The sequence below is a fragment of the Chenopodium album genome, chromosome 3 (genome assembly GCF_948465745.1).
Source record: "Chenopodium album chromosome 3, dcCheAlbu1.1, whole genome shotgun sequence".
NCBI lineage: Eukaryota > Viridiplantae > Streptophyta > Magnoliopsida > Caryophyllales > Amaranthaceae > Chenopodium > Chenopodium album.
Window position 1 is genome coordinate 41853905 of NC_137836.1, and position 72089 is coordinate 41925993.

At 37.2% G+C, this 72089-nt stretch overlaps 1 protein-coding gene, 1 long non-coding RNA gene and 2 other non-coding genes across 9 annotated transcripts; 1 reads left to right on the forward strand and 3 right to left on the reverse strand.

Moving 5' to 3' along the window:
- Positions 1–10158: 10158 nt before the first annotated feature.
- On the reverse strand, positions 10159–16784 carry LOC145613529 (uncharacterized). Of its 6 annotated transcripts, none has more exons than XR_014106986.1 (9): positions 16615–16771; positions 16293–16352; positions 16107–16174; positions 15037–15116; positions 14853–14955; positions 14253–14420; positions 13870–13963; positions 12729–12927; positions 10159–10515 (listed from the first exon to the last, which is right to left on the reverse strand). It is a non-coding gene; the product is annotated as an uncharacterized LOC145613529 (long non-coding RNA). The 6 variants fall into 6 exon arrangements; XR_014106981.1 differs by having other exon boundaries at positions 14853–14973; XR_014106984.1 differs by having other exon boundaries at positions 14253–14432; positions 14853–15116; positions 16615–16784.
- A 12699-nt stretch (positions 16785–29483) lies between these two features.
- LOC145625794 (small nucleolar RNA R71) lies at positions 29484–29590 on the forward strand. Its single transcript, XR_014110697.1, has one exon. It is a non-coding gene; the product is annotated as a small nucleolar RNA R71 (small nucleolar RNA).
- Positions 29591–38326: 8736 nt separating this feature from the next.
- On the reverse strand, positions 38327–43296 carry LOC145613547 (transmembrane emp24 domain-containing protein p24beta2-like). The gene is made up of 5 exons (XM_081668663.1): positions 42982–43296; positions 41954–42140; positions 41746–41853; positions 40979–41522; positions 38327–38445 (listed from the first exon to the last, which is right to left on the reverse strand). The coding sequence occupies exons 1-4, from the start codon at positions 43147–43149 to the stop codon at positions 41389–41391; spliced, it is 597 nt and encodes a 198-aa protein (XP_081524789.1). The 5' UTR covers positions 43150–43296; the 3' UTR covers positions 38327–38445; positions 40979–41388.
- A 9722-nt stretch (positions 43297–53018) lies between these two features.
- LOC145625773 (small nucleolar RNA R71) lies at positions 53019–53125 on the reverse strand. Its single transcript, XR_014110677.1, has one exon. It is a non-coding gene; the product is annotated as a small nucleolar RNA R71 (small nucleolar RNA).
- Between the last annotated feature and the right edge of the window lie 18964 nt (positions 53126–72089).

Consider the following 72089-nt stretch of genomic DNA (forward strand, 5'->3'; position numbering starts at 1 on the left):
AAGATACGCCATCTTCAAGACTTAACCAAACTATGCAAATACTAGTGTCTACGACTAGGAATAATCTAAATATTAAGATACAAAAATACTTAACGGTGCGTAGACCGTATTTAGATTTACAAAAATACATAACGGCACGTAGTCCGTATTTTCTATCCTAATCGGGTCCCACTAGTTGTCATTTCAGAAAACCTGTGAGAGAGAATATATATTCCATTCATCCATTCACTATTTGTAAATGGCCCATGCAATTTACAATATCAAATAAGTAAAATGCATTTAAACAACGCGCGCACTAGTAACTAATCTAGGTGGTTAATCCGATTAACACGCCTAATTAAAACTAATCAAAGTTGTTTAACCGATTATGTAATTGACGTCATTAATATTTGAAGCTCCCACTAAATTCCGCATTTCCCTTAATTAATCCAATTAATTAAGTCGGTAGCACCCAAACTTGTCAAAATAAAATTTTGCCAATGCCGCTCAAAACCGAGGCCTAGCCTCCCAAAATTTTAATTAAAATAAACAAATTTAATTCAAAGAAATAAAACGGCAAAATAAGCAATATTAAGCCAACCGCATTTCAAGTGGCTTTCGCTTTAAGCGTTTTGCCAAGGAAACTCGAATAATCGCGGCTCATGCAAACCAAGCATACTACGGCTATTCATCTCACCGCACCAAGCATATGCACACATAAAAAACTCCGCACACACGGCTCGCGACAAGCAGCCATGGGCTGCTGCCACTACCGCACGCACGCGCACGTACAGCCATGGCTGCTGGTGCGTGGCTGCTGCGGCCGTGTGCTGCTGCCGCGCGTGTGGCCGCACGCAAGGCGGGGCAACCACCTTGGCAGCCACATGCGGGCTGCTATGCAGCCCGGCTAGCCAAGGGTGGTTCTTTGCCTCGTTTTGCGTGCCATGGCCTCGGGATTTGATGCTATTTTGCGAGACATAATTAATTAATTCTAAATTAATTTTAGAATTAACTTAATGAGCAAAAAATAAAAATTTTAAACAAGTCTAACTTAATAAAATTTCAAAGTGCAAATAACTAAAATAATTCCAAGAACCATTCTTAATTAAATTGGTTTAGCTTGGTGCAATAACAAAGTTGAGGCAATTTCTCACTTTTAATTTAATCAATTTAAATTAAACTTAAGAATTTGACAAAGTAAGGGGAAGTTGGAAAAATATGAACTTTAATGTTCAAATGAAAATTCCAACATCTAAATTTTGTGAATCCTTGAAAATTTTATCTTCCAACATGAAGATAACCAAATTTCTATCACAAAAATTGAAACTTTATGTTTCCAATCAACTCAAAATGATTAAAACAACAAAGTTTAACACAAAATAACATGGAATTTAGTGGTTTTTAAAGTTTCAATCACTTATCACAAATAAAGATTGAATCTTTAACACTTAGGAAGCCTCAAAACAAAAAATTTCACACTAAAAAGCAATTAGTTTGCAATTATGTGAAAACAAATCAACCTTTAAGCATCAAATACTACCAAGTAAGTGTGCTTTAAGGGGACTTAAAAATAATGCAAATAATCAACCACATAATCAACAAGTTATACCATTAATTTCAAGGTTAGGAAAGACTTAAAAAAATTTCGTCAAAAACAAAAAATCCCTCAAAAAAGGCATTTCTGGTTAGAATTTGGCTAAAATCACAGTTCCAAAGGGGAAAAAACCTTTCCAGAACACCTTTTCCACCCAAAATTCACTATTTTTGGGTGAAAATCTGGGTTCTAGGCCAAATTCGACATTAAAAACGGGATTAAAATAAATAAAACCGAGCTACTAATCTAATTAGCAACTTAAACCAGAAAAATAAGCCAAAATAAACCTTGAAAAACATGATAATAAAAATAAACGAGCGGGCTCCGATACCGCTGTTTGGGTTTGGTGAGTCCGACTCACCGCGAAAACAACCCCGACCCAAGGAACCACTCGTAATTAATAAAACCATAAAGCATAAATAAATAAACACAAGAATAAGGAAGAACAAATCATACCCTTGAAGCGAGCTTCGCCCTCTCAAAACGGGCTCTTACTTGAAAGCCTTGAGCACCGCAAATGTCGTGCCTCCAGCGGTATCCACCCACAAAGGACGAACACGACTTTTTAGGTCCTCTACCTTGGAGTTAGCAAGGTCCGACCAAAACCCAAGTATTAATAGAGTTTAAGAGTTTTTCCAAAATATGGAATGCTCTTTCTGACTCCCACTCAAGCACTTTACTCCAAATCCCAAGGTTGGTATTTATAGAGGAAAGTATGAGTGGGAATTTCTATCCCATCAATGAAATTCCACAAATTAATTTAAAGCTAAATTAAATTAAAATTGCAAACTAATAATAAATCTACAAGTGGCATTACCATGTGAAATGGGTTGGTGAGGACCACATGGAGAGTAGGGGACCATACTTGCTCCCCACTCAATACTCTCCTTGTGCCACATGTCCTTACCTACTTGCTCCCATATTCCTCAAGCTTCCCCATAGTGACCGGCCCTATGGCCCAGCCACGAGCCCAGCCCCGCACCAAGATGCGGGTTGCTGCTGTGCACGCAAGCCACGCACTTGGTGCGGGCTTGCTGCTGTGCGTGGCTGCTAGTGTGTGCGCTGCTAGCACGCCTAGCTTGCAACAGCTAGCTGCTGCACGCACCACGTGCACGCGGCTGCTAGCTGCTGTGCGTGGCTGCTAGCACGGTGCTCTAGCACGCACCTAGCCAGCCATGCTAGGCTCGGCTTGGTGCTCATGCTAGCCACCTATGCTTGGACATTTTTGCCCCTAGCATTCGGATGCTCGGGGCTTTCCGATGCTAGGGGTATTTTGGGAATATGGTCGATTTATTATTATTTTGCGCCTCTCGTCTTTTTATTATTTTTTACTCGACTTCCAACGAACGGTTTCGACGCTCCAAGCTCGAATTACCGACGTCTAAATATTTAACACTCGGGCGACGAATTAATTTCTTCCGAATTAATTCGTCGAGTCGGTTCGTATATTTTGCTTGGGTGTGACCCGAAGGGTTCAGTCAAGATTAAGCTGTAATATTAATTATATTAATATTACTGATCGGAAGCGGCCTCCACCCAGGCATTCCGATCACTTGACCTTACTGAATATATTAGCTTTCTAATAATTCTGAACCCGCTATCAGAATAATACACTTGTTCGAAGGACACCATTCCTTTCAACTTTAAGTCGAGTCAACCTCGAGTCAGTCAATCACAGTGAGTCAAGTTCATACCTTGAGTCATGCCAAGTCAATGAGTCAAGCAACACTAAACCTTAGGTCAACCCTAAGATGACTAAAAGATAAGCAAATTCCTATAGTCAAAGATATAAATGCAGGTGCATCCAAGCAAGCAAGAACATTCCCGGATTTTTTCAAAAAAAACCGCGAATATGAACTCATGAGATTCTTCCAAGATGAGAAGAGTTTAAGGAACATTACATGGATTAGTAAATTAGAGATGAAGAGCTTTAATTTACAAAAGATTTGAGCGGATTTGGTTGAAAGGAAACAACCAAGTTTAAAGTTCGGAGCAAAATTCAGCAACGAACAGCAGCAACAAGAGCAAAACAGAGAAGGCCCGACTCTAGCGCCAGATGACAAGGCTGTCGCCTGGCGCCAACATCTGTCACCTGGCAACAGAGCAAAATCTCAGCGCCAGAGGCGTTGTAGCGCCGACAGAAGCAAAGTTGTGTGGCCCCCATATTAGATTATGCGGACCTCATACAACAATTCTGGGTTCCTTGGTACGCCAGTTAGCCCCTATAAGCAATTTGACATGATTTAGTAGTCAGTTTGATTACAATCGCAAATAAGTGATCGACCTAACGAAAGATCGTCTCACTTAGTTTAAAGCGCCTAAACATTGGCTCTATACAAAGGCACCAACATACAGGTTCACAATTCAGAAGCATCGGCATACATGTTCACAATTCAAAGCATTGACATACTGGTTTACAAGCAGCAGAAGCGCCGACGCACCGGCTAAAGCAAAGTTCAAGCGAGCTTTAAGATCGACAAGCATTGGTATTCAGTGATTTTCTTCGGAATATTATCGCAACAACTGAGGATGACTTCAAGTAAAGTTATTTTCGACAGCATTCGCTAAGATTGTTGAGGTTGTCACCAAATATTTGAGAAGATAGCACGAGATGGGTGATCTTCGATGGCATTCGTGATAGAGGAATAATTGCGTCGTTAGACAACTACACCTAAATCAAATACAATTTTTAACACTCGACTTATCCTAATACAAGTATATGGTAAGAAGAGGGGTCGAACCACAGGGAGAAGCACATAAACACCGCATTCATCACTACACTTTAAGCTATCTCGGGACAAAGGATAGGAATGACTAAGAGATTAAACTAAAGATAAAACGAGTTAAAATCAATAAAACTAAACACCAAGGGAGATGGGTAGATGTAGATGCCGCTTGATCATGCAATAACATAAAAGCAAATCAATAGTGAACTAAACATGCATGAATATCGATATAAGGTTCAATCTAACCGCCTTCCGGGGTTAATCGGTTTCTCCTAACATAGCCTCTATGTTTCCACACTAGAACCATATATTGGGAGGTGCAATCAAAGAACAATCGATAGTAATGAATCCTAACTAAGTCAACTTCAGTTTCTTGTTAGCAAAGATTCATATTTAATCAACTAACAATGTGCACTTGCAAGAAGATCAAAGAATATCAAGCATGCAAGATTTTAATCACAATTAACTTAATCCCAATATTATAAGCATGAACAATTAGCAACTACACCATCCCCACACCCTTGGCTAAGAGACTACTCACAAATCTTGTTGAGAACAATATCAATCATCAAATCAATAAGCATCAACATGACTAATAAGCAAAGAATGAAAATCAAAGTAAACAAGCAAAATTAAATGCAAAAGTAAAGAGAAAGAGTAAGAAATTGCTCATTAATTGAAGTTGAAGATCTACAAAACATTAAACAAGCTTCTTCTTTAAAATCCAAGTTCATCAATGAAGAAATCCACACTTTCTCTCTCTACCAAATGAAGAGTAATAGTGTTTCTCTCTCTAGATTAAGCTAAAAGTGCAGAAAATTAAAACTAAGTTAATCTAAATTACATCAAAACGTTCTAAAAATGGGACTTATATAGTCCGTACAGAGCCAGCTGAAATAGAGTAGTGGTCCGACCGAACACTGGGAAGGTTCGGCCGGACTACAGGGTAGGTTCGGCCGGACCATGGGTAGGTTCGGCCGGACTACGAGGTAGGTTCGCCTGAACCATAGCTAGGTTCGGTCGAACCTCCCCACTAGGTGAAAAAAGGACTTTGGCAGCGGTTCAAACCCGGTCAAAGGCACCGGTTTGAACCGCTGCCTATGTGGGGGGTGCCAAAAACCCAATTTTTAGCGCCGGTTCAAAACCGGTGCCATAGGGTCAAATAGGCACCGGTTAACCGGTGCCATATGCCCAATTAGGCACCGGTTAACCGGTGCCTTTAACTGCTCTCCTGCCATTTTTTTTTTTTGGTGGTAGCTATTTTAGGCACCGGTTGGTGCCTAACCGGTGCCTATTCACCAAATATTTTTTTTTTTGTTTTTTTTTTTCCAATTTTCGTGCAATAATATTTTTTGAAAAAAACCTGTTTCCAGCAATAATAATAACCTGTAATTCCAGCAATTATATTAAATATTATAATTAATAATATTATTATTATAATAACTAATAAAAATAATATTATTAATTATTACAATAAGATACAAAAATAATATTAAAAACAAGAATTCAATTATATATATAGATATAAATATTCCCAAATGCAATACAAAAAAAAAAGTTGCTTACATATACAAATAATAGTAAGTAAATATATAATGAATAATAAGTTATATAGTTCAAAAGTTAACATAAATAATTTACAATTACAATGTCATTTACATGTTGAAGGTGATAAAAGACGCCAACATGTCACAAACTTCATTAAGCTCCTTGATTGTTAACGGACCATCCTTTTGGACCTTGCAAAACTTGAAATACAAAAACATTATGTTAAAATAAATTAATTAGGCAAAACAATATGTATTTTATCAAATATTACCTATATGAGTTCTATGTAGCCCATTTTCTACATTACTTATCAAATGAACTATTTCTTTCTCATAACATGTCAATGTTGGGTAGTTGTATGTGTGTAAGCCCTAAAATTGTATAGGAGAGCATTTTATTAAGGTTTATGACGCTTTTTACTCAAAATGGCCCGAATAAGGCCTATATGACTTTACTTTTCCCATTTCCTACATTTCTTATTAAATGAACTTTATTTATCCCATAACATGTCAATATTATCTAGTTATAGGTGTATAAGGAAAGAAATCACATCAAAAGAGCATATTAACACAAAATGGCCCTAATATGGCCCATATGACTTCTATTCAGCCCATTTTCTACCTTTCTTGTGAAATGGCCTTTTTGTTTCTCATAACATGTCATTGTTGGGTAATATTAGGTGTCTAAGGCTAGAAATCACATCAATATAGCATTTCAATAAGTTTAACAACGCATTTTACTCAACATGGCCCAAATAGGGCCTATATGAGTTCTATGTAGCCCATTTTCTACATTACTTATCAAATGAACTATTTATTTCTCATAACATGTCAATGTTAGGTAGTTGTATGTGTGTAAGCCCTAAAATTGTATAGGAGAGCATTTTATTAAGCTTTATGACGCTTTTTACTCAAAATGGCCCGAATATGGCCTATATGACTTTACTTTGCCCATTTCCTACATTTCTTATTAAATGAACTTTATTTATCTCATAACATGTCAATATTATCTAGTTATAGGTGTATAAGGAAAGAAATCACATCAAAACAGCATATTAACACAAAATGGCCCTAATATGGCCTATATGACTTCTATTCAGCCCATTTTCTACCTTTCTTGTGAAATGGCCTTTTTGTTTCTCATAACATGTCATTGTTGGGTAATATTAGGTGTCTAAGGCTAGAAATCATATCAATATAGCATTTCAATAAGTTTAACAACGGATTTTACTCAACATGGCCCAAATAGGGCCTATATGACTTCTATGTAGCCCATTTTCTACATTACTTATCCCTGATCCTGGTCTAGTCAAACTTCTGAGGTTCGAACACTCCTGCAAAATTGCCAAATTGCTTCTTGACTCTGCCTCGACGTTCGGACGGACCACTGAGCAGGTTCGGCCACACCCTGGTTCGGCCACACCTTCAGGAGGTTCGGCCGAACCTCTTCTGAATCTTGCTTCCTTCAGCTTTCCTTGAGCTTAGCTTCCTCCTCTTAAAAACCTCGATGGTTCCTACAAAGCATAAGCATGGAAATCAAAGTAAAGAGTAGGAAAAAGGGGCAAAATCTAGGAAAGAAGATGCATAAAGGAAAAGGGAATTAAGTGCAAAGAAAAGGATGCAAACAAGCCACAAATGTGGGAAAATGACCATCAAAATGAACCTTATTTGTGGCATAAATGCCACTCATCAATTCGCTAAGATTGTGGAGGTTGTCACCAAAGATTTAAGAAGATAGCACGAGATGGGCGGTCTTCGACGGCATTAGCTAAGATTGTGGAGGTTGTCACCAAGATTTGAGAAGAGTGGTTCGTGATGAGGTGGTCTTCGACGACTTTTGCTATGGTTTGGAAGGTTATCACTGTGATTCAAGAAAAAGGCTCGAGATGTAGCAGCATTGATCGACGACGTTCCCTAGCTTGTGGAGGGTTGTCACCAACAACTAGAAGTGATTTCAAGAGAATTTATATTCGATAGCATTCCCAAGCTTGTGGAAGGTTGTCACAACGGCAAATGCAACAAATCGGTTACCTCCAGAGACGTGTGCTCGACGGTGCAAGATACGCGTTTCTTAACTCTCTTATCTGTTTTAACTAACGCTAGTTTGCAGGTATCGGCGTTACAAGAATGATTTAGGATCGCAGAATATTCTGAATCATTCTCCGTCCCTATCGCTACTTTGACTTTTGTTTTCGAAACTTGCTATTCTCCAAACTCAATTAAAGTGGGGGCTTCTGTAGACACCCATTTGTGTCTCCCCAAAACCAAACCCAGTGATTAATACCTTTCATGTCATTTGATTATCGAACAAAGCGAAAGTGTGAAAGTCTAGTCATGAGGATGTTTTTATTAAAATATCTCTTCTTTCTGTTTTTGAAAATATTTCTTTTCTTACCCTATTTATGAAAAACGTGAAAGCCATTTTAGTTTGGTCAATGATATGGGTCTAATAATAATGTAGTTGGTTGGGCTTGAAAAGACCTTTCCAACGATATATTATAAGCCTAATTCCGATGAATAATGAGGAAGTTATGGCCAAAATACTAAACTGGGCCCAAACCGGATTTTACCTACGGCCCAATGATCATGTGGAGGGTCCAAAGGTCTAATCTTATTCCTAAACTAATTAGAATTTATTAGAAACTTCTATAATTTTCTAAAAGATCTTAATTATCCTTTTTGAAAAGATGAAATCAAAGAATTTGAAATAGAATAAAACTTTCCTTTGATAAAAACTTTCCTATTTTTTAATCCTAATTCTATTCGAATTTAAAGATGTTCAAAGACAACAGATATTATTTTCGTTCCTTATTATATTTATCCAAATTTTATATGGTTGGATAGATCTTGAAATTATCTTTCCAATGATATATTATAATATTAATTCTGAGCTATAACGAAAAAGATATGAATGGAATGTGAAACTCTATCCAAAACTAACACCCTTCCACTATTTCTTCCATATCTTTTTATCTACAAAACATTTTAATCTGATTCTAATTAGGTTGGAAAGTAGACTTCACGATCTTTCAAACGACATATTATATAACTTATTTAGACTTCTGGACCAAAAGATATGATAAAAACAAAATCCGTAAAAAATGTTGTCCATCGAGTTTTATTTCGATTCGAATACGGATTCTTTTCTTTATTTTTCGACTCTCCGTTTTCCTATAAACTAGTCGCCCTCACGCGCGCTGCGCGCGCGATAGTTCTGCGTGTTTTTTGTTTTGTTATATTATTTGTGTGATTTTTTGTATAATTGGTGATTTTTTTCATCAATTTCTTAAATTCGTAAGGGTAACATTAAATTGTGCTTGTGTATTTGGAAGTATGAAATTCAAGTGTCTAGGTTTAACTATGCAAGTGAGTCATTTATATAAATATGAGTATTTTGTATTGGTTTATAGAAAATATTGGATTAATAGAGAAATTATCCATATAGCAAATTAAAGAAATTGTAATTTCTATATAATTATATAGAATTGATAATAAAAAATTTGTTGTCACAAAAAAAAAAAAAAAAAAAAAAAAAAAAAAGATGAGAGAGAAAATAATAGAAATTCTATAGCAAAATTATATAGAAAATATTGGATTAGACTATGGAGAATTCTCATTAAAATATTATTTTCATCAAAAAACTTTACAATATTGGCACAATATGATAGTTGTTAAGCAAAAAGCTATCATTTTTTTGGTTGGCGGCATGATTTACATGATTTTAAAAGCTATAAAAGTAAAAACGGAAACTAATATCTTTGTTTAAAGCCTTCAAAACAATGTTGTATTGATGATACCCATACAATTTTTTTTTTTCTTTTGTTTTAAAAATATTGGGATAAATTATATTAAATGTAAATTAATTACTACTTTAAATTTTACTAATTACATATTTAAAATGAAGTTCGAATTTATTTAATTACTAATTTCTTTTTTAAAAAATTAAAATTTATTACTATACTATTTAGTTATAGATGTACATGCAATGTAACCTTCTTTACTAATGTCAGAGAATTTAGCTTTTTAAATTAAAAATTGATACAATCTTTCTCATGTATATATAGCTTCTTTAACAAGCAACAATACAAACAGACTATATGAACAATTTGGTAGTGAGAATTGAAGAGACAATTTAGTAGTGTTAAAGACTACAATTGATTGGTTCTATTATTTGGTGTACAAGTTTCAACCATTGTTTTGTCCCTTTTGTTTTTAGAAAAAACTAATGTGTATGATAATAATTTTCAAATTACACATGATGCATACATGATTCATAAATTATAACTGAGAATACTTGTAAAAACAAATCAGAGACATCGACAACGATTAGTTCTTTACTGATTTCTCAACAAAATGAACAAACTCCAAAGTTTGCAACAAATCTTTCTTTTTCTTTCTCGACTGCATCTCGTAAGTATTTGGAACGAATGAATACATCATCAGTATATATGCTAATAGTAAGAAATTCTAATTTCGAAGATGGGGAACTGAGAATAAAACCTAGACACTTGCCTACACATCATATAGATCATGTCCAGTCTGCTTAATATATGTAACAAATTCAGGCGTTGTCGTGATGGGTGTATGTATACCAGCATTCTTGCAATAACCAATGGTCTCCCATCGGGTTTCAATTATTTATAAAACGATGTGAATAGCTAGCTTTATCCTGAAATGTAAAACAGAGTAGCACCGTTATAACGCTAAAATTAAGTTGTTACTGAGGATGTATGGGAAAAAAAAATACCGGAAAGCATGAACATACAATAACAGAATATAAAGAATGGTATCACGGCTCTACATCACATCAAAAGTATAGTCTAGGTAAGTAATTATTTTACAATCAGCTACCTTAAACTCAAATGCACTATTGTATCCAACTACATGTGCAACAATTATAGAGATCATATTGGTGGAGAGATCTCATATCAATGCCAATGAGATTATGTTGAAATTTTCTGCCACGAAGAAATCAACTCTACCAACGCCACGACCAGCATCCATAACCTCTAGCCTATATTTTAGGCCTAGCTTCGACAAAAAATTATTTCGTGATTTCTGTCAGAATTGATGATCAGGTCTAATTTCCCCCTGGCTTCCTTTTCCTATTTCCATCTAAATAGACTTTTATGGTTTTGCAAATTTTATTAAGTATCATATTACTTTCTCTTCCCCCTTTCCCCCCTCCTCACTTCCTTTTCCTCTATCACCTCTTTTCTTTTTGTTACACATTTTTACAAACGGTGAATAATAGGTCTCTTCTTACTTGTTTTCCATCAATTTATACATAGTATATTAATCTTTCTAAGCCCTCATTTTCTCCCTCCTTTTCTATTTTACCTCACTTTTATTTTATGATTTTTGTAATTTTTAGTAAGTCTCTACCTACTTGCTCTCTCCCTCAGCGTACCATTTTACTTTTCCTCTCCCCCCAAAATCATCCAATGAGCTGAGTTCTCAATTGATTTTGCAAATTTAGAAAGTATTACACTACTTTCTACTCCTTCCACACCCCACATCCTCCCTTCTCATATCCTTTTCCCCTATAGGCTCTACCTCCATGCGCTACTCGTTTTTTTATATAGATCGTGAATTTTAGAAGGGCTTTTTCTGCTTGATGTCCATTAATCTATCTATTAATCTTTCCAAGCCCTTGTTTTCTCACTTCCTTTTCCTCTATGGGATGTATCTCCTTGTGTTACTCATTTTTACGCATTGTGAATTTTAGAAGGCCTCATCCTACTTGGTATACAACAATTTATTTACTAATCTTTCCATGCCGTCATTTCTCACTCCCTTTCTATACTCATATTTTACGGTTTTTGGAATTTTTTCCTTCCCTTAGTGTATCACTTTCTTTTTTCTCTTCCCTCTCCTCCCTCCTCACTTCTTTTTCATATATGGGCTATATCACCTTTTGTTACTCATTTGTACAAATTGTGAATATTGAAAGGCCTCTTCATACTTTCTATCCGTCAATTTATCTATTAATCTTTCAATTCCAAGCCCTCAATTTTCACTCTCTATAAATTTTACCTCACTCATATTTAATAAATTTGTAATTTTTAGTAAGTCTCTTCCTACTTGCTCCCTCCATTAGTGTACCACTTTTCTTTCCTCCCCCCTTCACAAAAATTAACTCATATCTATCTACACAAATATTTCATTTAAACTTTTCTCTTTTCAATCCACGCGTCTTTTATGAATTTTCATCAAAAAATTTATGTAATTAGAGGTATGTTTTAACAAAGAAAATTTTCCACAGAGTTCTCATTTGACTTTTATGATTTTGCAAATTTTGCTACTCCTCCCCCTTCTCCTTCTCCCTTCTCATTTCCTTTTCCTCTGCGAACCCTATCTCCTGGTGTTACTCGTCTTTTTATGGATCATGAATTTTAGAAGACCTATTTCTACTTGATGTCCATCAATCTATCCATTTATCTTTCTAGGCCCTTGTTTTCTCACTTCCTTTTCCTTTATGGGCTCTATCTTGTTCTAATACTATACAATCAGACATAATGAACATATAAATTACAGAAATTAAATCCAAAATAAAGAATTTCTGCTTTCATTTTATTTATTAAAAGGAACAATCATCAAATTCTAAATACTATAAAATTTCAGCTAGGAAAAACAAAATTTTTTTGTTATTTGTAACCAATGATCCAAATTATACAACCCAAATCAAGTTTCTATTTTCCCCCAAAAATCCCAGAACCTTAAATCTAAAAGGGTATAAATTTTCCAAAATAGAAACCAACATGCTGACAGATCATCTATTTAAGCAAAGAAACCCATGGATAGAAACAGATAGTCGTACGTCTTTCCCAACATCACCAAAATGATGTATGAATCAACATAGCAATGAAAATCCAAACATACCTCAGTTAGCTAAACCTGCCAGGAAACTCTTATTAGGTCCATATCATATGCTACATCCAGAGTTCTTGAATCCTCAACTTCGAAAAAAGGCATTAAAGAGCAATTGTATTGGAAAAACCTAACTGCGTATCCATAGATAGCAAGGTGTTGTTTTCTTCCAGTAGATTGGAGCCTCTCCAGTCTCTTCAGAAGCTTCATCCTGACCAATAATAACATGCAATAAAGTTATAGGCATATACTAAAAAAATCATTTATCTATTTATCAACTGTAATAGCTGAATTTCCCATAGAACGGGTACTTCTACAGATTTCCTAGATTAGCCATTATTATTCCTTCATCTAAAGTCATGGAATTGTTGATAATTATACTATTACCTAAAACCAAGAGTTATTCAAAGAAATAAGAGCAACCTTCACTAGAGATGGCAATGGATTGGATTTGGATCGGGTGGAGCTTCACCCGCATCCATCCATTATCCAAATTGCTCCATCCACATCCATCCGTCATCCGCTTCACCCATCATCCATATCCGTCCGTCCATCATCCGCGGATGAAACGGGTGGAGCGGATGACAAATGGATGAGTACTAGAATGAAAAAAAAAACTCACATAAACTTTAATTTTCGTTTATTTATATAATAATTTTTTAATTTATTAATAAAAAAGAAATAATAACAACATATTGTTTGAAAAATTAATTTGCAACAAAAAAAAGACAAGTAATTTTCTTGCACATTCTATATTTTATTAGTAAAATTCTTTGATTAAAAATTTAATATATGTTAAACGGATGGGTGGATGGTTAGCGGGTGAAAAAAATATCATCCACATCCGATCCGATCCATCATGTCATCCGTCACCCGCTTCTCATCCATTTAATTTGGGTTTTCGTCCATTTATTTTAAGCGGGTGGAGCGGGTTAGCGGATATCCACTTAATATTGCCATCCCTATCCTTCACAACACAATCTTATGAAGTTCGGAATCTTATTCCTACATAGGTGAATATGACCAAGACATATGCACATATAAATTCCCACTACAACTCTTTCCTATTACTCAAAATACAAGCAAATTTTATAATTAACACCCAATCAACACTTAATTCAAAATACAAGCAAGTTTCAAATTTCATTTTTACCTGATTGTTAGAAGGACTAATAGTGGAGATTAGAGGAGCATTAGCTTTCCAATTTCTGCTCACATAATCAGAAATTCATAGTTTCATACTCTTTCTACATGAAACCCATCAATTGTCAAGATCAGTCAAATGAAATAGAGAGGCCAACAGATCAACAAAATATTAGAGACAATGAGATGCGGATCAGGACCATTTCAAAGAAAATTATAAACTATATTTTTGTTATTTTGTATACATGGTATTCATTCAATAAGACGGCATTGCAAGAAGCTATATAAACAATGTCATACCAATGGAAGAAGCATCCCACAATAACAACTCTCAAGGCATAAAAAATCAAAAAATAAAAAATAAAAAAGAAAGAAAAAAGAGAGATGGGAAACCTGAAAGCAATTCTCATAGCTTTCTTTGCCTCTGCAATTTCTCTTCAAGCATGCTCGGTTCGTGCCACATTATTAGATAGTACCAATTTCTACTGGGGTGAAACCCGTGGCAAATATACAGGTCCAGACAGTGTTGATCTAGTGTTGACAGAAGAAGGAGGTATGTACCTGCAGCAAATTCTGCTTTCATTAATGGATATTGTTCTATGATATCTCATGCAGCATACGTATGATTAGCAAGAAAACCAGTTCAGTAAAATATATTGTGTAGTTTAGGATGCATTTCATTCAATCACAAGATATCAGATAGATAGGTTTTTGAAATCTATATATCAGAAATTTTATGGTGAACAAAAGACAATATTAGCAGACAACTTGACAATCTAAAACTATTGTCCTAGTTTTAGAAACAGATTGTTGCATAGTTGTCAGCCCCCATTAAGGGCAGCACGAATATCTCTTCGTCACAATCTTAATACTGCATGAAAATTACTTGCTAAAGGCCTGAAAGTTGAAACCGCCTAATACCACAAAACTGTCTGCTTCTTTATCAGGAACTGGAATAAGGTCAAATGTCAGTTACATGTATGTATCTATTACCTTGGGACTCAAGCTGCCCTCTAGAAATTCAGCTGGAACTGTCACCACCTTCTATGTAAGCATCCTCCTACTTAAATTGTCGTAGTGTTGTATCCAAGACATACTGCTTACATTTGTGTTCCTGTTAAACTCACACATTTAACTTAACCAAGAAGAAAAGGGGCTACAATGAAGTGTCAATGACCTGATTGTGCCGCGTTAGACTAAGATTAAGGATTGAAAATGTTGTAAATGGCTCTAAACCATCATATTTGTTGATAGCACCTGTAATTAGAAGTGTAAAGGTCTTTTATTAGCAAAAAATTAGTGTAGATCATGGACTAACTAACACTATTACAATACCAACACTGAAATGCTATTGTAAACTCCATAAGATGAACCTAGCAAGGTCCTTTCTTTGTTCATAATGAAAACTTGGCAAAAGCTTAAGAAACCATGCATAGAAATAGATAACTTTACTTTAAACAAGAATTCAGCATATCAGAATCTTAAAATTTAAAAAACTAAGGAAAATTTGTTAAGTTACCAACATATATCTTAAAAATTATGTGGGTTTATTACACTTTTGATAAAAAAACCCACTATAAACTAAAATACCATTGTTAGTTTTATAGTGTTAAATTGCATGAATAATCCAAAGATCTATACTATATTAGCTTGTGATTAGAGGTAATATTAAGAACTATAAGATCAGCCAAAGATCTATACTATATTAGCTTGTGATTAGAGGTAATATTAAGAACTATAAGATCAGCCAATAGTGAAAATCTATCTAAAGCCGCTGGACAACCCACTTAAATTAGATTATATTACTCCCACATTCATAATGAGCAAAGAATTACATAAAATATGTCAGGCATGGAGATGACATCGGTATGAGCAAAGAAAAGCAATATAATAACTACTGAATTCAAACCAACTAATCCCATTAGTTATGTGGGAGTAGATGAAGGGATGTGATCATGCTTTGTAGCCATTATAGGACCCATTATCAAGGTGTACAATTTGTCGTTCATAAGACCCATTGTACAGGTGTAACACTCCAAATAAATTTAACGCTTGACAGACATACAAAAGGCACATAATTTATCCGCAATTAGATTCAATTGACATCCGATCAATGTATTTTCAGATTAAAAGTTTTACCACCCACAATCTATGTTCATTCAAGCAATTCATCGAACACTTTAAGATCATATATTTACAAGACAAAAGCAAATAATATAACATTAAATTAAATTCGAATGAACTCACCTTGGCACATACATTGACAACTCAATCAAGAAAATCTTCTCTAATTCAATCTTGAACATATGGGTTTCCTACAAAATCCCATATAAAATAAAATCAGAAATAATCAAACCTAGAAGAACCCAAAATTGACAATAAATTTAATGATGAACCCTAAAATTGGTATTTGATGAAAAAGAAAAATCTTACCTCAGAAGCTGTTGTATTCTTTTCCGATCCTCTCCTCCGGCGCGTGTGCTGTAGGAAACCCTAATTTAAGCATTACCCGAAATTCTTAACAACAAAGTACATCATTAATGTGTAATATAACCACTCAAAACTCTCGCCAATCACTTACCAATTTACTAAAATTAATTCGAATTTCACAAAAAAATTTGCATAACTTCAACTGATCATGTTTCTCAATAAATCAAAGTGAAATTCCATCAATTCAACAAAACACAGACATCAACAACAGGAAAAAAATTCTAGAAATTACATACAAAAAACCAGGTCGTACATCCAATAATACCTTAGTTTATTCACCTCAAACTCGAATCGACCAAACCTTGCTCCATCTTCCTCCTTCCGCCTATCTTAGAGAAAAAACAGAGAAATAAGAGGAAACTACTTCACACTGCAAATAATAGATGACAGGCTAAAGTCGTTCACCTAATTAATTAATATAATCTAGATTATAGAGTAACAAATTATTATTATCGAAGGAAAATTAAACTACTAAGAGTAAAAGTGGAAAAGAATAAAAGTAGGAGGAGAAACAATGAATAAATAATATTCCAGGGTAAAACATAAAAATCAAACATCAATGCATCAATTAATCAGATCATAAAGGGCTTTCGCTACGTATTACAATCACAGAATTAATCTACCGATATTAAATTTCATCTCTCGAATCTCGACTTAATCATTTATAAATTAACTTGCCTATTGAAACTAGACTTAAACATCAATTCTCATCTCTCGAATCTCGAATCAATATTGTCAAACTCATGCATAAAAGATCAGGCCTAATCTAGTCACAGGGCATTAAATCAATCAATAGGAAATTAATCTAGCATTGATAATTAACAACAATAAATTACCCCTTCATATTATTTATGGATCCCCACAAACCCTAGCAAGAAAACTACTCACACATAATTAAAACTAAACTAAACAAAGCAATTAAATTAAGCATAATAAAAACAATAATATGAAATACAAAATTAAGAAAATAACGATAAGCAAATTAATTTTAATAATAACAAAACAAGAAAGCAAGTAAATTGAAATCTAAAGCTAAACTAAAACGAAGTCTAAGAAAGGAACAAAATTGACAAAGCGAATAAAATTACTAAACTAAAATCCTCAGCATGCAAATTAAAAGTCTAACTAAAGCAAGTTACGGAAAAAAAACTATAATTAAAACTAAGACTAAAATTTAAGTAACTAAAAAGCTAAAACTCTTAACTACTCATCCGTAACTAACTCCACCTTTTAAAGGAAAAGGAGTTTGTTTCCCAGTCAAACTCTAATTCCTCCAAGGCTAATCATTAACGTTGCGTGAAATTGGAGCAAGGCCCCTAGAAGTCAGAAACCCACATCAGCGAATTAACTAGAGTAAAGCCTGATAAGTGACTTTTATGTCAATTATTTTACAATAATTTAGCCCATTTTATTCTTTATTTCTTTTATTTGCTTATTCTCGTCTTTTATCTTTATTTTGAGTATTTTAGTAGTTTTTATTAGTTTTTAGTTTATTTTTGTAGTTTTAGTTAATAATTTCCCGCTTCTCTCATTTTATTTATTTTCTTTTCTTTTAGTTTCTAGTTTGTTTTATTTTATTTTATTTCATTTTATTATTTATTTAGTTTTAGGTTTTTATTTTACTTTATTTGTCTTATCTTATTTTATTTTATTTATCTTATTTTATTTATCTTATTTTATTTTTATTTTATTTTATCTTTATTTTATTTTATTTCGTGGTAATACCCTCGTATTTTTGGTTGTAGGTGTTACGGGTTTCAAGTTCAAATCGTGTTCGGGGTCCGAGGTTCGAGGCAAATGCACAATGCTCATCACCTCCTTGCTGCTGCCACCATACCAAACCAGCCCCAGCAACCCACCACAAGAGCACCAGCCACCACCAAAACACCACCAATCAACCACCACCAATCCACACCCAATTCAACCCCGTTACCAGCCCACGAACCGCAACAACAGCAGCCCCTGCTCCACCACGCAACTCCAATCAGCCCAACAACACCAAAACCGCCAACAATCACCACCACCATCACCCACCAAAACCGCAACAACCAACCCTCTGCCCCCTCACAACAACCCAGCCTCACCTCCCATTTCGCCACCAAAATCACAACCAACACCACCTATCAGCCCACCACAACCGCACCAGCACTCCACTCCAATCAAGAACCACCTCCGTCAGCCACCAATCAACCACCCAAACCATTGTCCACCAATAGCTACAACAACAAACACAACACCATCATCCACCGCATCCTCACACCACCAGCAACCCAATCAATTACCCACAACAACCAATTAATCACCATTTCACACCCCCCTGTTCCACCGTCACCTCCCATTTCGCCACCAAACCGCCAGCAATTACCACCTTTAATTCGACCCCCGCAACACCAATTAAACCACCAGCCCTTCACCCACAATCAACCACCCAAATCACCACCAAATTACTCACCTAATAGCCGCGCAACTCACAACACCCAAACTCACCATCTCAAGCCTCCACCGCGGCCGCGCAACCCTGTCAGAAAGCGCGCAATTGGAATCCAAAATCATAGTCGAGGCAGTAGCTTTGCGAGACTTGCTGTGCGACCTCTGTGCGGGCGCGCAATTGTGGGTCAATCACGAGCTTTTCACGTGATTTTTAATGAAAATTAGACGGCCACGATAGATGATGATGATGTTGATTTACGGTGGTGATTATGATGATTTTTTTTGCTGGTGATGAAAGTTTGGAGCAGCCAAATTCGAAAGAGAAGATGAAAGGAGGTCTGGTGGAAATCGTGGGTTTGGGTGGGAATTTTGGGGTTTTCTTTTTTCTTTTCATTTTCTTTTATTTTATTTTATTGTAAGTTTTGTTTTTATTGGTTTTTAGTTTAGTTATTTTATTTGTTTTATTTAGTTTTATTTCTTTCTAGTTTCTTTTATTTTATTTTTTTATTTAACTTGTATTATAAATACCCCTTTTGGGCTATTTCAAGGGAACTATCAATCAACATTTAATTTTAGATAGATTAGTTTTAGTTTAGCCTTTATTTTCTCTCTCTTAGGGTTAGTTTAGGAGTAGTGTAGAGAGAGAAAGCTTGGATTTCCATGGAGTTTTTGAGAGGTTGAAGAAGCAACTTTGTGGAACTTCTTCTCATCTATTCAATGAGCATTTTCTAACTTTCTCTCATCTTTATTTCTTGCTTAATTCTTAGTTTTTGCTTTTTGTTTATTGATTTGAGTAGATTAATTAGTTTATTTGTTTAATCTTATTTTTATTCTTATTTTACCTTGTTTTCCATGTCTTTCTTCATTATGTTAGCTTAGATTTTGTTCTAGGGAAATGGATGAAGGTTATGTTAATAAATTGAATGATTGATTGTGATTAGTATGGAATTGTTTCTTGATTATTGTGTATGGATGATGCTTTATGGATTAGAATCTTTATACCTAATTGATTCTATGTTCTTAATTGTTCTTTCAATCGATTGTGCGAGAGTGAGTTGGTTGAGAGCCCTAATTTCTTCCATACCTTTGCTAGGCTAGTTGCACGAGAGTGAATTAGTTTAGTAGGATAATTAACATGCTTAATTGTGCGAGAGTGAGTTAAATGTGTGGATTGTTCCTAATCAAGGTCATTTCCATCTAATTGTATGATGTTATTGAATGTATTGATGTAATTGGATTCCACTTTCCCTAGTTTTAGTTATTTGTTCTTAGTTGTGTTTAGTTGAACCTCTCTCTATCACACAAGCTTTCCTAGTAGTCTAATTACCACAAATTGATACACTTAGTCCTTTTGGGTTCGACCCTTTACTTCCCACTAACTAGTTTTGATATGAAATAACCAAGGAAAGACAAGTAAAAGGGAGGAGAAATCAAGTAACAACAAGTTCAAACCAACAAACCAAGATAACCTATCTCAAATTCACAAAGATAGATGAAATAGGGGTCTTAATCAAAGCCAACACCAAGTAAAGCTAAGATTAAGGTGTAACCACAAAGATTACAAGAGATGCAATCACAAAGAAAGCAAGATAATCACAAAGATTATGGTAGAGAGTGAAAGTCTCTTGATTACAAAGTTCAACAAAAATTAATTTGCAAAAACGTCTTAAAACAACTTAAATAGTTCGCACAAACTGGCAGAAAAACGGGAAAAGGTTCGGCCGAACTCTGGGTAAGTTCGGTCGAAATTGTGGGTAGGTTCGGTCGAACTTTTTGAGTTCGACCACTCCTGCAAAGATGCAAAAATCAGCTCTGAACTGCCTGGGAGTTCGGGCGAACCACAGTGTAGGTTCGGCCGAACTTTCCTGCTTCTAGACAACTCAACTTCAAATGTTCATAACTTCTTCGTTTCTCGCTCAAATTTCTCATGTGACCAATCGTTGGAAAGCTCTTGAACTCTACTTTTACCTCCAACTTGAATCACCTAAAAATTCCTTGTAACGAAGGAGATATGGCTGAATGAAGTAGCTGCATCATATATTGATAAGCTTCTTTTCTTCAAGTGTGATGATGGTTAGCCCCGAAAGGTGACCTCCAAGGAGCTTGGCCCTACTTCGTGTCATGACACGTGGCATGTCTTCCACTTCTTCCACTAAGTTCCATGCACCCGCGTCAAACCCCTCCTCTTCAAAAGGAATTGCCCTCAATTCCGGATCATCATCACCAATATCATCTTCAAAGAGAAAAGGAGCAAGATCACCAACATTAAAGGTAGCATGAACACCAAAGTCTCCTGGTAGTTTGAGCTTATAAGCATTAGGTCCAACTCTTTCAACAACTTCAAAGGGGCCTTCGGATCTTGGCATGAGCTTGTTCTTTCTCTTAGCCGGGAATCTTTCCTTCCGAAGATGGAGCCACACAAGATCACCTACATTGAATTCCCTTGGCTTTTTGAATTTGTTTGCCCTTGCCTTGTAACTCTCATTTGTCTTCTCAATTCTCTTCTTGACATCTTCATGAAGCCTTTTCATCGTTTCAACTCTATCTTTTGCCTCAAAGCTCAACTCCTCTTGAGGGATACTAGGCAACAAGTCAAGTGGTAGGCGGGGATTAAAACCATACACTACTTCAAATGGTGTTTTCCCGGTAGCTATGCAATGAGAGCGGTTGTAAGCAAATTCAACTTGAGGTAGCTTAAGATCCCAATCTTTCATGTGTTTGCTAATGATAGCTCGGAGAACGGTGGACATGGTACGATTAGTCACCTCGGTTTGGCCATCGGTTTGAGGGTGACTAGAGGTACTAAACAAGAGCTTGGTTCCCACTAATTTCCACAAAGTCTTCCAAAAGTAGCTCAAGAACTTAGGATCACGGTCCGACACAATACTTTTTGGAATGCCATGAAGCTTCACCACTTCTCTAAAGAACAAGGTAGCCACATGAGAAGCGTCATCGGTCTTATGGCAAGGAATGAAGTGAGCCATCTTGCTAAAACGATCAACCACAACAAACACGGAATCATTTTGCCTTTGAGTGCGAGCTATCACATCTTGCACATCTTGGGCCAATAAAAATGCTCTCGAAGAATGTCATATGTTTTCGCAACCCCAAAGTGGCCGGCTAGCCCTCCTTGATGAGCTTCTTTAACAAGCAACCGTCGATGAGAGCATTTCGGAACACAAAGCTTGTTTCCCTTGAAAAGGAAACCCTCTTGCACCATGAAAGAGCCATCGACCCCTTCGTCACACTTCTTCATCAACCCACCAAAATCCTCATCATCGTGATACAACTCTTTAAGCAACTCAAACCCTAAAAACTTCGCATCAAGAACAATGATCATACAATGTCTCCTAGAAAGAGCATCGGCAACAACATTGCTCTTCCCTTCCTTGTACTTAGAAGAGAAATTGAATGATTGGAGGAATTCAACCCATTTGGCATGCCTTGCATTGAGTTTATGAGAACCATTGATGTACTTGAGAGATTCATGATCGAAGTGTAGTACAAATGGTCTAGGCCTCAAGTAATGTGACCAATGATCAAGAGCCCTTACAATAGCATAGAACTCCTTGTCATAGGTACTATATCTCATTCTTGCTCCACCAAGCTTCTCACTAAAATAGGAAACCGGCCTCCCTCCTTGCACAAGAACCGCTCCAACTCCAACCCCACTAGCATCACATTCAACTTCAAAGGGTTGATCAAAATTCGGAAGAGCTAAGATTGGAGCCTCACACAACTTCTTCTTGAGGTTCTCAAAATCCCTTTGAGCCGATGGTGTCCACTCAAAAGTACCCTTCTTCATGCATTCGGTCACCGGGGCCAAAATAGTGCTAAAATTCTTCACAAACCTTCGATAGAAGGAAGCTAGACCATGGAAACTCCTAACTTGAGTGAGAGTAGTAGGAGTAGGCCAAGATTGAATGGCCTCCACTTTACTAGGGTCCATTGAGATCCCTACATTTGAAATCACATAACCAAGAAAAACAATACTATCCACCATAAAAGTACATTTTTCCAACTTGGCAAAAAGCCGCCTACTTCTCAATGTTTCAAATACTTGTCTCAAATGTTTAGCATGATCAAGTTCACATTTGCTATAAACAAGTATGTCATCAAAATAAACAACAACAAATTTACCAATGAATGGGCGAAGTACCTCATTCACGAGCCTCATGAAAGTGCTAGGAGCATTAGAGAGCCCAAATGGCATAACTAGCCACTCATACAAGCCTTGCTTTGTCTTGAAAGCGGTCTTCCACTCATCTCCTTCACGCATACGAATTTGATGGTACCCCATCCTCAAGTTAATCTTCGAAAACACCTTGGAACCATGTAACTCATCAAGCATATCATCAAGTCGGGGAATAGGGAAGCGATACTTGATGGTGTTGTTATTGATGGCCCTACTATCCACACACATCCTCCATGTACCATCCTTTTTCAGAACCAAAACAGCCGGAACCGAACAAGGGCTAAGGGATTCCCTTACAAATCCTCTTTCAATCAACTCACCAACTTGTCTTTGAAGCTCTCTTGCTTAATCGGCGGTACACCTATAAGTCGGTCTATTAGGGAGTTGTGATCCAGGAATAAGATCTATTTGATGTTCAATTCCCCTAATAGGTGGCAAACCGGGTGGGAGATCATCGGGGAAAACGTCATGGTACTCAACCAATACTTCCTTGACAAGGGGGTGGATTGGGTTCTCTCGCTCACTCTCTTGTGTTTCCCTAAGAAGACAAATAAAGACAATGTGTCCTTGATTTATCTCCTTTCCCATCTCATTTTCCCCAATGAGAAGGTTCTCTTTGATTGTGTTTCCCGTACCCAAGGGTTCTTTGTGTTTGATGGTGGGGGACAAGGGGTTGAGTACAATCTTTTTCTTATCCATCATGAATGAATAAGTGTTCTTTCTTCCATCATGCATCACATCTCTATCAAATTGCCAAGGTCTACCAAGCAATACATGACAAGCATCCATAGGCAATACATCACAAAGCACCTCATCCTTATATAACTTGCCAATTGAGAAAGAAAGAAGAGTTTGTTTCGTTACCTTCACCTCATTGTGATTGTTAAGCCATTGAAGCTTGTAGGGAGTAGGATGATCGGTAGTTTCAAGATTGAGCTTGCTCACCAATGTTGTTGAAGCCACATTAGTGCAAGAGCCACTATCGATGATAAGATTGCAAACCCGATCCTTGATGGTGCATCGAGTTTGGAAGATGTTTTCCCTTTGATCTTCCGCTAAAGGGGTGGAAATGGAGTGAAGTGCTCTCCTCACTACAAGGATTTGACCCTCATCGGCGTCAACTACAATTTCATCCTCCTCATCATATATAGGGTCACCAAAATCCCTCTTCTCAACTTCGTACTCATCATCATCCATTTCACGAATCATCATAGCTCTACTATTTGGACACTCATTAGCAAAATGTCCATAGCCTCTACACTTGTAGCAAGTCTTTCGATTTCCCATCTTGTTGTGATCATCTTTGTTAGGAAAATGCATGGGAGCCTTGCCTTTGTCATCTTTGACAATGGGCTTGCTTGTCTCACCCTTTGGAGCAAAAGAATTCTTGAAGGTAGGCTTAGGATACCCACTAGCACTACTCACCTTGTCATACTTCTCAAACTTCAAAGCCACTTGCACCACTTGATCAAAACTTCCATGGGCATGCACATCAACCTTTTTCCCAAGCTTTCTTTCAAGACCACCAATATACCTAGCAATCTTATGCTCCGGTGCTTCCTCAACTCCACTCATGATAGAAAGTTTTTCAAACTCCCTAGTATACTTCTCTACCGACATAGTTCCTTGCTTAAGAGAGTTCAATTTAAGATAAGCATCTTGCAAATAATCTCTAGGCACAAAAGCCTTGTTCATATGTTTCTTCAATTTCTCCCAAGAAGTGATTTTTTATTTTCCATCTTTCTTCCTACGATTCTTAAAGTTCTCATACCACAAAGAAGCATGTTTTTTGAGTTTAAGGATGGCCAATTTGAAACGTTTTTCATCATTATAACCCTTATATTCAAACACATTCTCCATACTTCTAACCCAATCAAGCAATTCATTGGGATCAAGATTACCTTCAAAGTCCGGAAATTCCAATTTGATGTCTCGGTCACGGTTGTCCTCATGGTGTCGTTGGCGGTGTTCCCTTCTCCGGTGAGGAGAGTGAGAGTCATCTTCTTCACTAGGGCTCCTCCTCCTTCTAGGACTTCTTCTATTCTCCAAGACCTCAAGAAGTCTATCAAACTTCCTTTCTAGAGCATCCAATCTAGAGTTTTCATTGTAACCTTCATCATCTTCATAATAGTATCTATCACCCATGTTTGAAGATAGAAAACTTGTATTTTTGAGGGAAATTTCAAATTTTTGTGGGAAAAGATGAGATCTTTTGAGAGGGGGAAAGAGAAAAATAAAAAAGGTAGGATCTTTCTAGGCTAATAACCTAGGCTCTTGATACCAAATGATATGAAATAACCAAAGAAAGACAAGTAAAAGGGAGGAGAAATCAAGTAACAACAAGTTCAAACCAACAAACCAAGATAACCTATCTCAAATTCACAAAGATAGATGAAATAGGGGTCTTAATCAAAGCCAACACCAAGTAAAGCTAAGATTAAGGTGTAACCACAAAGATTACAAGAGATGCAATCACAAAGAAAGCAAGATAATCACAAAGATTATGGTAGAGAGTGAAAGTCTCTTGATTACAAAGTTCAACAAAAATTAATTTGCAAAAACGTCTTAAAACAACTTAAATAGTTCGCACAAACTGGCAGAAAAACGGGAAAAGGTTCGGCCGAACTCTGGGTAAGTTCGGTTGAACTTGTGGGTAGGTTCGGTCGAACATTTTGAGTTCGGCCACTCCTGCAAAGATGCAAAAATCAGCTCTGAACTGCCTGGGAGTTCGGGCGAACCACAGTGTAGGTTCGGCCGAACTTTCCTGCTTCTGGACAGCTCAACTTCAAACGTTCATAACTTCTTCGTTTCTCGCTCAAATTTCGCATGTGACCAGTCGTTGGAAAGCTCTTGAACTCTACTTTCACCTCCAACTTGAATCACCTAAAAATTCCTTGTAACGAAGGAGATATGGCTGAATGAAGTAGCTGCATCATATATTGATAAGCTTCTTTTCTTCAAGTGTGATGATGGTTAGCCCCGAAAGGTGACCTCCAAGGAGCTTGGCCCTACTTCGTGTCATGACACGTGGCATGTCTTCCACTTATTCCACTAAGTTCCATGCACCCGCGTCAAGTTTAGTGTAAGTTTAGGTATTATAAATTTCTAATTTGGTTAGGGTTAGTAGTCCCAACGACCTACTCTTAACCTCGATCAAAGCCCAAGGAATTTGCAGGCCCAGTAGTCTTCACGCCCAGCAACCTCTTTCTTCCTTGCATGGATTTGCCAGCTCAGGCCCCTTCGCTTTTGGCCCAATTTCGTTCCTTAATTGGTCTGTGATAATAACTTGTGAAATCTCGGACCTTCTCATGTATCGAGCCCTTAATCACCGAACCAAATTTAATTAGCTCGACCTTGGGCTTAAAATATGCGGTCATAAAATATGATCAAACTCCAATGTCTTTGTAATGGCTCAATAAGCTCGGGAATTGACATAATTCTGCAAATTCCTACAAAATAATACCAACTCTACAAAAACACTAGAAAACATATATTAATAATAAAAATAGCTCCGCAGAGCTCAAAAAAGCACAAATATGACCGTGGGACGGGGAATAAAATATATATATATATATATATATATATATATATATATATATATATATATATATATATATATACATATATATATAATATATAATAGACTCATTAAACTCCACCAAGCCAAACCTTTGCTTGTCCCTAAGCAAAGCAATGAATAAATAAATCAATACTTCACCCCAAAAATAATTTAAATCAATAAATATAATTCAGGGTAAATCTGACAAACGTGTATCAAAGTCAAGTAATCAAACCCATCCAACCACCAATCTTCCCTAGCAATTGTCAAATAGAGCAAACCACAAGAGCATATAGAATTCAAGACTAGTGCTCACACACTCGACTTTCATTTATGTGGCGAGTAAAAGATGTACTCGTTCGCTCTCCAACCACCCTTTATATGTGAACAATGCCCTCCCAACTCACGCACTCGTGTATATAAGAGACATACACTCAACCTAGTAGTTGACTCGAAATATATCAAATCATTCTTTGCATTGATAAAAAAAAAAAACTAATTTCACATTCATACAACTCTATGCACACGGTCAGAAGGTCTTTTAAGCTTGTAATGTAAGGCTAGGGTAAAGGATAGGAAATATTTGGGAAATGTGAGAGAAAAGCCATGCTTAAAGGGAGCCAAATCCTAATAAAACCAAAGTCAAAAATAAATAATGACTAATCATCTCCAACATACTCAACTCCAGCAAAAATTCACCAAACAAACCAACCAATAATAACAATATTTTTCAACACTTACAATAAATCACTCATAAAAATATAATAATATAGAACTTGAGTGAATAACAAACTTTATTTTCCAAACTCTGATTTTCATTGAAACTCACTTTTTTTTTCAACATATTTCTCACTTTTTTCTTGAACTTCTTTTTTTTTTCCATCACACTTTTATTTTTCCAAGGATATTCAACTTCTAAACTCATCAAAACAAAAATATAATTAAGAACAAATTACTTCTCAAAACCCACCCAAATTGTGCAAATAATATACACACTACAAACTCCCCCACCTCACTCACTAATAGCTCCCCCAAGTCAAGCTTGGGACTAGTAACCAATGGGGCAAATATGGCTCGTAATGTGGCTAATAAACAACAAAAGGACATAAGCAACAACATGAGAAGCAAAAAGGGAACAAATGTATCTAAATCATCTAAAGGCCACCTAAAAGAACAAATGCCTTCGTCCTCCACAATGTGCATAATAGTGAATCATACAAACATTACTCATAGTTGCAAACCAATACTCAAATTCATTGACATACAAGGAACTAACACTCATTCCTAACCAAATGAACTAGTTAAGCACTATATTCACAAGTAGTTGGACAAAATTGACGCATGTTAAGGTTCCAAGGCAATCAAACATCAAATCATGATCAACTAATCCACAATATTTATCATCAATAACCAAGAATCAAAACAATTTTGAAAAATTTTAATTAAGGGGCACAGGGAAACATGATTCATAATTCATTGGAACGTATTTTTGGATTTTTTTATTTTTCAATTTTTTTGTATTTTTCATATAGGAAAGCAATAAAACTACACTAGAAAACAATTAAATCTATGCTAAGAAAGCGTTAAAAACTAAACTAAGCACACCAAAGAAAAATAAAAAGAAAAGGGAAAGAAAGAGTACCTATATATACAAGAAATCCCCCCAAGCTAAATTAGACAATGTCTTCATTAGCTTAAAGGGAAGCTAGTAATCCAAGTGACTACCCCTCATCATCGAACTCGTATCCACCACCGTCCCAAACATTGCAATGCATCACCTTGGTACGATTTTGGACAAAAAATAAACAAAGTGTTAGTAAGAGAAGAGGCAAAAACGAGTCATGTTCAATATTTTGCTCATAACGTTTTTTATACAAATTATAATTCAGTGATTTCAATTGCATTAGAAATTAGACTTGAAGATCTTTCCAATGATAGGTCACACGTAAAATTTCGTTTAGAAATGCAAAACTTATGGCCTGTCAAAGTTGAGCAGTTTTGCTGTCGCGCTCTCTAGCAAAGAATTATCAGAAAAGTTAGTTTTACCCTGTAGCCCTACATGGCTAGTAATAACATTGTTTGGTTTAATAGAATCACAATTAACAATTTTTGTTGTAGCAGATTCATCATTTTTTGGCATAGGAGGCCCATCATAGTGTGAACCACTCCTCAGAGTAATTGAATTTGTGCATTCTGTTGTTTCTACTGGTTGTGATGGTAGGCTCCCTGCTGGCGAGTTTGCAGAGTAAAGGAAAGTTGCGCAATCTGAGTATCTATTATTTTATTATGTGCTATTAATGAGTCAATTTGCGCATCTCTACTCTACATCTGCTTCTGCATATTGGCTAACATCGTTTTGATTTCTGATAGGCCAGAATCAAATGGAGGAGTAACAATCTGTTGTGGTCTGTGATGTGGAGGTTGGTAGTACCTCTGTTGGGGTTGTTGTACCTGTGGTGGAGAGTTAAGCACATTCGTACTATTGTATGACATATTTTGGTTATTTTTCAACCCTGTATTGTAGGTGTTAGAGTATGGACTAATTTGCTTATAGGTTTGAAAAGCATTAATCTTCTCAATTGAACTCCTACAGTCATGTGCCCAATAACCTGCAAGACCACAATTTTCACAAAATATTGTATAGTTAGTACCAATAGCAGAAACATTAGCAACGGAAGATGAATTAGAATTATTAATATTGTCTAGTTTCTGGCTAATAGAAGTCAATTATGTCTGCAAAAAGGATATAGAATCGACTTGGTGTTTTCCCTTGTTTGCAAACCCTCTGGGATTCCCATATTGGGAATTATGAATAGCCATATCTTCAACAACCTGTCCTGCATCTTCCACATTAAGATTCATTAATCTCCCACTAGCTGCAGAATCTAGAATTGACCTAGATGAATTTCCAAGTCCATTGTAAAAGACTTGGATCAACTGCCATTGTGCCAGATTATGGTGGGGGCATTCTCTCTGTAGATCCTTGAACCTCTCCCAAGCCTCATATAGAGTTTCATCGGCCTCTTGGGCAAAGTTCTGAATAGCACTCCTTAGTACAGCTGTTCTCTCTACAGGGTAATATTTATTATAAAAATTCAAGGCAAGAGTTTCCCAGTCAGTATTACCAAGTGCAGTTCTATTCAAACCATTAAACCATAATTTAGCTTTTCCACATAATGAAAAGGGAAAAAGAATCTCCTTAGTTTGGTCCTGCGTGACCCCGGCTTGTTTAATGGTGTTGCAATACTGGCAGAAATCTGCAACGTGAAGATTAGGATCTTCACCCTTAGCTCCACTGAATTGCTTCCTCTCTATCATAGTGATAAATTGGGGTTTGATCTCAAATTGAACTCCATCTAGAGCCGGAGTGGGAGTAAGGTGCGGGAAATCTGTGAGCTTCAGCTGCGAGTAATCGCTAAGCTTGCGAACAGGAGGAGGTGGTGGTGGTGTAGTCATCTCTGATTCTTGATCTGTACTAAACAAATAAATATGAGAAACTGTCCCAAAGAACTTACGTTCTATGAGACGAAAAAAATAAATAAAAATAATAAAAATAATAATCTACACTAAAAAATTAATCAGAAATAAAAATAAAACCGTCTCCCCGGCAACGGCGCCAAATTTTGACAGGTTGAAGTCGTATCACCTAATCAAAAGTAATTCCTAAACCACTAAATAAAATAGATAGGGAAGTAGGGTCGAATCCACTGGGAAACGAGTCTTTTTATTCCTAATTAATTAATATAATCTAGATTATAGAGTAACAAATTATTATTATCGAAGGGAAATTAAACTACTAAGAGTAAAAGTGGAAAAGAATAAAAGTAGGAGGAGAAACAATGAATAAAAGACCTAGGGCATAGGGTCACGAATAAATAATATTGCAGGGTAAAACATAATAATCAAACATCAATGCATCAATTAATCAGATCATAAAGGGTTTTCGCTACGTATTACAATCACAGAATTAATCTACCGGTATTAAATCTCATCTCTCGAATCTCGACTTAACCATTTATAAATTAACCTGCCTATTGAAACTAGACCTAAACATCAATTCTCATCTCTCGAATCTTGAATCAATATTGTTAAACTCATGCGCATAGTAGAAAAATAGTAATAGGCACCCCCTATATGGCACCGGTTCAGGCCTAATCTAGTCACAGGGCATTAAATCAATCAATAGGAAATTAATCTAGCATTGATAATTAACAACAATAAATTACCCCTTCACATTATTTATGGATCCCCACAAACCCTAGCAAGAAAACTACTCACACATAATTAAAACTAAACTAAACAAAGCAATTAAATTAAGCATAATAAAAACAATAATATGAAATACAAAATTAAGAAAATAACGATAAGCAAATTAATTTTAATAATAACAAAACAAGAAAGCAAGTAAATTTAAATCACAAGCTAAACTAAAACGAAGTCTAATAAAGGAACAAAATTGACGAAGCGAATAAAATTACTAAACTAAAATCCTCAGCATGCAAATTAAAAGGCTAACTAAAGCAAGTTACGGAAAAAAATAAACTATAATTAAAACTAAGACTAAAATTAAAGTAACTAAAAAGCTAAAACTCAAAACTACTCATCCGTAACTAACTCCATCCTTTTAAAGGAAAAGGAGTTTTTTTTTTTTTGTTTTTGAAACCAAAGGAAAAGGAGTTTGTTTCCCAATCAAACTCTAATTCCTCCAAGGCTAATCATTAACGTTGCGTGAAATTGGAGCAAAGGCCCCTAGAAGTCAGAAACCCACATCAGCGAATTAACTAGAGTAAAGCCCAAGGAATTTGCAGGCCCGGTAGTCTTCACGCCCAGCAACCTCTTTCTTCCTTGCTTGGATTTGCCAGCTCAGGCCCCTTCGCTTTTGGCCCAATTTCCTTCCTTAATTGGTCTGTGATAGTAACTTGTGAAATCTCGGACCTTCTCATGTATCGAGCCCTTAATCACCGAACCAAATAAATTTGCTCTCGGTTATCGGACTCGACCTTGGGCTTAAAATATGCGGTCATAAAATATGATCAAACTCCAATGTCTTTGTAATGGCTCAATAAGCTTGGGAATTGACATAATTATGCAAATTCCTACAAAATAATACCAACTCTACAAAAACACTAGAAAACATATATTAATAATAAAAATAGCTCCGCATAGCTCAAAAAAGCACAAATATGACCGTGGGACGGGGAATAAAATATATATAAAATAGACTCATCAATAGAAACTGAATTTATCGGCATGAAATAAAAAGAATTGAAATAAGAAGCTAGGAAAAAGAACACATACTCATGAAATTACTGCTGCCATTGCTACAACCATAGAAAACTTCAGAATCTCTAGATTTTCCTCCAACGTCCTACATTTCATAAAACAACAAAATAAAAAATCTGATCCAAGCAACACTTAAAAATCACAAAATCGAATTCAAATAATACAAAAATAATCAAAAGACAATCAAAAGCCCTAACCGGAACAGAAGAGATCGAAACTCGGACAGAAGCATCATCATCCTAGGCAAAAGACAAAAAACACAAACTAAAATTAAAATGATATTAAGAATGAACTCTATTGTAGAATTGATATTTGGTGAGTGATAAAAAATAGCTGAAATTCCACAATACAAATCTTAATTTAGTTGCATTTGAATAGCTCAAACTTATAATTTCATAACTTGAGAAACATCTTACCGCAGAATTTGTGTCAATGGTGGAGTAGAGAAGGCTCAGAGTACAAATTCAATGGTGGAGATATAGAGAGTGGGAGGAGAGAGATAGAGAATGCTTTTTTTTTTCAATCAAAAGCAGAATGGAAGAGCGTGAAAGAAGAAGGGAAATGAATGGAATGGAGGAAATTAGGGAAAAAGTATAATTCGGTGACTCAACAAATTAAATGAAATTGCACCCAAATGCAAAATAAGTAACATCATATTAATTTGTTATCTAAGCTTACGTCTTTCGCGTGCTTCACTGGAAAGAATCTGAGCAAGCATCATCTGCCTTCATTCTTTAGCTTCCCTTCATTTCATAATGCCAAACAAACTAAGAAATTTAGCACAAATTAGAAAAACACATCAAACACACATTAACTCTCAAATTAATCATACATTTTTTCCTCTTCTTGAGCCTTCTATTGTTCAGGGTTCTGCTGACTTCCCTAATTGAATGAGGGATACAGTCAGTAAAATTCTATACAGGATGCAATAACAAATAAATCACACAAAAGCTTGAAAAATCTAGAGAACAAATCAACACAATTGATCGAGTTAATACCGAACCACCTCCGCCACGTTGTGCCATCAACTCCAGCATTCTTCTTTGTCTAATGGCATCCAATTTAGGATCCGCCTATAAATATAAAACCCTCAGCATCCAAACAAATACCACAAACATGTATATTCCGTCATTATAACCCTAGAATTTCATGAAAAATTCCCAATTTACACTCATAATCCCAAAATTTCAAATTAAAAACACACCCTTAAATTCAAAACCATAATCATAAATTAACATGAAACACTTAAATTGAACCAGATTCCAGCAAAATTAGCAAACATACACATATATTTACACCAACAATGAGTAAAAATTAAAATCAAAATAAACAAAAACAAAAACAAGAGGTAATCTAACATGTTTTGGCCAAGAATTGCAGAGTAAAACCCTAAATATAGAAAAGAAAGAGGAAGAGGAGAGAGAATTTGGACATACCATTGTTAATGGAGGTAAGGTTTGTAGCTAGCAGCAAAACCGAGATTCAGGGGATGTTGGAAGTTTGAAAAAAGCGTTAATGAAACGCAAGTTTTAGAGCCTCGTCTAGTGCGATGCAGGACAACAGGAAGGTTATAAATATGCTATTGCAGATTCTATCTTAATTTAATTGCATTTTAATAGCTCAAACTTATAATTTCATAACTTGATAAACATCTTACCGCAGAATTTGCGTCAATGGTGGAGTAGAGAAGGCTCAGAGTACAACTTCAATGGTGGAGAGATAGACAGTGGGGGAGAGAGATAGATAATGCTTTTTTTTTTATTCAAAAGCAGAATGGAAGAGCGTGAAAGAAGAACAGAAATGAATGGAAGGGAGGAAATTAAGGAAAAAGTATAATTTGGTGACTCCACAAATTAAATGAAATTGCACCCAAATGCAAAATTGTCAAACTCTAGCAATTTTGCAAGTTATGAATAGTTAATTTCATTGACTTTAGACTCATAACACTATTCCTTTCATGTTGGAGAAGTTCCCACTTTTTAAAGGGTTAGGGATAGAGGTCGTATCTCCCCTTTTTCAATCATCAACTCTCATCAAGAAATTCCTGATACTCTCTCTCTTTTCTAAACTAGCTTTTCTCAAACAAAATTCCGCATTTATTGTTATTGCTTGATCACGCCTTTTTATGCATGTTTAAACGAAATTTGTGCTTGTAATCACGCTTAATAAGATATTTAATAATCTTGTTTAGGGTTAATATGATTATAATTCAAGTGATCGCCAATAATAGTTTTGTTTGTGCATTAATATTCAACCAACATAGATTAAACAAGTTTAGCGTTAACCTATTGATTGCATGTTAGTCAGAAAGCACACATGAATACTAGAAGAATAAAGTAGAGGCTTATTATTAGGGCAGGTTCTTTCTCTTTTAGATTGGATTTGTACCTTCATCCCAGAACTTCCAGTCATGGTTCCAGACCTATTGGAGTTGACAATCTCCTGCATCGTCAAAGGGAGTAACCTTCACCCTGTGAATGGTTTACAAGTTCCTAAAACTTGTTGGCGACTCTTTTATACTAGCTTCCTTCCCTTTGGACGCCACCATGCTTAAGTGTATGATCACAGTGGGGTTCAACTTTGGGGTAATGCTTGAAATATTCCCTACAAGTACTTACTTCGATACCTTGTACCTCTTCTAATAACAAAATATATATGTTAGTAACTTCAAGGAAAATAATAAACATTTACATAATTTAAATACGGATTTGGGACCAAACCCTCAGAAATATCAAACCTTTCACGTCTAGGACGAAGGCAACTTCGAACTTGGCTAGGTGTGTCTAGAACTATTGAATGAGGAATTTTGAGAGAGGGAATTTTTAGAAAAAGAATAGAGTGAGAAATCTTCTAGCTTTTAGAGAGAGAGAGAGATGATGATTGTGAATGATGATTGTGAATTATTAAAAACGGGGAGATACGACCCCAATTTATAGAAAAACTTATCACATGATCAAAGCAAGTCATATTCGGAATAAAATACCTCCTGTCGCCAACAACAGGAGTTAGCGCCAAACGACAAGGGTAGCGCCAGGCGACAGCTTTTAACGCCAGGCGACAGCTTTTAATGCCAGGCGACAGCTCTGTTGTCTCGCGCTGATTCAAAAGTACAACGCGCTTTTGTACGCGGAATCATGTCCTTAAACCTGTTAAACAGGTAATTCCACGTTAAGGAGATTAAAATCATATTTGGTTCAAATAATATATTTTATTTAAAATAAAACATCTTTAAAAAAATACAATTATCAATCCTAATCTTATTAGAATTAAAAAGAACCATCTAGATATGCCTAGAAAATTAAAATCAATCCTAATTACTTTAGGAATAATAATTAATAGGTCCTCCTCTAGATCATTGGGCCACATGTAAAATCATTGGGCCTAATTTATTTTAATCCATAACTTCCTCATTATTCATCAGAGTTGGGCTTATAATATATCGTCAGAAAGCTCTTTTCGAGCCCAATCCAACTATACTTTTATTGGACCCTTATCATGGACCGAACTAAAACTGGACTTGATATTTTCATAAATAGAGTAAGAAAAGAAATATTTTTGAAAATAGAAAGAGAAATATTTTAATAAAAACATCCTCACCACTAGACTTTTCACACTTTCACTGCGTTCGATAATCAAATGATTTGAAAGAAATTCATCACTGGGTTTGGTTTTGGGGAGACACATTTGGGTGTCTACAAAAGCCCCCAGTTTGACTAAGTTTGTAGAAATGCAAGTTTCGAAAACAAAAGTCAAAGTAACGATAGGGACAGAGAGTGATTCAGAACGTTTTGCAATCCTAAATCATTCTTGTAACGCCGATACCTGCAAACTAGCGTTAGTTGAACAGATAAAGGAATTAAGAAACGCATATCTTGCACTGTCGAGCACATGTGTATGGAGGAACCGATTTTCTTTGACAATCTTCCTCAAGCTAGGGGATATCGCCTGAAGACTGCTCTGCTTGTAGCTGTCTTTAATTTTCATTGTGATAGTTCTCTGTAAACTAGGGAACACCATCGAAGATTGCTCCGCTTATAGCAATCTTCTACCGTTTTTGTGATCATCTTCCACATTCTAGTAAATATGATCGAAGATAACTCAGCTTGAAGCCATCCTTCATTGTTTGTGACAACTCTCTGCAAGCTAGGGAGCGTCGTCGAAGATAACTCCACTTACAGCCATCTTTAGTTGTTTGTGATAACTTTCTGCAAGCTAGGGAATGTCGTTGAAGACCATTCTGCTTATAACAATCCTCAATTTTGTTGTGATAATATTCCGAAGAAAATTACCAAAGACCACCGCTTGTTGATCCTCAATGCTCGCTTGAACTTTGCTGCTGTGATATTTGCTGAAATTACTGTTGTGCGAGTCGGCGCATTTTGCTGCTTGTGAACCATTACGTCAGTGCATTTGCGATGAGCAAATGTTTAGGCGCTTTAAGCTAAGTGAGACGATCATTTATCATGTCAATCACTTACTGTGATTGTAATCGAGTCGATGGATTCCGCTCGGAGAGGGAATCCATTCCAAAACCATGTCAAATTTCTTATAGGGGCTTACTGGCGCACCATGGAACCCAAAATTGTTGTATAAGGTCCGCATAGTCATTTATGGCAGCCACACATCCTGTCGCCAGGCGATAGAGGTCAGCGCCGTCGCCAAGATTTTTCTCTGTCGCCCGGCGATAGAGGTCAGCGCCTGGCAACAAACTTGTCGTCTAGCGCTGATGTCGGGTTTTCCGAAATAAAACCCCTTTTCCTCATTTGGTCGTGGCTGTTGATAGTGTTCGTGTTTTTGCTCGAAGACTTAAATTCACTCGTTCTTGCTCGTTTGTCCACCAAATTCGCTTAAACCTCTTGCAAATCATAGCTTATTTCATCTAGTTTCCCGATCCATGTAATTTTTTCTCAAACTTATCTCGGTTTTTGTTGATTTTGAACATGTTCATGCGCGGGTTGTCAAAAAAAATCGAACCTAATTGTGCTTAATTCGCTCCGTTTGTTGAATTTTATGCCTTGAAATTGCTCGATTATGTTTATATATTACCTTTAGAGCATTTTGAGGCTTGTTTTACTCAATTTGGTGAAGAAATGAGCAAATTGCCATTGTTGAACCCCCCTGAGTTCGTGAGAACAATGTGACTTGTTCTTCGTATTTTTGTTAGCCATTCTTGTCCAAGTTGTCACAATATTTAACATAGTATTGCAAGAATTTGTTTGATTGTTGAAAAGTGCTATTTATGCTTGAATTGAAATTATACTCTGTTTTAATACTACGTACTCTGTTTTTTTGCGAACATAGTATCATGCGGCTAGGGGAATCTTAGATACTATAGAACCTTAATTTTCTGTTATTTTGCATAATATAGCTTGGCTAGACGACGAGGTTTCAGTTCTCGTTCTAAGGAGGCTCATCGGGAGGACGATCTCGTTAATGCAGGCGTAGGGACCTCTTCTTCCCTATGGAGGTTCCCATAGTGGGACGAACGCATTCTATATTTTGCGCCCGAGTTTCACATTTCGGAGCGCGTTCGGCGAGGGATTTTCAGCGAGAGAGTTGTAGCCATGGTTCTTGCAACACGACCATTGGATCCTTGTACGACACTTATTTTCGCAACTATAACGGTCCGCGCCTCATGTGGGAGTCTTGTGGCTTGACTCCTTTATTGTGAGCCACCCGGGCTATGTATTCTTTCGGACAGAGCCACTACGTAGTTCAAACTTTGGTGGAGTTCTTCTAGGACACCACCAACACATTCCATTTTCCCTAGGGTGAGATGACTGTTACCCCTACTGACTTCAGTCTCATCACGGGATTGGAGTTTACTTCGGTCACGCTTCCATTCGATAACGAGATCTCCGTTTTTTCTCCAGAAGTACTAGAGCTGTTGGGCCCTATTAGCATTCACTAGTGGAAAAAACATCATCCGTAACGGGCAAAAACGGGTCATCCGTAACGGGCAGCGTCCGTTACGTATGCGGCCGTTACGGATGGCCATTGCTATTCGTAACGAGCACTGTCCGTTACGAATAATGATTTATTCGTAATGGACATTAAATCCTTTTTAGTATTAAAATAAGTCCTTATTCGTAACGGACACCTAAAACGCCCGTTACGAATAAGTGATTATTCGTAACTGACATCTTAAATGTCCGTTACGAATAAAGTTTTATTGTATATAATTTAACACTTATTTGTAACGGGCAACAAAAATGTCCGTTACGAATAACTGGTTATTTGTAACTGACAATTCTGCTGCCCGTTACAAATAATTATTAAATTAAATTTTCATTTTATTTAATTTCGACAGCATGTATTTATATATAATTAATATATATTAATTAAAACATGTTATAATAAACCGGTTCCTATCAATAAGCAATTATACCGAACAATCTTTCGTAAAAATTAATACGACATAATATAAAAACTGAAGTAGTAACACATTACAAATAAAAACTTGTATAAATTTATCCAACATATACAACAACACTAAAAATATTACGTTGTCCTACCTAAGCTAATAGTTATGCATTCAATAAATATTTACTTCTAAAGTATTGCGCCCATTGTTCTCAAACCGCATTCAACTCGTCAACATCATACGGGGCGGTCCTTGGACAAAAATCCTATTGAAAAAAAACATATGAAAGAAGGTTACAAATTAAAATTAAAACAATCAATAATAAAAACAATCATTAGAATAAATGTGATGAACCAAATTATAGAAATAAAACTCATAATATAGAAACAAAACACATAACATCCTTAATTGACTTATATTTTGATTTCTATGAGTTGAAATCAATAAAAAGTGAACATTTACTCACTTTTGGGAGCGTATAGAGCCAAAAAGGCTTCAAAATTGCCTAAGGGACTTCTACCTTTCCCATCTTTCATGTATTGGTTAAAATTAACACAATATAATACTAAACATCCTTAATTACCTTATATTTTGGTTTTTATGAATTGGAATCAATGAAAATTGACCACTATCTCACTCTTGGGAGCGTATAGAGCCAAAAACGCTTCAAAATTGTCTAAGGGACTTCTACCTTTCCCATCTTTTAAGTATTTGTTCAAATTAACACAATATAACACATAACATCCTTAATTACCTTATATTTTGGTTTCTATGAATTGAAATCAATGAAAAGTGACCATTTATTCACTTTTGGGAGCGTATAGAGCCAAAAAAGCTTCAAACTTGCCTAAGGGACTTTTATCTTTCCCATCTTTCATGTATTGGTTTAAATTAACACAAAATAAGAACATAAAATCCTTAATTAACTTATATTTTGGTTTATATGAATGTAAATCAATGAAAAGTGACTGTTTACTCACTTTTGGGAGCGTATAGAGCCAAAAAGGCTTGAAACATGCCTAAGGGACTTTTATCTTTCCCATCTTTCATGTATTGGTTTAAATTAACACAATAAAACACATAACATCCTTAGTTAACTTATATTTTGATTTCTATGAATTGAATTTAATTAAAAGTGACCATTTACTCACTTTTGGGAGCGTATAGAGCCAAAAAGGCTTCAAAATTGCCTAAGGGACTTCTATCTTTCCCATCTTTCATGTATTGGTCCAATTAACACAAAAAAACATATTACATACTTAATTAACTTATATTTTGATTTCTATAAATTGAAATCAATGACAAGTTACTATTTACTCACTTTTGGGAGCGTATAGAGCCAAAAAGGCTTCAAACTTGCCTAAGGGACTTTTATCTCTCCCATATTTCATGTATTGGTTTAAATTAACACAATAAAAAACATAAAATCTTTAATTAACTTATATTATGGTGTCTATGAATTGAAATCAATGAAAAGTGACTATTTACTCACTTTTGTGAGCGTATAGAGCCAAAAAGGCTTGAAACTTGCCTAAGGGACTTTTATCTTTCCCATTTTTCATGTATTGGTTTAAATTAACACAATAAAACACATAACATCCTTAATTCTCTTATATTTTAGTTTCTATGAATTGAAATCAATGAAAAGTGACCATTTACTCACTTTTGGGAGCGTATAAAGCTAAAAAGGCTTCAAAATTGCTTAAGGGACTTCTATCTTTCCCATCTTTCATGTATTGGTTCAAATTAACACAATGTAACACATAGCATCCTTAATTAACTTATATTTTGATTTCTATAAATTGAAATCAATGAAATATGACCATTTACTCACTTTTGAGAGCATTTAGAGCAAAAAAGGCTTCAGAATTGAATAAGGGACTTCTATCTTTCCTCTCTTTAATTTCATGTATTGGTCCAAATTATAGAAATGAAACACATAGCATCCTTAATTAACTTATATTTTGGTTTCTTTGAATTGAAATCAATGAAAAGTGAGCATTTACTCTCTTTTGGGAGCATTTAGAGCCAAAAAGGCTTCAAAATTGCCTAAGGGACTTCTATCTTTCCCATATTTCATGTATTAATCCAAATTATAGAAATAAAACACATAACATCCATAATTAACATATATTTTGGTTTCTATGAATTGAAATCAATGAAATATGACCATTTACTCACTTTTGAGAGCATTTAGAGCCAAAAAGGCTTTAAATTTCTTAAGGGACTTCTATCTTTCCCATCTTTCATCTATTGGTCCAAATTATAGAAATAAAACACTTAGCATCCTTAATTAACTTATATTTTGGTTTCTTTGAATTTAAATTAATGAAAAGTGACCATTTACTCACTTTTTGGAGCATTTAGAGCAAAAAAGGCTTCAAAATTGCCTTAGGAACTTTTATCTTTCCCATCTTTCATGTATTAGTCCAAATTATAGAAATAAAACACATAACATCCATAATTAACTTATATTTTGGTTTCTATGAATTGAAATCAATGAAATATGACCATTTACTATAAAAATGCTTCAAAATTGCCTAAGGGACTTCTATCTTTCCCATCTTTCATGTATTGGTCCAAATTATAGAAATAAAACTCATAATTTATAGCAATATGGGGTGAGTAGTGTATTGACCTCCGATCCATTTGTATGAATTTCAATTTTTGCCCAGCTATGTGATCATTTTCCCCTTAGATATGATACAATGGATCAATGTTAAACAGCAAAAAGTAACAAGCTTCCACCATGAGCTTTAGAGTGATAAATGCAAAATGACATAAATTGAGGCACTTACTAATATAATGCAACAAGGACATGAGCAGCAGAATAAGTATTGTTCTTTTAGAGCCTTATGTCGAGTCATGGTGTTTCCAGCAGTTTCTATGCAACATATTAGTACCTTCAAGAGCACCAAAAGATAACAATCAGAGAAACACCAAGATGTTAACCTATACTAATTTCTTTGATATGCAAAGTTTAATAATTTCATTGATTCACCCAATTAAAAACCTATACTTCAAAGATTCTTTGTTACAAAAAAATAAATAAAATAAAATAAAAAAGAAGAAGAAAGGGAAAATCCATTGATATCTTCATTTAAAAATAACATAATAGAAAGATCCTAAAGCAAGACTAAGCTATTTCCCAAAATAGTGAAACACAAAGATTATAATATGTTAGCAAATCACTAATGTGATGAATCTTTTAGACTCTTGAAGTCCCAAGCTTCCTTTCAAATAATCGCCACAATAAGTATATCTGCAACACGCTCGCACCAACTAGAGCAAATGATTCCGTAACGGCTTTATGGATTGCTCTCTTGCTCATAGCTTTATTCACTGCATTGTCATACAGATAAGAGACATTCAACACGATAACAGTTTATACTGACACTTAGAGATATTACTACTTATGGCAGACCATTGTTAGGCCCACTAACAGAAGAATTCAACGACGTGTAGAAGTGACCACAAGGAATGTAGGTATTAGAAAGTACTCTAAAATTCAAGAAGGCATCTGAAATGGTTGATTTCTAAACTCAAGAGGAGATTAATAAAGTACCTAGTGCTTTTCGATCAGTCTGTGCCTCTAGCCAATGCTGTTCAAACTGAATGTTGTAAAGACATTGACTGAGATTTTCAATCTGCTCTACCAAAGGTTTCACATGCTCTGCAAACATGAACCGAAATTTGACAAACAACCATCTCACCTTATATTAGTATATTAGAAACCTCTTATGAAGCTAAAATAGGGAAAGCTGTTGTCTAACCATCCTTTGCATGCTGGTCATAGTATGTAAAATGTCCGACTTGTACATCGAAATCAATGGTTTCATGATAAGGTGACTTATTGGTGAAGCAGAAACTAAAAGGTCCTTTTTTATGAGCAGTAAAGTCGAATTTTTCACTGATCTTATCATGGGTGTCAAGGATCTGATCGCCTTCAGGTCCCTTCAGCTGCAAAACAAAGCAACAAAAATGTTCCATTCATAAAAATCATATTATATGGGTATTTATCACATAATAATCAGAGTAATAAACCGAACCCCTAGTACAATTCAACCAATGGAACCACTAGAGAGTTCCATGTTCCACGTTCCAGTAAACTTATAGATCAGTCAAAGACTTTCATTATCATTTGTTAATAAATTAATCAAACAATAATTAAAACAATAATTAAAAATAAAAATTAATCAAACAATAATCGGATTAATACGCAACACATCTTAAACAATAACTAAAAATAAAAATTGCATCAATTTCATTGTCATTTGTTCATAAATTAATCAAACAAACATAAACCCAACTTCATCGGAGTTACCATAAATTATCAGTATTTGTTAAAAAAGAAATTGATCAAATCGAAACAAAAATAGGAAAAGTTACAGACTTCATAGCAAACAAACACTCAAAATGATCATATCAACACAAAAAATCAAGCAAAAACTAGCAGAAAAAAACAACGAAATTCGAATATTAACCCCAATTTGACGAAGAAACTGAATTCACAAAATCGATTGAACATGCAAAAAAAAATTTGACAACTGACAGTACAATCTAAACACTAATACAGAAAAAATAACGCATCAATGAAGATCTTACTTCTTCCCATGGCGGCGAAACTTAAAGAAAATCTGAGCTTCGAAAAACGAAAACCCTAAGAACGGGAACAAGAAGAAGGGGAAATTAAAAGTTAGGGTTTACTTTGAAATCACTCTCCTGATAAATCAAATTCAACATATAAAAAAACCCTAATTTCAAATTGAATATGAACAATGGAAAAGAGAGAGGAGATTACAGTTTTGGAGCGGCAGGGTTTGCCATAGGAAGAGTAGATGAGATTAAGAACAGGCTCATTAGATTCAGAGAAACTGGAGAGAGAAGTGAGCTCCGCATGTTGTTGAGCTTCTGCTACGGATTTCAAAAGAGCTCCACAATCTTCGCACTGCAACGATACGCCTGACATCCTCGTTACTCAATAGAGAGAGAGAAAAAACGGAGCTTGAGCTGAGGAGTTGAGGGATGACGATGAGCGAACGATGACCGAGCTGCTTCAATATTGGAGAGAGAAAAGGGAAACAATATTTTGAGAGAGAGAGAAAGGGGAAATTAAAAGTTAAGGTTTACTTTGAAACCTATTCGTAACGGGCAAGACTTGTTGGTTACGACTAGTTGGTTATTTGTAACGGGCAAGATTTATTGGTTACGATTAGTTGGTTATTCGTAACGGACAAGACTTTTTGGTTACGACTAGTTGGTTATTCGTAACGGGCAAGACTTGCTGGTTACGACTAGTTGGTTATTCGTAACGGACATTGAATTTGCCCGTTACAAATGATGTAATTGTAACGGGAAATCATATGCCCGTTACGAATAGCTTGTTACAAATAAGATTTTTTCCACTAGTGATTCGGCCTCGTAGTGAGTCTAATCAAACGCATCTCAGCTCTAGGTGCATTCGCTGGTCCACACTTGCGGAGGCTTTTCAGGACAACGCGACCACCCAAAGCAGCGGGTGCGCATCTTCGCTCTCATCTTGTTGTCAGGGACCTTCTCGCCTAAAAAGGTAGTCGAGTGCTACTCTACTACTTACCTGATCTTTGCGACCTTCACATGGTCGGGTCGTATAATTAGACTAGCTTGGCCTATGCGGACTTCCTAGTTAGACTGCGATTTGTTAGTTGTCATAGCTCATTCGAGGGAGATATCACGCTTTCCAGCTTTTGGAGAGTCGTAGAAGTACACTTTATTTTCTTTAGCTAAGTTAGCTCTAGATCTGTGTTGACATTTATTGACATTTCTTTATCCTCATAGATCTTATTCTATGAGTACTTTCCGCCCCTCTCGCCGGCAAGACCTTCACCTCATGAGTTCCTCGTTGCCGCCGGTTGGGGAGGTCGTCACAATGATGCGGCTACTACTAGACGCGTTCGAGAGTTGATCCTCTCGGTATATTCCTCGGATACTTACCTTTTTATACCTTTAATAGGATTTTATCTTATGAATATGCATTTTGTTAGAGTCGGCCGTAGAGTTTCGGCCATGGGCCGTTTTCAACATTCCTATGCTTGCTGCGCAGCACACTGCTCAACGTCGGTACTTCCAGGGGACTTATGACATTGCGGTGTATCTAGGTGAGAGAGTGGCTATTCAGCACTCCTCAGAGGCTTTTGTTGTTCCTGCTCTCCCTTATCGGCATATATATGTTCGATAAGGCGAGATTGAGGACCTTGGCGAGTAGGTCGCTAGAGGACACGCCTAACGGGCTCATGCCCGTCCGGGGCTATGCTACATAGAGGCATTGCTGCCGCTCTTGGCTCCATAACCTGCTTTGCTAGAGGGAGGGGAGGAGGTATTTTTCATATTCTGCATTTGTCTCTTGTATTGTAGATGGAACTGTAGTTAAACTGAAATAATTTGCACGCCATTACTTTGATAGACCATATTCTGAGTCTTTTCATGTTTATAGGAGGAGAGCTTTTCTCTTTTGCATGTTTAGCCAATATCTCCTCATTAGTGGAAATAATTGTGAGGGTCAAGTAATTTTAGTGTTTGTCATGGAACAAATTGAATCAGAGAGGAATCCAATGCCATTAATTGTTGGAGAAACTATGCTTAGTTTGGATGAATTAAAGAAAAATCCAAAGGCACCTTTTCGAAGATCTCCAATTTTATTACAGGTAGAAAGATAATATTTTTATTTATAGAAATAAAAAACATATATTTTTGTATAGTAATACTAATTATTTGTATTGGATTTTTACTGATGTGGCTCATGGAGTGGCTAGAATTAATTAGTCCTCCTGACAACATCGAAAAATATACAACAGACTGTTTTGTAAGGCGAATGAAACTGTAGACACCCAATTGTGTCTCCCCAAAACCAAACCCAGTGATGAATACCTTTCACGTCATTTGATTATCGAACGAGGTGAAAGTGTAGAAAGTCTAGTAATGAGGATTTTTTTATTAAAATATTTCTCTTTCTTTTTTCTAAAAATATTTCTTTTCATACTCCTATTTATGAAAAATAGCCAATCCAATTTGGTTCAGTCCATAATAGAGGTCAAATAATAGTGTAATTGGATTGGGCTCGAAAAGAGCTTTCCAATGATATATTATAGGCCCAATTCCGATGACTTATGAGGAAGTTATGGATTAAATTAGATTAGTCCCAATGATTTTCAAAGGTGGCCCGATAATCTAGAGGAGGGCCTATTAATTATGTTTTTTAAAAGATTCTTTTACTTAGATTAAAATATATTTAATCTGATTTCGGAAACTTCTCGAACGCATGATTACCTGCACCCGGTGTTAAAGGTAATTACGCGTGGAAAAGCGCATTGACTTTTGGACCAACATGAGATGACAGAGTCGTCGCCAGGTGCTGACCTTCGTCGCCTGGCGTTGGCCTTCGTCACCTGGCAACGAGCTCGTCGTTTGGCGCTGGCTCCTGTCGTTTGCGACGGGAGGAATTTGATTCCGAATGTGATTCTCTTCGATCCCGTGTTATTTTTCTTATAAATAGGGGTCGTATCTCCCTGTTTTAAGATCATCTACATCTACAATAAACAATTCTCTCTCTCTAAAAGCTAGAAGCTTTCTCTCTCCCTTTTCTTTTTCTAAACCTTCCCTCTTACAAAATTCCTCATACATTAGTTCTAGAAACACCTACCCAAGTTCGAAGTTGTCCTTGCCCTAGGCGTGAAAGGTTAATAATTTCTAAGGGTTTGGTCTCTATTTCAATTATTTGATTTAATTGTTTGTTTATTACTCTTTCTTGAAGTTACTAGCGTGTGTATTTTGTTATTAGAAAGGGATACGAGGCACAAAAGTAAGTACTTTAATTGTTTAATTGATCTTTTGATATAGAAATCATGCTTATATTGTTTTATTGATTCCTAGTATCATGTTAGGATGTTTTATTGCTTCCTAGTATCATGTTTAGGGTAATAATTAAGTTTCTAATATCAATTATGATTATTATGATGCTTCCTATGCCTTTCCTTATATCATGTTAGTATCATATTAAGGCTAAAGCTTTGATCTTTAATGTTTAGTGACATGCTAGGGTTTGTTATTAATCTTGTTAGTATCATGCCTAGGATCTTGCTAATATTATTATGTTTTAACATGAGTATTATTATCATGATTATAATTTATTATTGTGTTGCTTGGTTATTATTATTGTTATTGCTTGATCACACCTTTTATGCATGTTTAAAGGGAATTTGTACTTGTAATCACGCTTAGTAAGATAATTAATAATCTTGTTTAGGTTAATATGATTATAATACAAGGGATCGCCAATAATAGTTTTGTTTGTGCACTAATATTCAACCACCATAAATAAACAGGTTTAGGGTTAACCTATTGATTGCATGTTAGTCAGAAAGCGCACATCAATACGAGAAGAATAAAGTAGAGGCCTATTTTTAGGGCAGGTTCAGTCTCTTTTAGGCTGGATTTGTACCTTCATCCCCGAACTTCCAGTCATGGTTTCAGACCCATTGGAGTTAACAATCTCCTGGATCGTTAAGGGGTGTAACCTTCTTCCTGTGAACGGTTTACAAGTTCCTAAAACTTGTTGGCCACTCTTTTGCTCTAGCTTCCTTCCCTTTAGACGCCACCATGCTTAATTGTATGATCACAGTGGGGCTCAAGTGTGGGATGGCTTGAACTATTCCCTACAGTTTTTTGGCGAATCCACTGGGAAGGATTTCTATTTTAATTCCTAAAATTTATTTTGGCAATTATTTAGAATGAAGGGATGAGACTCGAAAAGTTTCAAGTATTTCATGTGTGTAATTTTTATTGACATTATTGGCATAAGAATATAAAAGGTTCTCATTGGAAAGACCATCCGTAATGAGTAAAAAAACATAGGATTTTTACACGTAGGAATCTAGGGTAATATCTTTCACAACTAGAATTGAACTAATGCTACGAAAAAACTGGAAAATTCAAGAACATAAAGCTGCTGAGGCATGTAGGAATAAGCATTGAGAAAAAAGCGTCGGCGCCAAACGTTAGGGTCGTCGCCAGGTGACAACCTTGTCTTCTGGCGACAGTGCCAGTGTTTGGCGATGACGCTATTTTCTTGCGCCAAATTCTTCCACTACCGAACCAGAAATCTACCTTCTTGTTTTGACTGGTCTTCTAGTACTGTTTGCTCGATTTTACTTCCTGATTGAGTTTTTCCTTATTTTCTTAAACCCATATGTGTTCTACATATGGACATAACCCTCTGGGAAATCATGCTCCATCTACCCAATCGAACGCTCCTTGTAACGAAGGGTACATCCGAGAATGTTGAATTCACCAAACCATGGAAGCGAGTTTAACTCGCGGGGGTCCCATCCACACGCGCCAACCCTTCCAAAGGTAAGGCTTCCTCGCGGTGCATTCGGACTCATAACTATTGACCCTCCTTGACTAACCCATATCCTGAACTTTAGAGAAATAGAGCAAATGTTAGGTTGCAAACTCATTGCATCATATTGTGACTATATGACTACTTGTGCATTATTTGTCGTGCATACTGTATGTGTTTTTCCTAACCATTTGTTTGACTTGTGTATGAGTTAAAGATATAAAAATAATGACTAAAAGGACTTTGCTAATTTAATTAATTAATAAATAAATAATTAAACTTTAATAAATTAATCAAACTGGACTTAGTACAACTTTTAGGCTAATCCTTTTAAAGCAAAATGCTGGAAACAGTCCCAAGTCGATGTTCCATAACGACACAAAGATTTGGACTGTGGCGCCACACGCAAGTGTTCGTCACTAGGCGACGATCCCGTCGTCTGGCGTTGGCTGCCAGCGTCTGGCGACGGTACTCTCGTCTGACGACAGCCTGTAATTTTGCTCGAGTCTTCATGATGTGTCAGTTTAATCAATTTGCTAATACAATTTAATCAGTTTATTTATGGCAGTAATTATATTCAGTTCTTAATTGAGTCTAGGCACATAGTCCCATGGTCGCACAAAAGAGTCAAAGTATGTCACCTACACTCACTAGTTTAGTACACACTTTATGAATATGTCACCATGACCATGTCTTAAGTTCATGCATGAGTCGTCCTTTTCGCCATTTGAGTTAGGGGTACATTATTCTATTCCCAATTCTTCTATATATCCCCATCTACATCATCTTTCCATTCTCTACATGCTTTCTCCATATCACAATATTCATTCTTAAAACCTCCTTCCATATACTGCATGTTGAATAAAGTTTGAGTCAAATAATTAACAGTAAATATCCCTAATTTCCTTTCCACAGCACTTGGTCAAGGAGAGAAGGGCGATTAATCAAGGATAACACCTTTGTTCAAGTGATATTCTTTGACAAACCAGTTAGTCGGAAAAGAAAGGCTAAGAAGATCATGGCCACTAAAGAAAAAGTTAATGAACTCAAGAAGGATGTAGCCAACCTAACTGACTTGATGAAGAACATAGCTCTTCAAGTTGATGATCATGTAAGGAAAGAGCAAATGGAGCTCATGCAAGAAAGTTTGAGCAAGATATCCAATGATTACAGGTTCCAAGGCATTAGCTCCCAAGGGGTCTTAGTGGAAAACAAACTTCTTCCGCAGAATTTCAACGTCACTGACATCCCTAAGTTCAAGCCAACAGAATATCCCTACTTCCACTTAAGGGAATTTGAGAAAATAATGAATATTAAGGGGATAAATATGAAAAATTATCATACATTGTTTTCTTTTTCACTTGAAACCGTTTGTCAACAATGGTTCTTTTCTCTTGATAAAGATAAAACCTCTACTTGGGATGCTATTGTAAATGCTTTCATTCATAGATATAAGTGTAATATTCAAGTCAAAATCGACTACAGACAACTTGAGATGTTAAGACAAAAAGAGAATGAAGGCTTTACTTCTTTCTTTAATAAGGGGAGGGAAACTTCTGCTAAGATGATTGAGGTGCCCACCGAAAAAGAATTTGTGAGGATGTTTATCAAGAATCTCCAAGAGAAGTATTCGAAGCATTTAAAATATTAACATAATTTGATAACTTTCAAGGCCGTCTATGACATAGGTATTGAAATCGAAGATGACCTCGCAAAGAAAAAAGCTACTAACAATAGTAATCACAGTGGCTGGAAAGGAAAGAAGAACGACAATTCTTCTTCTTCCGAAAACACCTACTCCAATAACAATGTTATTACCTTTGACCATAATGGTGTCTTAGCCATGGATAATGAAGGATCTAAAAAGAAACCCAAAAGAGATTTCACACCCATTGGAATGACCTATGATGTTGCTTTCGATCGTCTCTATGATCGAGGATTAATCAAACCTATTGGCCCTACTGAGGATCTAACGCCAGAAAAAGATCTTCAAGATGGGATACCAATTATTATTGCAAGTACCATTAAGGAAATGGTCATACCACCGAAGAATGTTACAGATTTCAAAATCTCATTCAAGATCTCATAGAAGCAAACAATCCAGTGCCACTAGTTAGCAATTCCAAGAAGACCGAGTGATGATAAGCGCAAGACACAAGGCGGGCTTCAACGACAAGATTTCACGACCTTTTTTTCTATCTCTTTTTCATTCTTCCTATCCCTAATAAGGCTAGCATAGGCATCCTGCATTTTCCTTAGATTTACATTGTAGGTTTTTTTCTTTTTCCCTTTTAATAAAACGAGCATTTATTTCCTTGCATATGATCATTGCATTGCATTTAAAAAAAAAATCCATTTCGAACTAAGCACAAGGTATACCCATGATTAGAAGCACCCCTCTTGTAGCCATGTTATACCTTTCACCCTTCAAATATACAGTCTTTTCTTGATAAACCACTTTGAGCCTCGTCTAACGATAGACCTTTGTTTTTTCAACCCACATCTACCTAACCTTGGGATGGGATGGTGTGTAACTTATCCAATTTTAAAAGAAAAAAAGCTTGAGTGAATCAAAAGATTAAAATAGCAAAAACAATAAAGTGTAAAAAAGGGCAAGTGTTCCAATGTCTTTGACATGAACATGTCTTTGATAAGAACACGTCTTAGATTGTGTCTCTTATCGAGTGCTTGGTACCGTGCCTTACAAACATGAATACCAAGTATGTGATAGACCGCATGATCGGGATTGCCCACACTTATAAAAAGGTTTAAAATTAAAAAAATGCCAAAGCAAAAAAAAAAAAAAAAAAAAAAAAAAAAAAAAAAAAAAAAAAAGAGGAGAGCACAAAAAAAAAAAAAAAAAAAAAAGAAAGAGCTCAAAAGTGAGAAACCTCAAGTATAATAATACAAAGATTCAAAAGCAAGGCTGCACATCTTAGGGGCTTATCTAGGGTCTTGAGCCTTTTATCACCATCTTCTTCAACCTTTAGCCTAACTATGTTAAAACCATTAAAAGACCTCTTTGAGGTACACACACACACTTGTGCAAGGTTCGGCTAGAGCTACGTTCGGCCTGATTCCTAAAAGATACGTAGACAACCTGACATTGGGATGCGGACGTTCATATGTCCATTTTATATAGTAATTTACCCCCGTCCCTTGGTCATAATTAGTAGTGTTTTTGGCTCTTTCGAGCCACTTTTATTACTAATTTGTGTTTTCTAGTGTTTTCGTACTTTTAGTTGTGTTTTACAGGAAATTGCACTTTTGGAGCATTTTCCCGGGTTTTATGGATCGACTACGGAAGCTATAAGGACACGACCACTTTTGAAGCCCAAGATCGGTGAGAGCCGATGATTAAGGGCTCGGTATGAGATACCGAGGTTATTGGATCGTTTAATCAAGACCCGATGAGGAAACTTAGATTGGGCCGAGGAATTGAGCCCAATCGAAATCCGAGCCTCGAAGAAGAAGACCGGGCCCGATCGGGCATGCTTGCGCCCGATCGGGCGGGCGCGCATAAGAGAGCACCAGCAAGAAGGCGCGCCCGATCGGGTGATCGTTAGCTCGATCGGGCGAGGCTGCCCAGATGGATCGTGACGAAAAAGGCGGGCCCGATCGGGCGGCCCTTCGCCCGATCGGGCGCGTGTTTTTCTCAGAGATAGATTAGTTTTAATTTTTGTTTTAGGGAATGTTTAAGTATGAGATTTGTACGTAATTTTTGGGGATTACCTTCTTTATTATTTTTTTCTCTCTCTACTTAAGATTTTTCTCTCTCTTAACTTTTCTCTGAACTCTTGTTCTTAATTACTTTATTAATTCCAGATTCGTTTGGTAACTATTTCTCTTCTCTTAATCTTAGTTATTTATTCTATTCCTTTAATTATGTCTTACTTTATTGCTTTGATTATTTTAGTTTTAATTATGTGTGAGTATTTTAATTCTAGGGTTTATGGAGATCCATAAATAATATGAAGGAGTAGTTTATTATTGTTAATTATCAATGCTAGATTAATTTCCTATTGATTGATTTAATGCTCTGTGACTAGATTAGGCCTGATCTTTTATGCATGAGTTTGACAATGTTGATTCGATATTCGACAAATGAGAATTGATGTTTAGGTCTAGTTTCAATAGGCAGATTAATTTATAAATGGTTAAGTCGAGATTCGAGAGATGAGATTTAATACCGGTAGATTAATTCTGTGATTGTAATACGTAGCGAATGCCCTTTACGATCTGGTTAATTGATGCATTGATGATTGACTATTATTGATTTTTGATATTGCATGATAATTTCTTATTGAATTATTTTAACACTTTACAATTATAGCTTGTAAAAGTATAGCAATATTGAATTGATGAATCGAGCAGATGTTAATATGATATTAAAGGCTATTTTCAATAAGAACTTAGATCTAGCAAATTGCGAGAGCCTGTTAGATCCATGTTGATTAATAAATTGCGATAGCCTGTTAATCATGTTATTTATGCAATGTCAATGATTGATTATTATGTTTTACCTTGGAGTATTATTTATTGGTGAACCTATGCCCTAGATCCTTTTATGTATTGTTTTCTCCCTATTCTCAATCTTCGTAGTTTAGTTTATTATTCAAATATAAATATTGGTTACTTCATAATCTAGATTATATTAGTTAATTAGGAATAGAAAGACTTGTTTCCCTGTGGAGTTCGACCCTACTTCCCTATCTACTTTAGTTAGAGGACTTAGGTATTTACTTTTGATTAGGGGATACGACTTTACCCTGTCAAAATTTGGCGCCGTTGCCGGGGAAACGGTTTTATTTTTATTTCTGATTATTTTTGTAGTCTAGGTTATTTTCTTTATGTCTCAGAGATTTGAGGCAAAATCTCATATTTTCTTCTAGTTTTTGTTTATGCCCAGGTGTACCAGATCAGGGTACATCCCATTCGATCCTGAGATCGAACGTTCCTTCCATAGACAGAAAAATCTCTACAAGCAAATCCTGGCGGATTCTGGTGCTAATAACAATAATCACCGCGATCCTCCAACTAGTTCTAGCGATTCAGAGGTATCATCAGACGCAGAATCAGAGATGGCGGTTCCAAAGAAGCTTAGTGATTACTCACAACCCAAGCTTACAGATTTTCCACATCTCACCCCTACTCCGGCTCTTGATGGGGTTCAATTCGAAATTAAACCTCAATTTATAACGATCATAGAGAGGAAGCAATTCAGTGGAGCAAAGGGTGAAGAACCAAATCTTCACATTGCCGACTATTGTCAATATTGCAACACCATCATGCAAGCCGGGGTCACTCAAGACCAAATCAGGGTGATTCTCTTTCCCTTCTCTTTAACTAGAAAAGCTAAATTGTGGTTTAATGGCTTAAATAAAACTGCACTTGGTATAACTTACTGGGAAACTCTTGTTTTTAATTTCTATAGCATGTATTATCCTGTAGAGAGAACAGTCGTACTACGGAGTGCGATTCAGAACTTTGCCCAAGAAGCCGATGAATCTTTATATGAGGCTTGGGAGAGGTTCAAGGATCTACAAAGAGAATGCCCTCACCATAATTTAGCACAATGGCAGTTAATCCAAGCTTTTTATAATGGCCTTGGAAATTCTTCTCGAATAATTTTAGATTCTGCAGCTAGTGGGAGATTTATGAATCTTGATGTTAAAGATGCAGGCCAGGTTATTGAAGACATGTCGATACACAATTCCCAATATGGGAATCCTAGAGGATTTGCTAACAAGGGGAAACATAGTGTTGACTCTGTATCCTTTTTGCAAGCTCAGCTGACCTCTATTTGCCAAAAATTAGATAATCTGAGCACTGCTAATGTAGCTAGTGTTTCTGCGATTAATAATAATTCTAACAAGGCTTTCTGTGAAAATTGTGGTATTTTAGGTTATTGGGAACAAGATTGCAGGAGTTCCGTGGAGCAAGATAATGCCTTTCAAGCTTATAGGTAGAATAACCCATACTCCAACACCTACAATCCTGGGTATCGGAATCATCCGTACCTTTTCTACCGGAGTACTAATGTTCAAAATCCACCACCACAAGAACCATAGGCGCCGCAGCAACAGCAGCAGAAATATTATCTTCCCAATGCTAGCCAGAAGAACCAACCACAACAACCCTCCTCATCTTCCGACCCTTCTCTGGTGGAAATTAGAGCAATGTTGGTTAATATGCAAAAGCACATGGAGAGTAGAGATGCGACAATTGATCAAATTCTAGCACATAATAAAATTGTAGATAATCAAATTGCGTAACTCTCTGCTACTCTACAAGCCCGCCAACAGGGAGCTCTACCGGCACAGCCGACCAGGCCTACGGATCAAGCATGTGCAATTACTCTAAGGAGTGGTTCAAACTATGAAGGGCCCCCTATGCCCAGAGTTGATGACCTGATTTATTAAATAATGCTAATCTTGATTCCGTTAAACCAAACAATGTAGTTAATAGCCCTGCAGGCTAAAGGATAATACTAACATATCTAATTCTACATTGCAGGGTACGACTCCAGTGAAGGTGGCTACTCCAGATAAGAGCAATAATGCTCCAAAGCCAATTATCAAACTTCCATTCCCCAATCGTCAATTGAAGACAAACTTGGATAAGCAGTTTGGTAAGTTCCTGGAGATGGTAAAAGATTTGAAGGTAACAGTTTCCTTCACTGAATTAATCACACAATTTCCTTCGTATGCAAAATTTATGAAAGAAATATTGACAAGGAAAAGGTCTATTAGTGAGGTAGAGACAGTAGCTTTCACTGCGGAGTGTAGTGCCGTACTTCAAAATAAGTCTCCACCTAAATTAAAAGATCCGGGTAGTTTTTCTATCCCTTGTCATATAGGCAATATAATAATTGATAATGCATTATGTGATTTGGGTGCTAGCGTTAGCATCATGCCATTATCTGTGTGTTCCAAGTTGAATATGGGTAAATTAAAATCTACCAATATAACTCTACAAATGGCCGACCGTTCTTTCAAATACCCCCTAGGTGTTTTAGAGGATGTCCCCGTTAGAGTAGGTAAATTTTATATACCTGTTGATTTTGTTGTTCTTGATATGGCTGAGGATGTGCAAACCCTAATTATTTTGGGTAGACCATTCCTTAACACTGCAGGAGCAATCATAGATGTGAGAAGTGGCAAGTTAACACTATCAGTAGTGGATGATAAAATTGTTTTTAATCTGAATAATGCCCCTAAAAGCTCCATGACTCAGGATAAATGTTTCAGTGTTAATGTTGTTGAGAATTATTCTAACAAGCCCCAAGCTCTTGAAAAAGATCCCTTGGAGGCGGTATCCTGTGTTGCATCCCTTTCAGATGAGATAGACAAATGGCAGAGGGAAGTCGATGCAATAGAAAGAGCACTCTACCCTGTTGGTCTTGGTTTCGAGGATGAAAAGGTGGAACCGATCAAGCAAGCTGTGCGGTTTGAGCCTACGGTAAGTGTTCCGCCAGATCGAATTGCAAGTGTTGAATGCAATGACAATTTGAAGCAATCCTCGATCAAAGAAGGATCTTTGGTGCGTAGAATTGAAGAACCCCTTACCCAAGTCAAGGAGGATCCACCCGATAAGGTGAATTGGCGTCCCACAGGGTATGTCAGGAAGCCGCGTCGTAGCCTAAACATCGCTAGACCAGGTGAGAAACCACCCGATCAAGCGTTAGGTCAAGTGTCTTAGTTATTACACTGTGGTAAGAGGGTCGTGCGGGACCTAAATAAACCAGCGCTTTGTGGGAGGCAACCCGTATTTCCTGCTTTCTAGACTAATTCTTTATTTTATTTTTATTTTATTTTTACTTTTTCTTAGAGAGGTGAGGAGAGTGAATTTTACCTTTCATGAGTGTTTTTGTACAGGTCCAGATCACAAAGTACGGAGGCTTCAAGAGAAAAAAAAATTAGGCGAAGAAAGAGAAGCTCCAGGTCTGGGTACGAACCCGATCGGGCAAGGATCGCCCGATCGGGCGCGCACCTACAGTCATATTTGAGCAAGAACTTCGCCCGATCGGGCAAAGACGCCCGATCGGGCGCGCAATATTGATTTTATCGGAGCTTAATTTCGCCTGATTGGGCAAGGAGTCCCGATCGGGCGCGCAAGTCAGGGAAGAAATCGAGGAAAATTTCGCCCGATCGGGCGAGTCTGCCCGATCGGGCGGAATTTTGGAGAAATCGAGTGCCACAAAAAGAAATATCGGGCGAGCAAGGGGTGATTTCCGGGTTCGAGTTCGCGCCCGATCGGGCGCGCACTTTGCAAATTGGCATAAGCCACCTTCGCCCGATCGGGCGCGCCTTTTTATTCCGGGGTTTTAAACCCCTTTCTCCCTTTCTCTTTTCTTTTTCTTTTTCACTTCTTCCTTTTCCTTCACACTTTTTCTCTCTAAAACCTCCATTTTCACACCTTCAACTACACCTTCAATCCAAGATCTCCTCAAATTCACCCATCAAAACCTCAAATTTCTTACATATTTTTAATCCTCACATCTTCCTCTACATTTTTCACCTATTTTCTCCCACTTTCTCTCATACTTCCTTCAAACCCTTAAAGAGAGAAAGCTCCAAACACCAAATTTTTCCACATATAATGGCCTCAAAACGTTCAAGGACACAAAGGGGTGAAAGTTCGAGGGCACCACAACCAACGGTCAACCCGAACCTTCAAATTTCGGAATGGGAGGAGGTTGTCATCACCTCGGAGGAGCAACGGGCTAGGATGTTAAACCTCATTGATCGACAGGTAATCTCTACCCGTTTTATTCATCATCCCACACTAGCTAGACTAGGTTTAGATAAATATGTGGAAAAATTGTTCAAAGGTATAGGCATGAGTGGTTTCTTTCAAATGTGCCATGATACGTATGACTATTTAACATTAGAATTCATTTCAAGTTTTAATGTTATTAAAATGAATGCACTAATAACTCATGTACAATTTCGATTATTAAACAACGATGTGAGACTAACTCTTAAAGAATTCGGAAAGTTGTTTGATTTGAAATCGGATAAACCGATTGAAACATCTCAAGACCACACCGCTATGGTCTACAAGAGGCTAACTGGGGAGGATTTGGTTAACCTCCAACATGCCAAAGGGATGTGGATTCAACATCCCGTCCCAAAATTTTGGCAAAGATTTGCCGGCCTCACTATTTTTGGGAGGCATGAACCGGCAAATGTGAGGAGAGATGAATTGGAACTTTTGGCATCCTATGTAATTCCTAACGCTGAAAAATTGAACATACCTCATATGATAGCCAATCACTTCCAAAGGGCGGCCGAGGCTAGTAGGTCTAGGGCACCTATTTATTTTGGGGGGTTAGTGACCCACATTGCCAAAAAAACACCTAGGTTGGAACCCGGATGGGCATAGGAAAGTTGTAGGATCAAACCTCATGGACCTAGCCTATTTAGGGAGTCTAAACTGGGTGCAACCCGTGGGGGGTGACACTTGGTGGATAGTCCACCGACAATCGGGTAGGAGGGACCAAGCCTTCACCTTACCCAACCCCGCCTTGACCAAATTTGAGAAGGGGAAGCCTTCTTATACTTTCGAGATTAACGGTCTAGGTGAGGTTCAACCACCTCACCCTTCACCACAACCCCACCAATATCCCCTAGACCACTCCCCCACTCACCATTCAACACACTACCCACCACCTCCACCCTTCACCTATGGCATACCCACTTCCTCGGTCGACTATATCGTCGACCCCAATGCCCCTTATGACTTTTCAGCTTTTAGGAGCCAATTAGACCGTATCGAGATGGGGCAAGGGAGAGTTGAGGGTATGATGCAAAACCTAGATTCTAGGTTAAGCACCTTGGATGGGCGGGTAGGACACATAGAGAGGAACCTCGGGAGGGGTCTATACCCCATGTACGATGATTATGCACACCGAGGGGCTATTCCCCCCGAGGCATTAGTTCCCGATTGGTTCCAATACCCCCAAGGAGGGTATTATCACCCCGGTGCGTATGGTACTTATCTAGACTACTCTTCAGTCCATGGATATGGGGGTGACGCTCCTTTTGGGGGTATGGGGGGGAATGTGAACCCTAACTACTTTGCAGGTGGTTCGGGTTATGGTGGTGCTGGACCGAGCCAGGGTGGTGCCGGCTCGAGCCATGGAGGAGGATATGAGAGGATGGATGACGATGAGGAGTAGCTCCTCCTAGCTACCCTCCCAAGTCAATGAGGGCATTGCTTGATTTGGCTTGGGGGGAGATTTCTTGTATATATGGTAACTTTCTTTCTCTCTTCTCTATTTATTGCTTTCCTAGTGTAGTTTTTATTGCTTTCTTATATATGAAAAAAATACAAAAAAAAATTGAAAAATAAAAAAATCCAAAAATACGTTCCAATGAATTGTAAATCATGCTTCCCTGTGCCCCTTACTTGAGAAAATTTGTTTTGATTCTTGGTTATTGACAATGAGCATTGTGGATTTGTTGGTCATGATTTGAAGTTTAATTGTTTGGATTCCTAAACATGCGTCAATTTTGCCAACTATTTGTGAATATAGTGTTTGACTAGTTGATTTGGTTAGGAATGTGTGATAGTTCCTTAATTCCTGGTATGTCAATGAATTTGAGTATTGATTTGCAACTATGAGTAGTGTTTCATGACTTATTATTATGCACATGAGGAGGACGAAGGCGTTCATTCTTTTAGGTAGCCTTCATACGTTATTAGATACATTTGCTCCCTTCTTGCTACCCATGTTGTTGCTTGTGCCCTTTTATTGTTTATTTAGCCACATTACAAGCCTATATAATCCCCATTGGTTACTTGTCCCAAGCTTGGCTTGGGGGAGCTATTAGTTGGTGAGGTGAGGGAGTTGTGGTGTGCACATTATTTGCACAATGTGGGAATAAAAGAAGAGTGATTGTTCTTTGATTTTTGATTGGAAAATATTGATATGTTGTGTTTCAAAGTTGAAATTTCCAAAAGAAAAAGAAAAAAAAGAGCAAAAGAAAAAAAAAATTTAATGCTCAAATGTTCTATTTGAAGGTTGTTCTAGAAGAAAAAAAAGAAGAAAAAAATTTCAAAAGAAAAAGAAAAAAAAAAGAGAATGAGTTCCAAGTTTTTATTTCAATCAAGTTCTACATTATCATTATTTTTATGAGTGAATTTTGTAAGTGTTGGGATTGTTTATGATGATTGGAGTTGTATTTGGTGGTTTTTGTTGGAGTTAGTTATGTTGTTGGAGATGTATGACCATCATTTATTTTTGATCATGGGTTTATTAGGATTTGGCTCCCTTAATGCATAGCTTTTCTCTCACATACTCCTAAATTTATCCTACCCTTTTCCCTAGCCTTACATTACAAGCTTTAAAGACCTTCCGACCTTGTGCATAGAGTTGTGTAAATGTGAAAGTGTTGTTTATTAATGCAAGTTATGAGTTGACATATTTCGAGTCGACTAGTAGATTGAGCGTTCATTGTTTTAAACACACGAGAGTGTGAGATGGGTGGGCATTGTTCACAATTAAAGGGGTTGGTTGGAGAGCGATCGAGTACATCTTTTACTCGCCACATAAATGCGAGTTGAGTGTGTGAGCACTAGTCTTGAATTCTATATGCTCTTGTGGTTTGCTCTATTTGACAATTGTTGGGGAGGAAGGGTGATTAGATGAATAAGATTGATTGAGGTTGAAGCATGTTCATTAGATTTGCCTTGAATCGTTTATGCTTGATTTGATTATTGGGGGGAGGCATGTTTTCTATGTTCATTGATGAGCTCTTTGCTTAGGGACAAGCAAAGGTTTGGCTTGGGGGAGTTTGATATGTCCATTTATATAGTAATTTACCCCCGTCCCTTGGTCATAATTAGTAGTGTTTTTGGCTCTTTCGAGCCACTTTTATTACTAATTTGTGTTTTCTAGTGTTTTCGTAGTTTTAGTTGTGTTTTACAGGAAATTGCACTTTTGGAGCATTTTCCCGGGTTTTATGGATCGACTACGGAAGCTAGAAGGACACGACCACTTTTGAAGCCCAGGATCGGCGAGAGCCGATGATTAAGGGCTCGGTATGAGATACCGAGGTTATTGGATCATTTAATCAAGACCCGATGAGGAGACTTAGATTGGGTCGAGGAATTGAGCCCAATCGAAATCTGAGCCTTGAAGAAGAAGACCGGGCCCGATTGGGCAAGCTTGCGCCCGATCGGGCGGGCGCGCATAAGAGAGCACCAACAAGAAGGCGCGCCCGATCGGGTGAGCGTTAGCTCGATCGGGCGCGGCTGCCCTGATGGATCGTGAAGAAAAAGGCGGGCCCGATCGGGCGGCCCTTCGCCCGATCGGGCGCGTGTTTTTCTCCAAGATAGATTAGTTTTAATTTTTGTTTTAGGGAATGTTTAAGTACGACATTTGTACGTAATTTTTGGGGATTACCTTCTTTCTTAGATTTTCTCTCTCTACTTAAGATTTTTCTCTCTCTTAACTTTTCTCTCAACTCTTGTTCTTAATTACTTTATTAATTCCAGATTCGTTTGGTAACTATTTCTCTTCTCTTAATCTTAGTTATTTATTCTATTCCTTTAATTATGTCTTACTTTATTGCTTTGATTAGTTTAGTTTTTATTATGTGTGAGTAGTTTAATTCTAGGGTTTATGGGGATCCATAAATAATATGAAGGGGTAATTTATTGTTGTTAATTATCAATGCTAGATTAATTTTCTATTGATTGATTTTAATGCTCTGTGACTAGATTAGGCCTAATCTTTTATGCATGAGTTTGACAATGTTGATTCGAGATTCGACAGATGAGAATTGATGTTTAGGTCTAGTTTCAATAGGCAGATTAATTTATAAATGGTTAAGTCGATATTCGAGAGATGAGATTTAATACTGGTAGATTAATTACGTGATTGTAATACGTAGCGAAAGCCCTTTACGATCTGGTTAATTGATGCATTGATGATTGACTATTATTGATTTTTGATATTGCATGATAATTTCTTATTGAATTGTTTTAACGCTTTACAATTATGGCTTGTAAAGTATAGCAATATTGAATTGATGAATCGAGCAGATGTTAATTTGATATTAAAGGCTATTTTCAATAAGAACCTAGATCTAGCAAATTGCGAGAGCCTGTTAGATCCATGTTGATTAATAAATTGCGAGAGCATGTTAATCATGTTATTTATGCAATGTCAATGATTGATTATTATGTTTTACTCTGGAGTATTATTTATTGGTGAACCTATGCCCTACATCCTTTTATATATTTTTTTCTCCCTATTCTCAATTTTCGTAGTTTAGTTTATTATTCAAATATAAATATTGGTTACTTCATAATCTAGATTATATTAGTTAATTAGGAATAGAAAGACTTGTTTCCCTGTGGAGTTCGACCCTACTTCCCTATCTACTTTAGTTAGAGGACTTAGGTATTTACTTTTGATTAGGGGATACGACTTTACCCTGTCAGACGTAATAAAAAATGTATAATTGATTATATGAAGGGATATCTAATGCTCATCCTTATCCATTTAGAGCTAGACTTGGGGGATTGATCCTTACATTGTTAGCCTACCCAGCCTATGAGTCACCAAATTTGATTGTTTTAAATATATTTTTCCACACACTTAGCCCTTGCGGCCTAACTTTAGTGTCACTATCATACACATCACAGATACATGACCAAATATGCTTCCCTTAGGAACCCTTTGTCATGAAATCTTAGCACAACGTTGTAGCATGCCTTGTCATATCAACATCAATCATCATTTCATCACAAAGTATGAAGTACTTAGCCTCCGCGCCTAAGTCACCTAAATACTTTCATTATCAAGTAAACCAGGATAGTCTAAGATGTTACAATCCTTGTACTGTGAGAGACAACGTTAACATATTAAGCTCATTCAACATGCACCTTCAAAAAATTCACTTTTTTTTTTTTTCACGTCTTTCTTTTTCGGGAGAAAGTCGATACCCTCCACAAAAATGACGGATATTTTTATGTACATATCGAGCTTCATGAGTCAACACTATACACACACGAGTCATGTCAAGTCAATGAGTCAAGCAACACTAAGTCTTAGGTCAACCCTAATTACATAGCAAAGTCTTATAGTAAAAAATGTAAATGCAGTTACACTAAGTCCCAGACGGACGGGTAAGCTTTACAAAAGGTTTGAAGCAAATTGGACATAAACAACTTAGCAAATCAACTAGAGTCACCTTGATTGCACTACTACAAAAACAATCTATTAAGGCGCATTGGTAGCCGCGCAACATGTTAATAATGCTGAAATATGCACTTTCCGTGTAAAATTAGAGCGCTTATTAAAAAGCACTGCAATATAGCGTTGTTACAGCTAAAAAAACCGCGCAACTTAAATTTTTTTATTCAGTGAAATATTTCAAAACTCCCACGACTCCCACTATACTTATGCAAATCCCTAATCTATTACTACTGAAAATATGAAACTGCCCCAATTGTGCGCTCATCAATCTCCCTAATCTCTCTGAATATCATCCTCAAAATTATACTTGAAGAACCATAAACATTTAATTCGTTTTCTTTTTGCTGAATTTTCCCTTTTAATTTGCCCAATTCGTCAATTCTGTTTGAGAATTTTAATCGACCCATACAAATTCGAATTTCTCATTCTAAGGTAAAGTTTTTCTCATAATTTTTTGTCTCTCTATTGAATTTCCCCTTTTAATCTACCTAAATTCTCTGTTTTGCAAATTAATTTACACGATTTGTTGATTTTTTTGCCGAGTTTCGTCAAGTTCTAATCTTTATATGTTTATTTCGCCAATTCCAATTTGCGGAACTAAGCTCAGTTTTGCCCATCAATTTCCTCTATAATTGCAGATCTAATTTCATTATTCTTGGAAATATTCTTGACAAAAAGAAAGAGATCCAGAAAAGAGGCTATTTTCAGGTATGTTTATTGCATGTTTATTTAGATGTAATTTCGTCTAGGTAATGCATATTTTCTCAGCAATTTTTCATCAATAGAAGTTTTTAATGTTTCATGTTTCTTATTATCATGTGCAGTGCTTAAAATCTTTGGCTATCTATTTTCTAATTATGTATTCTTGAGTGTTTAATTCAATCTTTAGTATATCCCCCGCTTACTCATGTCTCATAATTCTGTATAAGTAATAAAATTAATAAGGTCCAATGATATTTCTCAATCAATTAAATATGAATTAAACTAGTATTATTAGATCTGTTAAGGCCATTTAGTATGTATAGCTAATGGGCCGATGTTAGGTTACGAGCCCTAATCTCTCTAGGTTGTATATATACTTGTGCATATGCTAATACAAAATATACTACTTTATTCTCTCTAAACTCTCTATTATTGACATGGTATCAGAGCCACTACAATTCTAATCCCTAATTCCCAAATACAATTTTTAATTTCAAATCCCTCAAATTAATTTCCACATATTTTCTTTTCTGGTTTGAAATTGGAGTTTCATTCTGTTTTGCCCGAATTTCTGTTTGGGGTTTCGTTCGAGTTCAATCTGTTTCTTGGGTGCTCGGATTGTGGGTGCATCTTTGTGGTGTGCATTGCTTTTTGGGTGCTAAAATTCTACAATTTCTATTCGTCATCAATCCTAAACTTCTACTACTACGTACTACTCTTTTCTATTCTTCATAAATCCTAAAATTCTACAATTTCAATACTTCATTAATCCTAAAATTCTACTACTACTACTACGTACCGCTCTTTTCAATGGCACATGACACCATTGTCTCCTCTTCTATTTTATTCAATCAAAATGATACTATGATGCAACGTCCTAAGTCGTCACTATATTGGACTCATTGTCATCGTAAGGGTCATGATTATGACGCTTGTTTTCTTGTCCATGGGCTACCCGAATGGTGCCTTGACAAATATGGTCGTTCTTCGTCTCCGGCTACTACTCTACCTCGGCCTGCTGCCACTAGTGTTCCACCTACATGTGCTGCTGCTACCCACTCTTCTATTCAGTCTGATGCCACTACCCTTATTTTGGGTGGTGTGTTTGCTCTCCCTACTAACCATACTACTGGTGCTTATCTTTCTTTGTCATAGATTATTGTGGAAACCAAGGGTGTTCCACCTACATGTACTGCTGCTACCCACTCTTCTACTGGTGCTCTATTTGATACTCAATCAATTTTACCATGCCCCGTGGTTTTCCCGATGATGCTCAAGCCTTTGCAACAAAGGAGCGTCGTGTTTTCTTGGCGGATGGAATTATTCTTGAACAAGTCCTATTTGTTCCTAAATTAAATTGCAATTTGATTTCGGTGTCTAAGTTGATTGATGATTTTAATTGCTTTGTCCGATTCACTAATACTCTTTGTGCTATACAGGATCAATCCTCGGGGAGCTTAATTGGAGGCGGTGAATGGATAGATGGACTATACTATTTTCGGCGTCTCTCAAAAGTATGTGCACTCAAGGGTCCAGAGATTTCTACATTTGAGTTGTGGCATCGTCGTTTGGGGGCATCCGTCGGAGAAAATGGATAAATTGCTTCCTGCTATTTGAGGTAGTTCAGCTTCTAAGTGTTTACATAAAGCATGTGAAATTTGTCCTCTTGCAAAACAAACCCAAGCCAGTTTTCCTGATAGTGATAATCGTGCTAGTCGTATTCTTGAAATGATACATTGTGATTTGTGGGGACCGTATAAGACGGCTTCTACTTGTGGTGCTCATTATTTTTTAACTATAGTGGATTATTTTTCAAGAGGTGTTTGGGTTTATTTGCTGAATGATAAAACTGAAGTTTATTCTTCTTTTTGTTCTTTCTTTGCTTTGGTTTAAAATCAATTTGATGTTACTGTTAAGTGAGTACGGAGTGATAATGGAACTGAATTCAAACACATGCTTCCCTATTTTGATGAACATGGTATTCTCTTTGAAACCTCTTGTGTCGGTACTCCTCAACAAAATGGTCGGGTAGAGCGTAAACACAAACATATATTGAATGTCGGTGGAGCATTGATGTTTCAAGGCAATTTGCCAATTGATTTGTGGGGTGAGTGTATTCTTGGGGCGGTTTATGTTGTTAATCGCACTCCTTCTCTTTTACTTGATAACAAAACTCCATATGAAATGCTTTTTGGCAAAGAACTTGATTTTAATGCATTGCGTGTTTTTGGGTGTATTTGTTTCGCTCATAATAAAAAAGCTAAGGGTGACAAATTTGCCCCTAGGAGTAGGAAATGTGTGTTTGTGGGTTACCCTCATGGCAAGAAGGAATGGAAGTTATATGATTTTGTAACCAGTGAAATTTTTGTCTCACGTGATGTTAATGTTAATGTTAAGTTCTATGAGAATGAATTCCCTTTTGTGCCTACTAGTGACTCACTTAATGTTAATGTGGAAACCAAGGGTGTGTCACAAGAAAATGTGGTAGTTGATCATGATTTTTTGGATGATTTGGAAAATGTTATGGAGGTCGGTGAATCCTCTATTGACCACGGTGCACCACAAGCACTGAGCAGCCCTGCCATTGCTTGTGATGCCACTGCCACTACTTGTGCTACCCACCATGCTACTAGTGCTACTGCCACTGTTGTGCCCTCTGCTACTACTTTTACCTCTGCCTTGGAGGTTGATGATCCGAGCCTCTCCTCTACATCTTCTATTGATCTTGGTCGTGGTCAACGACATAGACATCCCCCAGGTTGGCATCGGGATTATGTTGCACATACTATTTCTGTTCCGAGTCCATATATCCCTCCTAGTTCACTGTCTACTCCATGCTCCTCAGGTATTCCCTATCCTTTAGCACATTTTGTGAATTGTGATAAATTTTCTGTGCGACACCGTGTATTTATTGCAGCTATTGATACGATGGTTGAGCCTCGTAATTTCAAGGAGGCAATGTAATATGAGGGGTGGAAAAGGCAATGCAGAAAGAAATTGATGCGTTGGAAAACAATGGAACATGGGTAATGGAAAAATTACCTCCGGGCAAGAAAGCTTTTGGGTGCAGATGGGTTTACAGGGTCAAGCTTAATTCTGACGGTACACTTGAGAGATTGAAGGCTCGTCTGGTTATATTTGGTAATCATTAGGTTGAGGGTATTGATTAAACCGAAACTTTTGCCCCCGTAGCTAAAATGGTAATTATTCGTGCTTTTCTTGCTGTTGCTGGTGCGAAGAATTGGGAATTGCATCAGATTGATGTCCATAATGAATTTTTTCATGGTGATCTTGATGAGGAAATTTATATGAAGCTTCCCCATGGGTTTCATGGCTCTCAAGCTAGTATGGTGTGTCGTCTTCTGAAGTTGTTGTATGGTCTTCGCCAGGCACCTCGTTGTTGGTTCTGTAAATTGGCCTCATCTTTGAAAAGATACGGATTTCTGCAATCGTACTCTGATAACCCTCTCTTTTCTCTGCAATCTGGGTCTATTCTATTGTGTGTTTTGGTGTATGTTGATGACTTGATTCTTCTGCAATTTCAAAATTCAAATCATATTTGAGTGACTGTTTTCATATGAAATATTTGGGTGTGTTGAAGTATTTTCTTGGCATTGAGGTTCACGGAGTCCGGAAGGCATATTTTTATGTCAACAGAAATATACACTTGATATAATTGCAGAGTCCGATTTGCTATTACTATTGAGAAAAATCATAATCTGGCAAATTTTGAGTCCACTCTTCTTTCTGATCTAAAAATGTATCGACGGCTTGTGGGTCGTTTGATTTATTTGTCTTTTACTAGGCTTGATCTAGCTTATGCGGTGCATATTTTATCTCAATTTATGCAAACCCCGAGACAGGACCATTGGGAGGCTGCTCTTCGTACAGTGCGATACTTGAAAGGATGTCCGCGTCAGGGAATCCTTTTGAGTTCAGAGTGTGATTTACATATTACAGGTTGGTGATGTGATTCGGATTGGCAGGTTTTCCCTTTTCGCGACGATCTATCACTGGCTGGTTGGTGTTTCTTGGTGCTTCTCCTATATCTTGGAAGACTAAGAAGCAGGACAATGTGGCCAAGTCTTCTTCAGAGGCCGAATTCTGCTCTATGTCTAAAATTACTGATGAGTTGAAATGGTTAAAGGCTCTTCTTCTGAGTTTAGGTGTCATTAGTCCGTCTTATGTGAAGACAATGGACCAATTGGCACATATATTCACCAAGGCTTTTATTAAAAGTCAATTCATGTATTTACTTGGCAAGTTGGGCATTTGTGATTTGCATGCTCCAACTTGAGGGGGAAGGGGGGGGGGGGTGTTAAGGCCATTTAGTATGTATAGCTAATGGGCCGATGTTAGGTTATGAGCCCTAATCTCTCTAGGTTGTATATATACTTGTGCATATGCTAATACAAAATATACTACTCTATTCTCTCTAAACTCTCTATTATTGGCAGATTCTCAAAACATCATGTCAATGAAAATAAACTTGGTGGTTTGATACCTTTAAGCCATTAGATATACTGTTTCTATCATAGTATGTTAGTTAGTTTTCATCCACCTCAAACATGAGACAGATTGTTTTAAGAGTCCTTTACTTTGCAATTTATAGGCTTACTACGTGTTTAATGCATTAGTAACTACACTGAACTTCAATTCACCCCCCCCTCCAAAAAAAAAAAGAAAAAAGAAAAACGTAGAGTAGTTAACTAGACTATAGAGTCGGTGGGCATTATGGGCATTTTTTTACGATTGGATTTGTGGAGTTTGTGATGTATCCTCTAGCCTATTTAAATTATGTGTCAGTTGTTTCTATAATATTGGTTGGTATCTTAATTGCCTATATACAAGATATGTTATTGGAGATAATCCAACAAGATAAGATGCAAAGAATAAAAGGGTAATAAGAAAAAAGATTACAAGGAATAGATTGTTGATGAGGGAAGAGCCTAGAAGTATAGGAAGTAAATGAATTTATGATATATAGCTTTAGAGAAGGCTAGAGTTCATGTATGTGGGGCATGAATTCTTGAACTGATATATTTGTAAGTAGAAAGTTGCTGCTCTAATTCTTGCATTTGACTTGTTGTTCTCCTTTATTTTTTTTTGGGTCAAAAATCACATTGGCTTATGATATAATAAGAACATGAGCCAATCCTTTTGGAGAACAACTTATATTTTAATCTCAAGTGATATTTATGTAATCCTAGACAAGGGTATAATATATTACAATCCGGTGTTTTACATGGTATGATATAGGACAAGAATCTTAAAGGTTAGTGCTTAGGTGTCAAGGGATCAAATTTTTTTTCTAAAGCTGCAATAAGACTAGTAAAGCACTGCTAACTAATATATTCAAATTCCTCCGCTATTGGTTGCAGGGAAAGGATTATTAAAGTTTTTTCTTCATGATATCATCTTTTAATTTGATCATTCTATAATCTAAAGGAGAGAATTTTATACTTTAGTTTAGTTTGAAGATATATTGTGCTATTTTTTAGAGTAACATATAAATAGAGAGACTACATGAATTCAAGTACTTTTTTCTCAGTCGGTTTTTTATAGAAATTTTATTTGGTTTCTTCATTTATTTTGCAGAAATTATGTTTGTGTGAATGAATTGTTATGAAGGCGTAATTAATACTAATATTTGATGTACTATAATATAGCTAGTTGAGTGGCTATGCACTACTACTCCTCAAAATATAAGATGTAGTATGTTCTTATATATTAAATGTAAGACCTAAGAAGTCCTATTAAATTTCTCTTTTGGTTGCTCTCTACATGTTGTCCCACCTGTTTCGGGGGTTTCTTGTCCTTCGGGAGAGTTACAACACTAAGACTGGATCCAACAAGGGGCGCCTGTACCTGCAAAGCAAACCGACCGTCGGATGGTCGGTGGTCCGCCTCCGAAGATTAAGTTAGTAATGTACTCGGAGTAAAACATGCGGAAATAAAGTTATCTGCTTGGATTCCAAGCTCAGGCGTACTGTATCTTGACAGTGACATTTCAGACAATGATTGGTATTCAATCAAGGTTAGGTCATAAAAGTTGTCTTTGAAAAGAATCTGATCCCCATAAATGAGGGGAATGTTCCCTATTTATAGGGCTCTAGGAATGTGTGCCCTTTCAAGGGTTTCGTGCCCTAACAAAGGGCACGCCGTTTTTGCAGAAGCCCCTTGGGATTTGGGCCTTGAAAGCCGCCATTCCCAGGGGGCCAAATCTGCCTACCACATGTCACTATCTAGAAGGGCCAGGTTGGCGCCCCTTCCAGTGACACGTGGTTGGCTCGGATTGGGCCTGGTTGGGTAAAAATACCCAAATCATTTGCCCTTACAGGGGACACGCGCTTGCCACGTGTCGCCTGTGACAGGTGTCAAAATCTGGCTGGCCGGATTTCAAATTTACTGTTGGAGGGAAAAATTAGGGTTTTACCCCTTTTATAAATAGAAAGGTTTGACCCCCCCTTTGGATTCACACCTTTGCGAATCTTGGAGAATCTCTGGACTTTTGACTTTCAAAGACTCTCAAAGACTTAAACTTATTAAGCATCCGACGCTCGGCTGTCTGTCCGTCTGTTCTAGCAAACCAAGCGTCTCCTAGTACCTTCTTCTAAGGTAACCGCCTATTCTCTTCTTTTACTTATTTTTTGTATTTTTCTTTATCAAAATGGTTTCCCAAACGCACCCGGCACGACCTAAGTTAACAATCAGCCAATCACCGGGGACGGCTGAATCTAGAACTGGGAGTGCCGAATGCTTGTTCGAGAACTTTGCTTTAAGTACATCTCCAAATCCGACAGTGTCTGTGCATCTGCAGGACACGATAGCCAGAACAAAGCAGACAACAAGGAGATATAGGGCGGATGATTCCTTTTACCATTCGGACAGTGAGACTGTCAACTCTGATGGCTCCATTAGGGTGCCTGCCAGTGAAATCTCTGAAAACCCCCCAAACCTTTCATCTGACCTTCCCCAAACTCCAACTTATTATTCTTCCTCTTCTTCGAGCGGCACCCCCAGCGATACCATACTCCGGGAAGCCGACAGTCAATACAAGCCCGAGCCTTCAGAACAGGCGTCGTAAGAGAGTCTAGGGGAGGACCCTGCTAGCCCCAGCCGGCAGTCCCCTAGCTCTGGGGAGAGCTCTGATGACGATTCGGCCTCGTCATCCTCTGAAAATGCCTCCATTACTTCAGAGGAGGCTAGAGCAAAGATAAGACTGCAAGGGAATCCTTCTCAGTGGAGAGGGGAGAAGGCTGGGCCGAGCCGAGTGCTTCTAGGCGCCTGGAACGCGCTCCCTACTATCACCATGTTCCGCAAAGTAAGCGGACTTCTATGACATCCGACCTTGCCAACTTTAGGCGCAAGACCGTAATGGGTCATGGCTTTTCCTTGTCTGTGCCGAACAAGGATGATACAATAACCTGGCCGATCTTAGCCAGCTATAAGGACCAAGCATTCGGCTGCTACGAGGCGATCCTCCAGGCTGGTCTGCGCTTCCCTCTCCATCCGGTCGTGGAGAGAATATTGGACGGATACCAATTGGGTATCTGGCAACTTGTCTCGAATTCCTGGATTAATATTATCGGGTATGTTGCCGCATGTGAAATTCTGGAGGCGGAACCTAGCTTTGAGGCATTCGCTTACATGCACTATCTCAGCCGAGCGCCGGCCAAGGGTGGCGAAGGCTGGTACACCTTGTCCACCTGCAAGGGGTACATGATGGCAGTTGGCAAGGAAAACAAGTGGAAGGACTGGAGAACAAAGTTCTACATAGTCCACTCCTCTGATAGCCGACTAAATCAGAAATACAATAGGTGGAACAAGGATCCGCCCCTCCTGGCTGGCAAGAGTGCCTTGCCCCCTCTCCTTAGGCGAGCCCAGGAGGAAATTTTTGACAGGGGTTTGTTCAAAGTGTCCATTCGGACAAATGAGCAGGGGGAGAAAATAGTCGTCCCTCAGAGCTACATTCCCCTATACAAGTGGTTAGAGGATGGGGTGTTCTTGGCCGCTTGTGGGCTAAGTTCTAAGATGCCGAGAGGTAGTCGGCCGTTTGATTTTATGCAACTTTTAAATTGCTTTTCAATGCTTGTTTACAAATTCTAACTCCTGCTTTTGGTGCAGACAAAGCCATGGAAAATATCTCTACAACGAGGAAGCCGGCTGCCGTCTCTGCGGCGAAATATCGCTCGAACGTCCTTAATCGAGCGGGTGACGAGCTAAAAACAGTCGGGACCCCCAAGGTAGTTGTTTATAAAACTTGATATTTTTTAGCAAGGTTAATTTTTTCCCCGCCTGTTTTCTGGCGCCTTTTCCTTTTGCTAATGCAGAGTGGCTCCACCAGACCTTCTCCCTCTAAGAAATCCCAATCCAAAATCCAAAAGACTGGGACGGGTGATGTGAGTGCATCCGGCAGGAACCGGAAGCACATTGCTCACAAGCCTAAAAGAGGAGACGACTCTACTCTCGAAGCTGACAGGGAGGTCAGCAAACCGGATGCCAATCAGGCATCGAAGGGTGGCTTTAAGCAACCCACTACTGCTGTCGGCTCAGCAGGAGAGAAGATGCGACATGGGAAGGAGGAGGAGGTTCAGCTGGATGATATAACCCGCCTCTGTATTGAATACCATCATATAGATAATTTCTTAGAATTTCCTTGACTAATTTTAATCTTGCAGCTCCTGTGCAAAGGTCGACCGTCGTCCAGATGGCCAAGGAGATTTTGAGGGCACTTGAACCAGAGGACAAGGCATCCGTGAGAGGAGTCGGCACCCTTAACTTGGATGCCATCTTGGAATCTCTGTGAGGTAGAGAATTATCTTGATTTACTTATTGTTAAGTATATATCTAACTAGTCTTAACCATTCGGCTCTTTACTCATATCCAGGCTATGCTGCGCATTCAGGGGCTAAGGGAGCCTCTCCAGGAAAAGTCCAAAGAGGTAACAGTCGCTAAAGCTCGGGCCGAGTCCGCCTTAGACCGAGCTCAATTTAAAATTGCTCAAAATGAGCTACTGACTCTTGATATGATGTATTCCCAAGCGGATGCCAACCTGTAGGTAAAGAAGGACCTGGATTCGGCTCGCTCCAAAGTTAATGATCTTAAGGCCGAAATTAAAGGTCTTAAGGAAAAGCTTGAGCCTCTGCAAGAGGCCAAGAAAGAAGCCAGGAGGGCCAAGGAGCGGGTTGGCCGCCTGGAGATGAGCCTAGCGAACTAGAAGAAGCAACTGAAGGCCAAGTTTAAGTCCCGAGCTGAGGAGGAGAAGGAGGCCCTTGTCAAACAAATGATGGAAGATTATGAGGCCATCATGCGGATGGCATGGGAGGCGGTACAGCCGGGTGCTGACTATAGCACTTGGAAATCCAAATTTGACCAAGCCAACGAGGATTTCAATGCTGACCTTCTTCGACAATCTCAAGAGGAGGCGAAACAGGCTGCTGCTGAGGGTGAAGAGTCCGAATCCTCATCGGGCTCTTCTTGTGACGAGCAGGGAGACGAGGAGGATGAAGAAAATGCTGAGCAGCCGGCGGATGAAAATATGGATGATGCGACTGCCAATGTTGAGAACTTCTCCCCTGCTACTTAAGCTTTTTATAATTTTATTCTGCGGCCGAAT

What these genes read in the sequence shown, in the direction of transcription:
- LOC145613547 (XM_081668663.1), bottom strand. Translation starts at nt 43,149, where the DNA reads ATGTCAGGCGTATCGTTGCAGTGCGAAGATTGTGGAGCTCTTTTGAAA. An exon ending in AACCCTGCCGCTCCAAAACT is followed by an intron (nt 42,141 to 42,981) that starts GTAATCTCCTCT and finishes TTTGTTTTGCAG; the next exon opens with CTGAAGGGACCTGAAGGCGA. An exon ending in GACTGATCGAAAAGCACTAG is followed by an intron (nt 41,523 to 41,745) that starts GTACTTTATTAA and finishes ATGACAATGCAG; the next exon opens with TGAATAAAGCTATGAGCAAG.